At 38.0% G+C, this 72,089-nt stretch overlaps 1 non-coding gene across 1 annotated transcript; it reads left to right on the plus strand.

Moving 5' to 3' along the window:
- The first annotated feature begins 23,772 nt into the window (after positions 1 to 23,772).
- LOC129686601 (U6 spliceosomal RNA) lies at positions 23,773 to 23,879 on the plus strand. The gene has a single exon (XR_008721655.1). It is a non-coding gene; the product is annotated as a U6 spliceosomal RNA (small nuclear RNA).
- The last annotated feature ends 48,210 nt before the right edge of the window (positions 23,880 to 72,089 follow it).

A 72,089-nucleotide genomic window follows, 5' to 3' on the forward strand; every position in this document is an offset into this window, starting at 1 on the left:
CCTCTCACCTCCCACTCTCATTCTCTCCACATCTGATCCCAACCCTTGTTTCCCTCCCCATTCCATCTCCTGCCAGGTTCCCTCTTCATCCACTTCTGCTGTCTATTCTATTTCCCCTGAGTGACATTCCAGCACCCTCCCTTGGGCCCTCCTTGTTATTTAGCTTCTTTGGGTTTGTGGGTTGCAGTGTGTTTATCCTTTACTATAAGTCTATTATCTGCTTATAAGTGAGTACATACGATCTGTGTCTTTCTGGGTCTGGGTTAACCTACTCTGGATGATCTTTTCTACTTCCATGTATTTGCATGAAAATTTCATGATGTCATTGCTTTTAATATCTTAGTGGCATTCCATTGTTTAAATGTACCTCGATTTCTGTATCCATTTTTCTGTTGAGGATCATCTAGGTTTTTTCCAGTTCCTGGCTATTACAAATAAAGCCAATACCAACATAGTTGAACAAATGTCCTTGTTGTATGGTGGAGGATCTTTTGGGTATATGCTCAGGAATGGTATAATTAGATGTTGGTAGAACTTTTCCCAGTTTTCTGAGAAAGTGCCAGATTGGAGCTGTTCCCCTTTGTCTATATCCTTGCCAGCATGCTCTGCCACTTTAGCCTTTTATTGTAGCCATTCTGACTGATATAGGATGAATTCTTAGAGTCATTTTGATTTGCATTTCTCTGATGGCTGAGGACATTGTGCATTTCTTTAAGTGCTTCTCAGCCATTTTGGATTACTCTGTTGTGAATTCTTCTCTATTTAGATCATTACCCCACTTTTAAAAATTATTTTCTCTTCTTTATTAATTAATTTCTTTTTTTGTTTTGAATTGCTTATTTATTCTGTGTGGGTTTTTTTTTCTTTTTCTTTTTTTACTTTTATTAGTTACACTTTATTCACTTTGTATCCCCCCATAAGCCACTCCTGATGAAATTTGACAGACTAAGATCAGAAGGAAGGAAAGGGGGACCTCCCCTATCAGTGGACTGGGGGAAGGGCATGCGTGAAGAAGGGTAGGGAAGGTGGGATTAGGAGAGGAGGAGGGAGTGGCTGCATTGTCATCTTCTGTGGCCTGGCAAGGCTGCTCCCCACTCAGGGAGAGGTGATCAAAGAGCAGGCCGATCAGATTATGTCAGAGACAGTCCCTCTTCCCAATACTATGGAACCCACTTGGACACTAAACTGCCATGGGCTACATCTGTGCAGGGGTTCTAGTTTATCTCCATGCATGGTACTTGGTTGGAGTATGAGTCTCTGGGAAGACCCCTGTGTTCAAATTTTCTGGTTCTGTTGCTCTCCTTGTGGACTTCTTGTCCTTTCCAGATCTTACTGTTTCCCACTTCTTACATAAGATTCCATGCACTCTGCCCAACAGTTAGCCATAAGTCTCAACATCTGCTTTGATAGTCTGCAGGGCAGAGCCTTTCAGAGGCCCTCTGTGGCAGGTTCCTAAGTTGTTTTCTGTTTTCTTCTTCTTCTAATGTCCATTCTTTTTTCTTTTCAGGATGGGGATTGAGCTTTTTAGTTAGGGCCCTCCCTCTTGATTCTTTAGATGTACAGAGTTTAGTAGGTTTATCCTATATTATATTTCTACATGAGTGAGTATATACCGTGTGTGTCTTTCTGCTTCTGGGACAGCTCACTGAAAAGCTTCTGTAAAGCAAAGTACAGTCATCAAAACAAAATGAATGCCTAGAGATTGGGAAAGAATCTTCACTAACCCTTTATCTGACAGAGGGCTAATATCCAGCATATATAGAGAACTAAAGAAGCTGAAAAGCAACAAACCAAGTAATCCAATTAAAAAAACAGAGAATAGAGCTAAACAGAGAACTCTTGATAGAAGAAGGAATATCGAATGGCAGAGGAACACTTAAAGAAATGCTCAACCTCATTAGCCATTAGGGAAATGCAAATCAAAATGACCCTGAGATATCATCTTATACCCATCAGAATGGCCAAGATCAAAACTGAAGAGACAACACATGCTGGAAAGGTTGTGGAGAAAGGGGAACCCTCCTCCCCTGCTGGTGGGAATGTAAACTTGTACAACCACTATGGAAATCAATCTGGCACTTTCTCAGACAACTAAGAATAGCGCTTCCCCAAGATCCAGCCATACCTCTCCTAGGCATATATCCAAAAGAGGCTCATGTACACAATAAGGACATTTGCTCAACCATGTTTGTAGCAGCTTTATTTGTAATAGCCAGAAGCTGGAAACAGCCCAGATGCCCATCAACTGAAGAATGGATGCACAAATTGTGGTATATCTACACAATGGAATATTACTCAGTAATGAAAAAGAAGGAAATCATGAAATTTTCAGGTAAATGGTGGGAACTGGAAAGGATCATCTTGAGTGAGCTGTCCCAGAAGCAGAAAGACACACACGGTATATACTCTTTACCCCATTTTTAATTGGATTATTTGATTTGTTGATGTTTAGTTTCTTAAGTTCTTTGCATGTTTTGGATATTAGCCCTCTATATCATGTAAGGTTGGTGAAGTTATTTTTCCGATCTACAGGCTGCCATTTTGTTCTTTTAATAGTGTCCTTTGACTTACAGAAGCTTCTCAGTTTCATGTGATCCCATTTATTAATTGAGAAACTTAAGTGTTTCTGCTAAAATCAGAGACAAGACAAGGCTTCCGCTCTCATCATATCTCTTCAATATAGTACTTGAAGTTTTAGCCAGAGCAATAAGACAAATAAAGGAGATAAATGGAATGCAAAAGGGAAAGGAAGTCAAAGAATCAGTATTTGCAGATGATACGATAGTATACATAAGTTCCCCCAAGAATCTACTAGAGAACTCCTATGGCTGATAAACACCTTCAGCAAAGTATCTGGATACAAAATTAACTCAAATATGTCAGCAGTCCCCCTTTATACAAGAAACAACAGAGCTGAGAAAGAAATTAGGGAAACAACACCCGTCGCAATAGCCACAAACAATATAAAATATATTGGTGAAATTCTAACCAAGCAAGTGAAAGACCTGTATGACAAGAACTTCAAATACTTGAAGAAAGAAAATGGAGAATACTTTAGAAGATAGAAAGATTTCCCATGCATGTGGATTTGTAGGATTAACATAGTTTAAATGGCTATTGTGCCAAAAGCCATCTACAGATTCTATGCAGTTCCCATCAAAATACCAACACAATTATTTACAGACCATCATTAACTTCATATGGAAAAATAAAAGACACAGAATAGACAAAACAATTATGTACAATAATAGAACTTCTGTTGTTATCAGTACCCCTGATTTCAAGCTATACTGTAGAGCACTAGTAATAAAATCTGCAATGTATTTGCATAGAAATAAACAGGTTGAGCAATAGAACTGAATTGAAGACCCAGAAATAAACCCACACTCCCACGGGCACTTGTTTTTTAGCAAAGAAGCCAAAACCATACAATAGAGAAAAGAAAGCATCTTCAACAAATAGTGCTGATCTAACTTGATATCTGCATGTAGAAAAGTACAAAAAGACCGGTATTTATCACCCTGCATGAAACTCAAGTATAGGTGGATCAAAGACATTGACATAAAACCAGAAACTTTAAATCTATTAGAAGACAAAGTGGGGAAAAGTTTGGAACTCATTGTCATAGGAGACAACTTCCTGAACAGAACACCCACTCTGCCCAAAAGTTTGGCTATGCATCTCAGCATGTTTTGATACCCTGCTGGGTGAAGTCTTTCAGAATCCATCTGTTATTGGTTCCTGTCTGGTTCAGTGTTTTCTCCCTCTTCTGATGCTTGTCTCATTTGCCTTTCTTAATGAAGATTGAGCATCTTAACCAGGATCCTCCTTCTTGCTTAGCTTCCTTAGGTGTACAGATATTAGCATGATTATCCTATATTATATGTCTAATATCAACTTATAAGTGAGCATATACTACGTGTGTCTTTCTGCTTCTGGGATACCTCACTCAGAATGAACTTTTCTGGATCCCACCATTTGCCTGCAAATTTCATGATTTCTTTGTTTTTAATTGCTGAGAAGTATTCCATTGAGTAAATGTACCACAATTTCTGTATCCATTCCTCAACTGAGGAGCATCTGGGTTTCAAATATAACAAGCAACTAAATGAAAGGTTATTACCTGACAACTAGAAGGTTCTAATATATCATAAGAAACTATAAAATTTTTAATAAAGACTAATTATAACTCTTAGATAGTTTGAGAGGCAGAAAAATAAGTTGCCAAACTTAAAAAAACTTAAGAAAAATAGAGAGTCTTTTGTTATTTTGTGGTTAAGAAAACAGGTCAGGAAGTGTCAATATATGTATTGCTGCTTTTTAAATATATAGAATGCCTTAAAATAGTTCTGGATTAACTGGGAGATTTTTCTCAGATGCAAATACTTCCCCTTCCTTCTGCATCTTAAACAAAATTTGGGTCCTCAGCTATCAATTTGATAGCTGCTCATATGGTTACTATCAAAGTTCATGTCTACTAGGCCTGTACAATAGGAGGATACACTGAAGAAAAACCATTTATGAGTCTGGGCAGTACTTATAGAAGACACAACATTCAAGGAAAGGCAAGAAAAGTTCACAGATATTTACTTTATATGACTGGATTCACTGGTGATGATGAAATCGAGCATTTACATTAAAAATAGTGTTGGTGATGATGATCTTAATAAGCGTTAGTGAAAATCACAAAATTTTTTGATGAATTATTTTAAAAGTTGATGAATATATATATGTTTGGCCTCACATTCTTTTACTTATAATTGAATTTTTTCAATAATTCCTTAGCCCAAAATTTTTTAAATGTCTTATTTATCATATTATTATAAAATGCTATAATATTGTAACCATTGTTTGTTGAACACTTGCAAAAATATTCTAGGGCAAGTTTGGATTAGTTTAAGGGAAGAACTTCTCTTTAAATTTTCTAAAACTATTTAAATCAGTAGTTGGCATACTTCTACTTTTATAAATACACTTACAAGTAAAACTGACACTGAAATTGATCCCTTTGATTTCAATTTGTATGAAGATCAAATACAATTCAATAGTACATTTTGTATCAGGTTTAACGAGAATTCACTTAGTGGGAAAAGAATAAATGAAAGATGCGACTCCACTAGCAACTGTTAATTGTACTTTGAGAGTTGGCCAAAACTTTACGGTGTAAATGAAGCAAGCCCAGAGGTATTCCTGTCCGCTGTTTTAATCTTCATGACTTTAAACCAAACACGCTTAGACATAAACCAGCCTCCATATGAATATGCGCAGGCTTCCCTAAATAAAATCCTCATGTATCTTTTGCTTTCAAAGGAAATCACTGGAAATAACTATCCTTCCTGTTGCAAGTGATAAGTTTTTCCCTATGGTTTTATATGCTGCCTGTGCTTAATTTCTTTGTTTTCATGACAATGCAATCTTGCTGCATTAACTAGAGTATAAGCTGGTCCTCCTTAAGATTCATAGTTTATAAAAATAGAACGTGAAAAATAGGTAAATAAATTATATGTTAAGTACCACCTATCTACTGACTTCAAGCCCTGGCACCCACGTGTGATGAGGATGTGAACCGACAAGAAGAGCTGCACTCCTGATGAACCCAGCCTCTATCACTGGAGAGAAGCAGAGGGCCTGCACCTCCCTGTTAGCACAACCCCCCACACAGAGCCTACATCAACCACCTGAACACCAGAGAAACAGCACTCTATCAGCCTCCTAACTAAACATCCAGTTCCAAAGACCTGCTATCCCTGACCTTGGCTTGACCACAGTACAGAACAACTAGACCTGGAGTACCACACCCACACCAGAAGGCGGCAGAGGAGAGAACCGGCAATGAGTGTGCTGACCCTTAAATGCTGTCCTTTCGGGCAGACAATTATGGACTCTCAAAAGTATAGCTCTCTGTACAAATCTCACTGAAGAAAAGAAGTTATCAACCCTCTTATACTATAATCCTTTCCCTAATATTGTACACACCTACCCTGAAAGAGGAAAGGTGATTTGAGCAAAACCAGAAAAGCACATGCCTAACAAACTGCTTCAGAAGAAACAAGAAATAACATGGGAAACTAAGGCAGTATGTACACACCAAGAGGTAATTCCCCAATAACAAACACCAAAAAGATGGACTTGGAGGAATGTAGTCAATGATGCCAAAAAAAAAAAAAAAAAAAAAATGATCATAACTGTAGTCAAACTACTCAAAAAAGACAAAAACAAAGAGCTAAGTGAAACAAGCAAATCAATCAAAAACACAGAAATTAAGTTCAATAAAAGAATTACTAAAGAAAAGCAAGCAGAAAGGATGCTGAAATAAAACAAACAAGATAGTCAATGGAAAGCCTCCGCAACTGATTAGATCATAGGAGAAACAGAGTCACAGCTGGAAGACAAAGTAAAGGAATGAGATCACTCAGGAAGATCACTGAGACTTTTTTTTAAATATGTGATCAGAACATGGCAGAGATTTGATACATCACAAAAAGATCAATTTTCAAATTATAAGGACACAAGAACGCGATGGCAAAGTCATAGAGAATATCTTCAATGAAGCCATAGCGGAAATTTTCTTAAACCTAAGGAAAAGGATGCTCATTCAAGTAAAAGAGGCCTACAGAACTCCAAAAGATCCGGAAAAGAAGCTTGCTCATGACATTACTGCTAAAGCATCAAAAACATAGAATGAAGGAAGGTACTACAAGAGAGAAAAGACAATTACTAATCTAAATAACTTCCTAGTTTTCAAAAAAAATTGTTGAAAAGCATAGAACAAACAGAACTAAGAAACAAGCAATTGTGAGTATCCTAAAATCTAATGAAATAGACTACTAGAGACATAGAAAGGGTCACTTTATATTCATTAAGGAAAAAAAAATTGCCAAAAGGATTATTACATATAAGCAGCAAAGCAGGTATACTCAATTTCATAACAGAAATACTATGTTTAAAATTATTGATTAAACCCTGACAAAACATTGTATAACTCTGAGTATGCTACATTTTTTTTTTTTTTAATTCGGCCTGCCCAATTGAAGGGAACCCATCCCTGACACTCTAAAGGTAGTGAACTATCCTTTGGTCATATACCCCAGAAAAGAATCTGTTTTCATATGTGTGTGTGTGTGTGAAATATGTTATCTTATACCCATAGATAACTGCAGCTCTCACCCATCCATCAAAGACACTTCTTAGTATAGTAGGAAGAGATACTACCAAGGCTCACAAGTGACCACAGTGTAAAGAATGACTATGAGGTACCCAGCCCAAGTCGAAATATCTACAACACAAGCCCTATACTTAAAGCTCAGGAAATATCACAGAAGAGGAACTGGGCACATTCTAAGAGTCAGAGAACTAGAATGCCTGCTGTGACATAAGAACTTCCACGAAATTTCAAGAGTGTGGTTCCTAAACAAGTTTTCTCTAGTGACCATGTTGGTCAACATACCAGGGCAGATGAAGGAAATTTTACTGGCTCTTTATCCCTAGATAAAGTGCTCTAAGAGTTGGCCACTGCTTTGGGAAGGAGAATCAGTTTTCTCCAGTGACAAGTTCCCTGACATATCATTTAACCCAATTCACAATAATAAATTATAGAGAAAAGATTCATGCATTTGAGAGTGGCTGTTTGTGTGTGGGGAGCATGGGAAGAGCTGGAGGGAGGAGAGAATGGAATGGAGACCGTGTAAAGGTAAAACTCATGTACAAAATTCTCAAAAAATAAATGAAGAGAAAATTCGATTTAAAAACCAACAACCGAAAACATTTTAATGGCATTGTACAAACATGCTCAAAATATTAAAACAAAATAGAATGTAAAAGTGTTTTATGTTAAGATATGGTTTCTCATAAAACTCTAATCTTAGACTGCAAAATTCAGAAAAGGAGGATGTGAATACGGCTGTGTAAGTAGGAGTGTTCTGAAATCGGTCACATCTGAAAAATACAAGCTTTGTTTTCTCCCTCTCCCTTTTTTAAATAAATCACTGACACAGCATTTACGCACGTAATCATAGCTTTTAGACAGTAAAAGGGTCATGACAGGCAACATTCCTTTTATTACTGTCTCATCACACACTCTAACCACATCATTTCCTTGACTAGCTGTTCTTTTTGGTGCTAAATCACTAAGCCAAGGGCATCACTGTCTCAGGTGGGCAGATGGAGCTCATTTATCTCCTCTGCTACTGCATTTGAATACATAATAGCGTCTCTTTCTATTCTGTTCTTGTCCCTATTCAAGAAGTACTCCAAAACTCTACAAAGTTTAGGAATAATGGTTCTTTTATTTAATATTCCTGAGATTCTACTGTGGAGACATGCTCAAGGCACATGGGTTGGGATTAAGAAATTAAGATTCAAAATTCAATTTTACTTCTGTTTGGGGCAATAAAATTTCTCTGAAATGATTAAATAAATACAGTATCTTTCAGATGGGGTCGCTATAGCTTCTATGTGAGGCATGAAAGCTATCAGTGTCTAGTGTAAGGATTGACATAATGCATGCTGTCGATCTAATTATCAGAAGCACATATACTAAGAAAAGTGACATGTTATTCTGCCTTTGCCTTCATAGCATCCATTCCTTTCATTGTATAAGAATCCATATTTTAATTATAGTTTACATATTATGACAGAACCTCTCTACTTATCAATTATCAGTTTATGGGCAGCTTTGCTGTTGTGAATAAGACACTGCAAGCACCCCTGGGGTGTTCATTCTAAAACAGACAGCTATTTAATATGAAGAATGTTATGAAGCAGCGTGTTCGTATTACTGTAGGGCAGTCTGTAATCAATTAACTATGATTATTCAGCCCATCTTGCATAGTGCTGAATAACTTCCCTGAGGAAGAAATGAACAGATGTGCGTTCTCCCCAGATAGAATGGCAACAATGTCTAAAGAAATGATTCAACTACTTTAATAAACCACTGAGTTTATTGGATTTACTTAAAGGAAGGTAGATGAGGAGTTATGTACTGGAACATAAGTGGTCTGAAGGCTGCTGCAGCACCCAGAAACCCATCCCCAGCACTGGGAATGAATCCTTTGTGCTCTCTGCACATCTTTTAGGCAACTTGGTTACTTAGACATTCTCCCTAGATTTTTTTTTTTAAACTGGTTTTATAACAGAGGTAAGGACCAACGAATCTTGTAAATTTCAGGAGCTTCCTAAATTTGTAAGTTTCACAAACCTCCTGACCCTTAAAAATATCACCTCTCCCTCTTGCACGGACAATTTCTAGGAAATGGCAACAGTATTAGAGTCTTGCTTTTTTTCAAGGGGGCACATCTAAACCACCACGCAGAAAATAGTATACGAAAAGAAAGGCTGACTTTAAAGCAACTTAATGCCGTTTCTTTGGTTTAATGTCAAATTTCAAGATATAATATATTGTTTTTTATTAAAATAGAAGAGAAGATGAAGCAATCATTCAAATTATGTGGCAGGAACAAGCTATTTAGTGAATCTAGTAGTTGAAGAGAAAATCTGAATATGCTAATTTAAGAACAGATCAGATGAAAAGCACAGGGCTCTGGAATTTACATTTAAATGCCCAAGACTCAGAGGAAGGATCTTCCAACAACCTTTTTTCTATTGGGCTACATTTATGGCAGTTACTGTACCCTGTACGCATTTATGTTTTATAAAAATTGAACTCAAAATCCTCCTGCTCAAGCCTACATATAGCTTACTTAACCTTAATGAGATCTTTAAAGTTACATTATAATTAAATCCTTTCAAATGAACTTGACTTTGGGATCCTTGGATGATAACCACTTTAGGCTTATACAGAGGTCAAGCTGGCAATTACACAACCATAAACATTTCTAATTTTATCTGCTGATCAGAATCATATTTTGGCATTGAGTGATGCCATTGCTGTTGTCATTCACATTAAATGTTGTGTTGAACAAAAACAGCAAGTGATCTCCTCCAATGTCTGACACGTTGCTTGATACAAGACAGTGTATATTTTAGTAGCTGATCCAAAAGATGTATAAAAACTTTTGTTTTGATACAGAGAAAGTAACTCTGTACCACTATAGGAAATATGCAGGTATTCTAAATGCTTATCTTTTAAATTAGTTTTTTTTTAATTATTATATTTATTTATATTTTCAGAAACCAAAGGTCTTGAAGCTTTAACTTCAATGTGATTATTACAGATTGTTTTGCATGAGTTATAACTCTGTTATAAAATGTTTAAAACATTATATAACATATATAAAACATATATAACATGTTTAAAAAATGTGACTAACTCAAATCAAGATCGTATCAGTGACAAGAGATGAATATTTAAAAGTTTGTTATCAAAGCCGTTAGAGTGCTATTAGAGATGACTTAATTAAAGTCTTGGACAACAATGGTCTGAAGTCTAACAGTTACAACACATCTATGCTTGTCAATGCCCAAAAAGAAATTAGCTAAGGATGAATAAAATTAATAAAATTAATGTATGCAACTATATGCTTGAGAAAGGATAAATGGCTATGATATTGAGAAAATCCCACATAATGATAGTAATGTTGATACGAAATGTATAATTTTAATTACAGTTTTATAAACACTGTTAAAATATTCTGTATTTTAGAAAATGACTCTTCTGTCATTGCATTTTTTTATTAAAATTATTTTTACTGAATTATTTTAATTAGGTAGTTTTCTATTTGTATATAATGTATTTTTCTCATATTCCCTCCTCTCACAATTCTCTTTCGTCTCCCTCTTAATCCTCATCCACTCTCTTCCCAGCTACATAATTCTTCTCCTCATTAAACAAAATGAATTCGAGTGAAAATGGGTGGAACTGGAAAATATTATTTTGAATGAAGTAGCCCAGATCCCAAAAGATAAATAATGCGTATTCTCAGTTATATGTGGATTTTAGATGAATAGCTTTAATTTTCTAAGTTTATGTTAGAGTGAGTATCTACATGGGACAATAGTATGAAAGATGTCTGAAGGAAGTGCTGAGAGACCTGAAGGCAAGGGTTAATAAATATATGGAAATTTATGGAAATAGATAAGGAAGAATGCTAGAGGTGAAAGGTGTAAATGGGGATAGAGTAGAACATTCAGGAAAAGTCAGGGTGAAAGCAAGAACAAACAAAACTAAGAACACATGAAAGAACCATAGAGGAACCTATTAGCTTATAGGCAAACTAAAACTTGTTATTTCTTTGTTTCTTTGATTCATTTAAAAAGCGGGTTGTAGTTTGGGTAGGTCACCTAGTCTCTAGTCTCCTTGTAGAGGGAGGGGAATACCAACCCACCCATGAAAACGTCGACCTCAAATTTAGCCCACCTAAAAGATGTGAAGGGCTAAAGATAGAAGAGATAGAGCAGAGATTGAGGCAACACCCAACCAATGCCTGGCCCAACCAAAGGCCAACCCTATTGGAGAGTTGACACTATGAACAATATTTTGCTAAGTTTGTAAACAGGAGCTTGTCAGGTCTGTCTTTGCAGAGGCTCTATCCAGCAGAGCCTCAAAACAGATGCTGAGATTCATAGCCAAACATTAAGTGATGAGTAGGAAGTGTTGTAGAAAAGTGGGCAGAAAGAGAAAAGGACCTGGAGGTGACAGGAACTCCACAAGAAGACCAACAGAGCCAACTAACCAGGGCCCAGAGGGCTTTGCAGAGATGGAAGCATCAACCAAGGATTATTAATGAACAGGACATAGTCTGCCTACAAAGTTGTAGCAAATGGCAACTTAGGCTTCATTTGGGTTCCCTAGTAAGGGAATTGGGAAATAGATTGGAATGGACTCACTTGATAACTTTTTGATCACTTCTCCCTGGATGGACTGCCTTGCCAGGACACAGGAAAAGAGGACATGGCCAGTCCTGATGCAACTTGATGAACAGGGGTGGATGGGAAAGCGAGCTCCCCTTTTCTGAGGAATATTGGGGAGGTGGGGAAGGACAAAGGTTGGGTTGGGAGTTGAGGAGTGTTAGATCTACAATCAGGGTGTTAATTGAATAAAAAAATAAATAAGTTTTTAAAAATAAAAAAAAAATAAGCAGGTTGTACAGGGCTTGCTTGCATGGGTGGATGATGCTGTCCCAAAGAAAGTGCAGGTTATTAAGCAAAATTTTAGTGGCAGATGTAGGACACCTCCCTATGATTTGTTTGCCACTGTATACATAGAAGATTCCAACGTAATATTGGATGTTATGAGTGTTCTGGGCTGCTGCCATGTGGAAGTAGGTAGTTAAGATTATAGTGCTGAAATGAATACATGCTTTAGATACAGACAGAAAGATCTAGCTGGAACTGATGTAGAAACTTCTTCCATTGAGACATTTATAGGCTTGGAAGGTGTTTTGCAAAATGTTGGCAGAGAAAAATCATCAAAAATCTAGCCCAGTTTGTCATCCTCTATATTACAAGACTGACCTGCATAACAAGATATATCCACTGGTGGAATAGTAGTATGCCTCATTCTGACATAACCTGAAGTCCATTACCTAGAAAGGAATACATGTCAGGTACTTAAAGTTTATCAAAAGCCTATGGAGACTGCATTGAGGAAGCTGCTCTTGATGCTTTACTAATGGGCATGAATTTAAACTGCCTTGTAAGTACTTATGTTGACGCCAGAAGACTGCTGATGCTCTCATGCTGAGGCAGAAGAGAAGCCTCTTTTGGCAGGGAAAAAAAAAGTCAAATCAGAGGCCCATAACTCATCCAAGTGCTGAGAATAAGAACTGTTAAGTGTTTGGTCCTGAATATAAAATAAGTTATGGTAGCTAATGGTATTTCCATTTTTTTTCCTGATTCTGGAGTCCACATATATAGGAGATGGATATGGGATTGAACTTCAGTTGAGATCATGTTCCTAGCATGTATGAGGCACTGAGTTCAGTAACATGTACAAAAAGGATACTGTGCAAGACCACTGAAACACAAACTTAAATGGGTAACTTAAGATAAGAATATTATAAATAATAATAACAGTAAAAGATGAGGATATTAATTGTAGTAAATGTTGTTGAAATTTTACCGTGCTTGAAGACTGGGGGCAATATTTATAACCAAGATCTCTTACAGTACTTAGTCATGGATTATCAATTCAGAAAACAAAGTTAGAGCAAATCAGCTAAACGTACAAATGTACAAATGTACAAGTTGTGGAACTCTGGGGAAGGTGCTTCAGGAATCTGAGTCTCCCCGTCCTTATTTACACGATAATGCCGTGCCTCTCTCCTGCAAATTAGCATAGATGATTGAGTTAATAACTCTGAAAGACCCAAAGAAGTACCTCAAATACTTCTTGTGTGTAAAATAAAAGCCTAAAGATTAAAAGATTAGGGAATTAAAAATAAAATGGGGGAGGGTATTTTTGTGAGTTTATAGACTGATAGCACAGACCATAACTGAGAAGAAGACACAGTTATGAAAATTTTCAATTTTAATAGCGAGACAAACTTCCTAATTTCTCCCAGGTAATTAAACCAATGAGAAAACATAAGAAAGAGATGTGTTTGAACACAGCAAAAGATAAAGAATAAATTCTCCAAGAATGATGTTTACAGTTTGGATATCCCAGCAAATTTGGTCCCCTGTAGAGCTGGACATTATGGGGGAGAAAAAAACACCTGCTGTACCAAAGCCAGACTTAGGAAAGATACTAAGACTGGGTGAGGGCCAGAAACTACATTAGAGAGCCATGCTGAATGTCCTAGCCAGGAATGAACTGGTGATACACCTGAGGCTGGAGACTTCAACATCTGTAAAGAATTGTGTTGATAATTTAATGAGAATTGCCTGGAATCTATAGACTGTGTTTGGTAAGACAGCCATTTTTACTCTGTTAATCCTGCTGAGCCAGAAACGTGGGAGATCCTTCCATCTTCTGATATCTTCTATTTCTTTCTTCAGAGATGTGAGATTGTTTTTATTGTTGTTTTGTTTGTTTGTTTTTGTTTTTGTTTCATACAAGTCTTTGGTTGCTTGGTTAGAGATACACCAAGGTACTTTGTGTCCTTTGTGGCTATTGTGAAGGGTGTTGTTTCCCTAATTTCTTTGTCTTTTGTATACAGGAGGGCTACTGGTTTGTTTGGGTTTTTTTTGAGTTAATTTTGTATCTAGCCATTTTGCTGAAGGTGTTTATCAGCTGTAGGAGTTCCCTGGTAGTATGTTTGGTGTCACTCATGTATAGTATCATATCATCTGCAAATAGTGATACTTTGACCTCTTCCTTTTGGATTTGAATCCCCTTGAGTAAAGGCAATATACACCTCAGACAGAACTGTGCGCCCCAGGATAACAGACTGAGTTTCCCTGTTGGGAGAAAACCCCATAGCTAGGGAATCAGCAGTTTCTTCAAGAGGACTGTACATGGAAATTTAGTGAGCAGCAGCACACTAAATTTATAACAAGAAACCCAGCAGTGGGGCAGCTGTCTTGAGAAATTTTATGGGTAAGAGGAGATCCCCCCCTGCCTAACATAGACCACAGCTACTACTCAGGGCTATAAACCTGAGGTGAGCAGTGGCATCTCCGGAGAAACACTGGCCATACAGTGACCATAACCAAAAATCAGAGAAGGACTCCTTCAGGAAAAATCATCTTCCGGCCAAGGGGATACTCCCTACCTCAGGACTCCAGGAAGCACAGAAACTAACAGCCAAAACCTAAATCAGCCCAATGGGTAGAGGTCAGCGTAAAGGCTCAACCAACAAAAGACAGAGCAATATGGCATCTCCAGAACCCAGCCATCCAGGGGCGAACAGCCCTGAACAATGCAGCATAATAGAAAATCAAGAAGAGGACCTCACATCTATGTTGATGAAGAGGATAATAGAGGAGACAAATAAAATACGTAAAGAATTAGAGGAAGATAAAACCAAACAGATCATGGCTATCCGTAAAGAAATGGAGGAAGATAAAGACAAGCAAATTAGGGCCATCCGTGAAGAAATACGGGAAGATGCAGCCAAACAGCTTGTGGCCTTCAGAGAAGAAATAATTAAATCACTGAAAGAAATCAAAGAGACAGAGTTGAAGGAACTAAAAGAAAAAGAGGAAAATACAAGCAGACAGGTGAAGGAAGTAAACAAAACAACTCAAGACCTGAAGATAGAACTAGAAAAATTAAAGAAAACACAAATGGAGGAAATAATGGAGAGGAAGAATTTAGGGAAGAAAACAGGAACTACAGAGGTAAGCATAACCAACAGAATACAAGAAATGGAAGAAAGAATCTCAGGTGTAGAAGATACAATGGAAGAAATCGATGTATCTGTCAAAGAAAATGTGAAATCCAAAAAATTCCTGACACAGACCGTCCAAGAAATCCAAGACAATATGAAAAGACAAAATTTGAGAATAATAGGAATAGAGGAAAAAGAAGACTCCCTTCTCCAAGGCCCAGAAAATATTTTCAACAAAATCATTGAAGAAAATTTCCCCAAGTTAAAGGAGAAGCCAATAAGGATACATGAGGCCTACAGAACACCCAACAAATTTGACCAGAAAAGAAAATCCTCCCGCCACATAATAATCAAAACAGGAAGTATACAGAACAAAGAAAAAATACTAAAAGCTGCAAGGGAAAAAGGCCAAGTAACATATAATGGCAAACCCATTAGAATCACACCTGACTTTTCAACAGAAACTATGAAAGCCAGAAGGGCCTGGACAGATATCATGCAGACCCTAAGAGAACACAGATGTCAGCCCAGGCTAATATACCCTGCAAAACTCTCAGTCCTCATAGATGGAGAAAACAAGATATTCAATGACAAAAACAAATTTCAACAATACCTACACACAAATCCAGCATTACAGAAGACACTGGAAGGGAAAATACAACCCAAGAAAATTAGCATCTGTCAAGAAAACACAGGAAATAATTAACCTTACTACAGCAAAACAAAAAGCAACCAAGCACACAAACTTATGAACACAGCCAACATCAAAATCAAAGGATCTAACAGCCACTGGTCATTAATCTCTCTCAACATCAATGGACTCAACTCTCCAGTAAAAAGACACAGATTAACAGAATGGATACGTAAACAAAACCCAGCAATCTGTTGCATACAAGAAACACACCTAAGACACAAAGATAGACATTACCTGAGGGTAAAAGGTTGGAAGATGACTTTCCAAGCAAATGGACCCAAGAAACAAGCAGGAGTAGCCATTCTAATATCTGATAAAATAGACTTTCAACCAAAAATAATAAAAAGAGATGAGGAAGGACACTTCATACTCATCAAGGGAAAATTCCACCAGGAAGACATCACAATCCTGAACATCTATGCCCCAAATACAAGAGCACCCACATTTGTAAAAGAAACATTGATAAAATTTAAACCACATATAGATCCCCACACATTAATAGTGGGAGACTTCAACACCCCACTCTCGACAAAGGACAGGTCAACAAAACAGAAATTAAACAAAGAAACAATATCTCTGACAGAGGTCATGAATCAAATGGACCTCACAGACATCTACAGAACTTTACACCCAAACACAAAAGAATTTACCTTCTTCTCAGCACCTCATGGAACCTTCTCCAAAATAGACCATATAGTTGGTCACAAAGCAAGCCTCAACAGATACAAGAAGACTGAAATAATCCCTTGTATCCTGTCTGATCACCATGGAATAAAGCTGGACTTCAACAACAACAGAAATAGCAAAAAGCCTACACACACATGGAAACTGAACAACTTGTTACTAAATGACAGCTGGGTCAGGGAAGAAATAAAGAAAGAAATTAAAGCCTTTCTAGAACTCAATGAAAATGAAGACACAACATACCCTAACTTGTGGGACACAATGAAAGCAGTGCTAAGAGGAAAGTTCATAGCACTAAGTGCCTTCAAGAAGAAATTCGAGACAGCTCATTCAAGCAACTTAATGGCCCACTTAAAAACCCTAGAAAAAGAAGAAGCAGACACACCAAAAAGGAGTAGACGGCTGGAAATAATCAAACTCAGGGCTGAAATCAATCAATTAGAAACAAATAAAACAATTCAAAGAATCAATGAAACCAAGAGCTGGTTCTTTGAGAAAATCAACAAGATAGACAAACCCTTAGCCAAGCTAACTAAAAGGCAGAGAGACACCACCCAAATCAACAAAATCAGAAATGAAAAGGGGGACATAACTACAGACACTGAGGAAATCCAAACAATCATTAGGACTTACTTCAAAAGTCTATATGCCACAAAATTTGAAAATCTAAATGAAATGGACAATTTTCTTGATCGATTTGACTCACCAAAGCTGAATCAGGACCAGGTAAATCAACTAAATAGTCCTATATCCCCCAAAGAAATAGAAGCAGTCATCAAAAGTCTCCCATCCAAAAAAAGCCCAGGACCAGATGGCTTCAGTGCAGAATTCTACCAGACCTTCAAAGAAGAGCTAACTCCAATTCTCTTCAAACTATTCCACAAAATAGAAACAGAAGGAACATTACCAAACTCATTCTATGAAGCCACAATCACCTTGGTACCTAAACCTCACAAAGACTCAACAAAGAAAGAGAATTTCAGGCCAATCTCCCTTATGAACATTGATGCAAAAATACTTAACAAAATACTTGCAAACCGGATCCAAGAACACATCAAAGATATTATCCACTATGACCAAGTAGGCTTCATCCCAGGTATGCAGGGGTGGTTCAATATATGGAAATCCATCAATGTGATCCACCATATTAACAAACTGAAAGAAAAAAACCACATGATAATCTCCCTAGATGCTGAAAAAGCATTTGACAAAATCCAACATCCATTCATGTTTAAAGTACTGGAGAGTTCAGGGATACAAGGCACATATCTAAACATAGTAAAGGCGATATACAGCAAGCCTATAGCCAACATCAAACTGAACGGAGAGAAACTTAAAGCAATCCCACTGAAATCAGGGACAAGACAAGGCTGCCCACTGTCTCCATATCTCTTCAACATAGTGCTGGAAGTCCTTGCTAGAGCAATAAGACAGTCGAAGGAGATCAAGGGGATACAGATTGGAAAGGAAGAAGTCAAATTATCACTATTTGCAGATGATATGATAGTATATATGAGTGACCCCAAAAACTCTACCAGGGAACTCCTACAGCTGATAAACACCTTCAGCAAAGTGGCCGGATATAAAATTAACTCAAAAAAATCAGTAGCACTCCTGTATACAAAAGACAAAAGGGCTGAGAAAGAAATTAGAGAAACAACACCATTCACAATAGCCACAAATGACATAAAGTACCTTGGCGTAACCCTAACCAAGGAAGTCAAAGACTTGTATGAAAAAAATTTCAAGTCTCTGAAGAAAGAATTAGAGGAAGATATGAGAAGATGGAAAGATCTCCCATGCTCATGGCTTGGCAGGATTAACATAGTAAAAATGGCCATCTTACCAAAAGCAATCTACAGATTTAATGCAATTCCCATCAAATTGCCAACACAATTCTTTACAGACCTGGAAAGAAAAATTCTCAACTTTGTATGGAATAACAAGAAACCGAGAATTGCTAAAACAATCCTCTACAATAAAAGATCTTCTGGAGGTATCTCCATCCCTGATCTCAAGCTGTACTATAGAGCAACAGTTATAAAAACTGCATGGTACTGGCATAGAAACAGAATGGTGGATCAATGGAATCGAACAGAAGACCCAGAAATAAACCCACACACTTACGGACACCTGATTTTTGACAAAGATGCCAAAACCATACAATGGAAAAATGATAGCATCTTCAACAAATGGTGCTGGTCCAACTGGATGTCTACATGTAGAAAAATGAAAATAGATCCATACTTATCACCCTGCACAAAACTGAAGTCCAAGTGGATCAAAGACCTCAACATAAAACCAGACACATTAAATCGGCTAGAAAAAAAAGTGGGGAATACCCTAGAACTCATTGGTACAGGAGAAAACTTCCTGAACAGAACACCAACAGCACAGGCTCTAAGAGCAACAATCAATAAATGGGACCTCATGAAATTGAAAAGCTTCTGTAAAGCAAAGGACACCGTCATCAAAACAAAGCGACTGCCTACAGATTGGGAAAGAATCATCACCAACCCTCTATCTGACAGAGGACTCATATCCAATATATATAAAGAACTAAACAAGCTGAAAAGCAACAAACCAAGTAATCTACTTAAAAAATGGGGAACAGAGCTAAAGAGAGAATTCTCTGCAGAGGAATATCGAATGGCAGAGAAGCACTTAAAGAAATGCTCAACCTCATTAGCCATTAGGGAAATGCAAATCAAAACAACCCTGAGATTTCACCTTACACCCATCAGAATGGCCAAGATGAAAATCTCAAGGGACAACACATGCTGGAGAGGTTGTGGAGAAAGGGGAACGCTTCTCCACTGCTGGTGGGAATGTAAACTGGTACAACCACTCTGGAAATCAATCTGGCGCTTTCTCAGACAACTAGGAATAGCGCTTCCTCAAGATCCAGCCATACCACTCCTAGGCATATACCCAAAAGAGGCGCAAGTACACAACAAGGACATTTGTTCAACCATGTTTGTAGCAGCTTTATTTGTAATAACCAGAAGCTGGAAACAACCCAGATGCCCCTCAGCTGAAGAATGGATGCAGAAACTGTGGTACATCTATACAATGGAGTATTACTCAGCAATGAAAAATAAGGAAATCATGAAATTTGCAGGTAAATGGTGGGACCTGGAAAGGATCATCCTGAGTGAGTTGACCCAGAAGCAAAAAGACACTCACGGTATATACTCACTCATATAAACGTACAATATAGAATAAACCCACTAAAAGCTGTACATCTAAACAAACTAAGCAAAAGAGAGGACCCTAACTAAAATGTTCAATCCCCAACCTGAAAGGCAAAGAGGATGGACATCAGAAGAAAACGAAAATAGGAAACAACCTCGGAACCCGCTACAGAGGGCCTCTGAAAGCCAGAAGAAAACAGGAAACCACCTTGAAACCTGCCACAGAGGGCCTCTGAAAGCTTCTGCAGTATAGACTGTCAAAGCAGATGCTGAGCCTGATGGCCAACTGATGGGCAGAGTGAATGGAATTTTATGTAAGAAGTGGGAAATAGTAAGAGCTGGAGGGAACGGGAACTCCACAAGCAGAGCAACAGAACAAGATAATTTGAACACTGGGAACTTCCCAGAGACTCCTACTCCAACCAAGGACTATTTGTGGAGATGACCTGGAACCCCTGCACAGGTGTAGCCCATGGCAGTTCAGTGTCCAAGTGGGTTACATAGTAATGAGAAGAGGGACTGCCTCTGACATAATCTGATTGGCCTGCTCTTTGATCACTTCCCCCTGGGGGGGAGCAGCCTTACCAGGCCACAGTAGAGGACAATGCAGCCACTTTTGATGAGAACTGATAGACTAAGATCAGAAAGAAGGAGAGGAGGACCTCCCCTATCAGTGGACTTGGGGAGTGGCATGCATGCAGAAAGGGGAGGGAGGGTGGGATTGGCAGGGGAGGAGGGAGGGGCTTATGGGGGGATACAAAATGAATAAAGTGTAATTAATAAAAAATAAAAAAAAAATTAAAAAAAAAATACATTTAAAAGAAAATGCAATACAACTCTTCATTTATGTTTTTTCTTCATCACCATAGTTAATCATTATTCCATTATCATTACATTAATTGTACATCAATATAATGCTAAACATTATATAAAAGGATTCACCAATTCACAGATTGCATGTAGCTATCAGAATGTATATATATGCATATTTCTCTTTTGAGTGTTTTTATTTTGAAAAGTATTTGCAAGTTTTTGTTTTTTTGTTTTTTTGTAAACCCAACACCTTCATTTAAAATGCTATTTAATGAGGTTGGAGAGAGGTTTGAATGATTAAGGGTACTCGCTTTTCTTGAAGAAGACGGGGTAGAGTTCCCAGCTCCCACAGAGTGTCTCATAACTGTATATAACACCAGTTCTAGAGAACTAATGCCCTTTCTGTACTCTGTGGACACCAAACACCATGTGACACACGTATATTCATGCACATAAAAGACACACACATATAATAGACAAATAAATAAACAAAGGCCAAGCACCAAATAAACAATATGTTATATAAAAATGCAGTGTTTATATTTGCTCAGTGGAATATAGTTCAACTTCAGACAAAATGGGAATCCCATCACTTGTGACAATATGGATACACTATAGTCCATACTGTCAGGTAAAATAGATAAAAAGAAACAATTTCCACTTGATTTCAACATGTGATAAAAAGTGAAAGGAGTAGGAATGAAATGGAGACCGTTGGTTCCTACGAGCTGTGGTTGGGGAAAGGTTAGACTGACATCAACCAAAGTCTGTAAAATTTCCATTAGGAGGACTACTTGATTAATGGTACTACATGGCAACTGATGTTAAAAACAGCATCTCATATGCTTGAAAATGCTCAGAGAACTATTTCTCATCATAAATAGCATGATTACAGAAAGCCATGCTAACATTAGCTTCATTCACAGCACACGCTTCCTTTCAAAGTTTGTGTTGTATCTCATAAAATATGCAACTTTTACTTGTCAGAGATAAATATGAAATGCTACAAAGTACTTTGTTATTGAAACAACACACTTTTTCCCTGTTTTATTGCTTTGCCAAAGAGGTATTTTGGATGTTTATCATGGTTTGTTCTTATCAAGGATGCAGCCTTGTACGTTTCTGTCTCCTTGAGCATCTGGAAATAGGTTATCTAGGGAAATAGCTGGCTGTGGAATCACTGGGCCAAAGGATATTGAATCTTCTGATTAACTAGATTCTGCTAAATGAAGAGGCATTTAGACTTATCCCTGTAACAGAGGGAGACTCTTGAAGGACATTGAAGCAGGGCGCCAGTGTGATCAAATTATGTCTCAGGAATCTCTGGCAGCATATGAAGACTTACTTAGAGTCAGGTGCAAATATGTGAACACCTGAACCAGGCAGTGCTCAAGAGAGATGGGAATGTAAGGAGAGAGAACTGCTAGATATGGGAACAACAGAGATGGTGAATTTGGCCTAAGTGCTCATGGGACAGTTTCCTGCTACTGTCTATGAGCCTCTCACATACTTAGGTAAGTTGATTATCATTTTTCTTTCTTCATATACTAACCAATTACTCAGAAGGCATTTTTTGGACTCAGGTTAGAGTATATTACAGTGTTTAAGAATTCTTGGAGTCAGTGAGCTAAGCTGGAATCTCCTTAGGATGTGTAATTTCTCCTGCTTCTGCTTCTCATTTATGTGATTTAGGGGTAATATTAATACTCACCACAGGTGAGTATTAGGTGAGTATAAAAAGAGCTTATAGAGAAGGAAGAAAGCATATAGATGGCACAGGCAAGTACAAGCTGCTATGATCTTAATATGTAAGTCAACTCAAAAAGTTGGTGATAGGAAATGTCCTGCCCCTTCCAAGAGATAAAGACAATTTAAATAACTGCTCATTACCCTCTAGGAATCAGTAAACTCACTGTTTGAATCTTCTCTTTCCAGTGCCCCATGCTGTCTGCTGGTTTGTCCTTGGCTTTCAGGATACTTCTCTCCTTTCCTTTCAATATGAATGAAGTAGACTCAGTAGAGAGGGGGAATTTCTCCTTAGTGAATGCAATCATACTCCTTTGGTCACATTTTATCTTAAATGAGTCACTTTTTTTTTGGCTCAAAATATACTTTATATATTATTTAAAATTTGAAAAAGGTATTTGCGGTTTTTAGGGTGATTGTAAATTGATGATTATTATTTATTTTTTTTAGAAAAGGCCAGAGTAAATAGGAAATATAAAATGTTGCTCTTTATCTCTAGCCAGAAAAAGGGGCATATTAGTGTCCGTGGGTGAACACGTGCTCAAAGCACCAGAGGTGATAAGCACTGCATGGTCATGGTCATGTAAGTTTACAGTTTATAAAAATCCATTTGAGTGTGGAAATAGAGAACATACTTAAGTAACTCAAGGTATATAAGTAAGATTATCTGTGTTTCAAGTAAGATGAGCAAGGAACCTAAATGTTCCCTGTAATTTAGATGAAGTTTAAAAAACAAAAAACAGATGTGTATAAATGGAAGCATATTTCAGTTATATGGAAGCAAATAATACTTGACTTTTTCTGGTGAATAAAATAAACAACCTAAGAAATATGATTTTATATTCATAATTTGCCCCTGCTAATGCCAACCCTCCTGGACTTATATGATTTTATTTGTGATTGTTCACTTTGAATATTTAATAATTAGTGATTAAACACATATTTATTTCATTGGTGTGGGTATCAAGCAAGAGGCTATTTTAATTTTGATCAGTTTTGATGGAAATACTAGATTGTCCCAATTGCAGCTGAGTCCTGCTGTCATCAATAGAGTAGAGAATAAGCCACTGAGAAGACACAGGACACAGCCAAATGAAAATTTTTATCTTTGCTAAACTATTGATAGCATTGTTATTGAGAAAGTATGCCCTGCTAATCACAACGCTGACCGAAACAATGTTTAGTACAGAACTGTGAAATCATTGGACTTTGGGAGCCAGTGTCATGTAATAAGGAAATCATTAAAGTAGAGGGTAAGAAGTTGTCTAACTTGGTACTGTGCTGACCTTGCGCTCAGGAGGACCTCAGACTAACAATGCCCGCAGGAAGGCTGGGCATGCTATGCCTACCTATAACCCCAGAGCTGCAACAGCAGACACAGGCAGATGCCAGAGTTCACTGTGCAACCAGTCTAGCTGAGACACAGAGCTTCAAGTTTAATGACAGACCACATCTAAAAGAGTAAGGTAGTGTGATTACCGAGGCAGCACATGTACTAAACTTGGAACGATACAGAGAAGATTAGCATGGCCCCTGTGCAAGGATGACATGCAAATTCATGAAGTGTGCCATAATTTTGACGCCTCTGGGACACCTGAGCAGCATTCCACTTGGAGACGTTTCTGCTTGCTCCTCATCTGCCAAGACCAACTGAAACATAGACAGTGAACCAGAGGAAGGACTGCCAAGCCAGCTCAGATAGCCAGAATTCAGCATAAGAACACAAGCAACAAAACTTAAGGCCCAGATTTTTTTTGGTTCTGTTGCTCTTCTTGTGGAGTTCCTGTCCTCTCCAGGTCTTACTATATCCTTCTTCTCCCATAAGATTCCCTGCACTCTCCCCAAAGTTTGGTTATGAGTCTCAGCATCTGCTTTGATACACTGTCCCTCTGTGGACAGGCTCCTTTTCTGTTTCCTGTTTTCTCCTTCTTCCAGTGTCCATCCTATTTGTCTTTCTGAGTGAGGATTGATTATCTTACCCAAGGCCCTCCTTCTTGCTTAGCTTATTTAGGTGTACCTATTTGTGAATATAATAAAGATAACCTAGACCCCCAGATCAGATGTAGTCCATATCAGCTCAGTATCCAAGTGAGTTACCCAATAAGGGGAAGAGGGACTGTCTCTAAAATGCACTCACTGACTGGATATTTGATCACCTCCTTTTGATGTGGGAAAAGACTTACAAGGCCACAGAGGAAGACAAGGCAGCCAGTCCTCATGAGACCTGATAAGCTAGAGTCAGAGGTAAGGGGAGGAGAACCTCCCTTATCATTTCTCTCCCAGAAAGAGGCATGGGAGGAGATGAGAAAGGAAAGTTGGATTTGGGAGGGAATGAAGGAGGGAGCTACAGCTGGGATACAAAATGAATAAACTGTAATTAATAAAAAAAAACCTAAAAATTTGTACTTGAGCCTCTTTTGGATATATGCCTAGGAGTGGTACAGCTGGATCATGAGGAAGTGCTATTGCTAGTTGTCTCAGGAAGCACTAGATTGATTTCGAAAGTGGTTGTACAAGTTTACATCCTCACCAGCAGTGGAGGAGGGTTCCACTTTCTCCACAACCTCTCCAGCATGTGTTGTCACTTGAGTTTTTGATCTTAGTCACTCTTATGGGTGTAAGGTGAAATCTTAGGGTCGTTTTGATCTGCATTTCCCTTATGACTAAGGTCGTTGAACATTTCTTTAAGTGTTTCTCTGCCATTCGATATTCCTCTATTGAGAATTCTCTGTTTAGCTCTGTACTCCATTTTTTAATTGGATTACTTGATTTGTTACTGTTTAACTTTTTCAGTTCTTTATATATACTGGATATAAATCCTCTGTCAAATATAGGGTTGGTGAAGATCTTTTCCCAATCTGTAGACTGTCGTTTTGTTCTATTGACAGTGTCCTTTGCTTTACAGAAGCTTTTCCGTTTCATGAGGTCCCATTTATTGATTGTTGGTCTTAGAGCCTGTGCTGTTGGTGTTCTGTTCAGGAAGTTGTCTCCTGTGCCAATGAGTTCAAGGCTCTTCCCCACTTTTTCTTCTAAGTGGTTTAGATTATCTGGTTTTATGTTGAGGTCTTTGATCCACTTGAACTTTAGTTTTGTGCAGGGTGATAAGTATGGATCTATTTGTATTTTTTTACATGTAGACATCCAGTTAGACCAGCACCATTTGTTGGAGATGCTGTCTTTTTTCCATTAAATGGTTTTGGCATCTTTGTCAAAAATCAGGTGTCCATAAGTGTGTGGATTTATGTCAAGGTTTTCTATTCGATTCCATTGATCCATGAGTCTGCTTCTATGCCAGTACCATGCAGTTTTTAGTATTGTTACTCTATAGTACAGCTTGAGATAAGGAATGGAGATACCTCCTGAAGATCTTTTACTGTAGAGAATTGTTTTAGCAATTCTGGGTTTCTTGTTGTTCCATATGAAGGTGAGAATTTTTCTTTCAACGTCTGTAAAGAATTGTGTTGGTAATTTGATGGGAATTTCATTGAATCTGTAGATTGCTTTTGGTAAGATGGCCATTTTTACTATATTAATCCTGCCAAGCCATGAGCATGGGAGAACTTTCCATCTTCTGATATCTTCTTCTAATTCTTTCTTCAGAGACTGGAAATGCAAATCAAAAAGACCATGAGATTTCACCTTACACCCATCAGAATGGCCAAGATCAAAAGCTCAATTGACAACACATGCTGGAGAGGTTGTGGAGAAAGGGAAACCCTCCTCCACTGCTGGTGGGAATGTAAACTTGTATAACCACTCTGAAAATCAATCTGGTACTTCTTCAGACAACTAGGAATAGCACTTCCTCAAGATCCAGCGATACCTCTCTTAGACATATATCCAAAAGAGGCTCAAGTACACAATAAAGACATTTGCTCAACCATATTTGTAGCAGCCTTATTTGTAATAGCCAGAAGCTGGAAACAGCCCAGATGCCCCTCACTGGAGGAATGGATATAGAAATTGTGGTACATCTACACAATGGAATATTACTCAGCAACAAAAATCAAGGAAATCATGAAATATGCAGGTAAATGGTGGGATCTGGGAAAGATCATCCTGAGTGAGCTATCCCAGAAACAGAAAGACGCACACGGTATATACTTACTCATATAGACATATAATATAGGGTAAATCTACTAAAATCTGTACACCTAAAGAAACTAATGAAGAGGGAGGACTCTTGCTAAAATGCTCAATTCCTATCTAAAAAGGCAAAGAGGATGGACTTCAGAAGAATGAGAAAAGAGGGAACAAGTCAGAAGCCTGACACAGAGGACCTCTGAAAGGCTCTGCCCTGCAGACTATCAATGCAAATGCTGAGACTTATGGGCAACCTTTGGGCAGAGTGCAAGGAATCTTATGAAAGAAGTGGAAAACAGTAAGATCTGGAGAGGACAGCAGCTCCACAAGGAGAGCAACAGAACCAAAAAATCTGAGCAGAGGGGTCTTTCCTGAGACTGATACTCCAACCAAGGACTATGCATGGAGATAAACTAAGAACCATGCACAGATATAGCCCAATGGCAGTTCAGTATCCAAGTGGGTTCCATTGTAATAAGAACAGGGACTGTCTCTGAGATGAACTGATTGGCCTGCTCTTTAATTACTTCCCCCTAAGGGGGAAGCAGCATTACCAGGCCACAGAAGAAGACACTGCAGCGACTCCTGATGAGACCTAATTGACTAGGATCAGAAGGAAGGAAAAGAAGACCTCCCCTCTCTGTGTACTTGGGGAGGGATATGAATGCAGAGGGTTGAGGAAGGGAGGTATTGGGAGGGCAGGAGGGAAGGAACCACAGGGGGGATACAAAGTGAATAAAGTGTAATTAATAAAGAATTTAAAAAAAGAAAAATAAATAAAAATAAAAATCTAATACAAAAAAACTGATGGCCATATAGCACCACCAGAAACATGCGGTTCAACCACAGAAAGCCCTCGAGATACTATCACACTTAAAGTGCAAGAAAAAAGTGTTAATATCCTGAGATTATGAAAATTTTAGAGTGCTTAATAGAGGAAAATAAAGCTCTCAAATTGGCACAGAAAAATACAAACAAACAGGTGAAAGAATTGAATAAATCTCTTAAAGAAATTAAAGAAAAACAGAAAAATACAAAGAAATAGAAGAAGGAAATGAATAAAACTGTTCAAGACCTAAAACTGGAAATAAGCAATAAAGAAAACATGATCTGTGGTAATCCTGGAAATGGAAAACCTAGGAAAGATGACAGGGACTACAGACACAAGGGTCACTAACGAATACAAGTGGTGGAAGAGTCAGTCTCGAGTAGAAGATAGGATTGAAGAAATCGATACATCAATCAAAGAAAGTGTTAAATATAAAAATCTCCTGACATGGAACATCCAAAAAATCTAGGACAGTATGTAAATAGCAAACCTTAGAATAACAGGAATCCCAGCTACAATGCCTAAAAAATATTTTCAACAAAATCATAGAAGAAACTTCTCCAACCTATAGAAAGAGAAGCCTATAAATATACAAGAAGCTTACAGAACACCAAATAGATTGGACCAGAAAAGAAAATTGTCCTGCCATAAAATAATAAAAGCAATAAATGTACAGAACAAAAAGAGAATTTTAAAAGCTGCAAGAGAAAAAGCCCAAAGGGAAACCTATCAGAAATACATGTGTCTTCTCATCAGAAACTCTAAAAACCAGAAAAGCCTGCACGGATATCTTACAGGCCATAAGAGACCACAGATGTCAGCTCCAAGTACTATACCTAGCAAAACTTTTAATTACGATAGAGAAAAAATATATTCCACAACAAAAATGAATTTAAACAATACCTATGCACAAATCTAACCCTACAGAAGATAGTAGAAAGAAAATTCCAACCCATGGAGGCCAACCACACCCAGGATAACAGGTAATAAATATTTCCGTATAAGCAAAACCAAAAGAAGGGAATCTCTCTCTCTCCACATCACCTGAAAGCTCGCTGTAGAGCATGTGTGTGTTAAGCTTTCCTTCTGTAAAAAAAAAAAAAAACAGGGCCCAGGAAAGAACAGCCAATTCTCTGAAACAGCTAGCTTGGTGGCATGGCAAGATACAGAACACTCTTGGAACTATGAAGGATCTCTCTCTCTCTCTCTCTCTCTCCCTCTCTCTCTTTCTCTCTCTCTTTCTCTGTATCTCACACACACACTCTACCACCACCAACATCAAAACAACAGGAAGTAACAATTGGTCATTAATATCTCTCAACATCAATAGAATCAACTTCCCAATAAAAAGACAGAAGGGAAATGAAAACAGGACCCATCTTTCTGCTGCATACAAGAAAGACATCTCAGCAATAAAGATAGACACTACCTCAGAAGAAACGATGGAAAAAGGTTTTCCAAGCAAAAGGACCGAAGAAGCAAACTGGAGTAGCCATTTTTGTATCTAATAAAACAGTCTTTCAACAAAAAATTAATCAAAATTGATGGGAAGGACAATACTTCATACTCATCAAATGAAAAAAAAAAAAAACTATTAAGAGGACATCTCAGTTTTAAACATCTGTGCCCAAAATGCAAGACCTCCTTCATTCATAAAAGAAACATTACTACATTACTAAAATACACATAGGACCCCACACACTAATAGTGGAAGCCTTCAGCACCCCACTTTCTCCAATGAACATATCAAGACAGAAACTAAATGGGTAAATAAAAAACTGAGAGACATCATGAATCAAATGGAACTGACATATCTACAGAACATTTCACCCTAACACAAGGGAATATACCTTCTTAACTCGAAGAACCTTCTCCAAAATTGACCATGTATTAAGCCACAAAGCAAGCCTCAGCAGATATAAAAAGATTAAAATAACCACCTGCATCTTATCAGATCACTGTGGATTAAAGCTGTAATTCGAAAACAACAGAAAGCCTACAAACTCATGGAAACTGAACAACTCACTTCTCAACAAACCCTGGGTCAGGGGAGAAATAGAGAAAAAAAATCAAAGAATTTCTAGTGTTCAATGAAAATGAAGGCACAAAATACCCAAACTACGAGACCCAATGAAAGCTAAGATGAAAGTTCACAGCACTAAGTGCCTTCATAAGAAATTGGAGAGATCCCACACTAGTAACTTAGCAGAAACACATGAAAATTATAGAACAGAAGGTAACAAACACACCCAAGAGGAGTAGACAGCAGGAAATAATCAAACTCAGGGTTGAAATCAATAAACTGGAAACAAATGGAATGTTACAAAGAATCAATGAAACCAAGAGCTGATTCTTTTAGAAAATCAGCAAAATAGACAAACCCTTAGTCAAACAAACCAAATGACAAAGGTAGAGTATCCAAATTAGCAAAATAAGAAACTAAAAGGCGGACATTAACAGCAGATAATGAGGAAATAAATAAATTATTAGGTCTTACTTCAAAAATCTGTATTCCACAAAATTGGAAAATATAATAGAAATGGACAATTATCTTGATAGATTTTACCTACCATAGGTAAATCAAGATCCAAAACCCAGTTTAAACAGTCCTATAACCCCTAAGGAAATAGATGTAGTCATCAAAATTCTCCCAACCAAAAAACGTTCAGGTCCAGATAGTTTTAGCACAGAATTCTATGAGATATTCAAAGATGAGCTAATTCCAATACTCCTCAAACAATTCCACAAAATAGAAACTGAAAGAACATTGCCAAACTCATTTCACTAAGCCACAGTCACCTTGATAACTAATCCACACAAAGACTCAATAAAGAAAGAGATTTTCAGACAAATTTCATTCATGAACATTGATGAAAAAAAAAACACTCAATAAACTACTTTCAAACCAAATCTAGTACATCATCAAATACATCATCCAACAGCATCAAGTAGGGTTCATCCCAGGGATGCAGGGATGGTTCAACATATGAAAATCCATCACTGTAATCACCACATAAATAAACTCAAAAAAAATCACATGATAGTATCATTAGATGCAGAAAAACCCTTTGACAATATCCAACACCCATTCATGGTCAAAGTCTTGGAGAGATCAGGGATACAAGGTGCAAACCTAAACATAATAAAGGCAATATACAGCAAGCCGATTGCCAACATCATAGTAAATGGAGAGAAAGTCAAAGCAATTCTGCTAAAATAAGGAATAAGACAAGGCTGCCCACTCTCTCCATACCTCTTCAATATCTTGAAGATCTTGCTAGATCAATAAGAAAAGTAAATGATATTAAAGGGATACAAATTAGAAAGGAAGAAGTATATTTGCAGATTATATGATAGTGTACATAAGCAACCCCAAAAATTCCACTAGAGAAATCCTACAGTTTTAGCAAAATGGCTCGATACAAGATTAATTTTTAAAAAATAAGTAGCCTTCCTGTACACAAACAACACATGGGCTGAGAAACAAATTAGGGAAACTATGCCCTTCAAAATAGCCACAAATAATATAAAGTAACTTGGTGTAACTCTAACCAAGCGAGCAAAATATCTGTACATCAAGAATTTTAAGTCTCTGAAGAAAGAAAGTAAAGAAGATATCAGAAGATAGAGAGATAAACCATGCTCGTGGATTGATAAGATTAACATAATAATAATGGGCATCTAACCAAAGGCAATCTACAGATGCAATTCCCATCAAAATACCAACAACAGTTCTTTATAGACCTTGAAATAACAAATCTCAACTTCATATGGAAAAACAAAAACCCAGAATAGTTTAACCAATCCTATACAATGAAAGGAATGTCTGGAGGTATCTCCATCCCTAACCACAAGGTACACTACAGCACAATAGTAATAAAAATGGCATGGTACTGACATAGAAATAGACAGATTGATCAATGGAACCAAATTGAAGACCCAGAAAAAAAAAACCCACATACCTACAGTCATTTGATTTTTGACAAGGGAGACAAAACCATACAATGGAAAAAAGACAACATCTTCAACAGATGGTGATGGTCTGACTGGATATTTACATGTAGAAAAATAGAAATAGATCCATATTCATCACCCTTCACAAAACTCAAATCCAAGTGGATCAAAGACCTCAATATAACACCAGATACACTAAATCTATTAAAAGAGAAAGTGGGGAAGAGCTGTGAACTCATTGTCACAGGAGACAACTTCCTGAACAGAACACCAATAGCACAGTCTCTGAGATCAACAATCGATAAATTGGACCCTTTGAAACTGGAAAGCTTCTTTAAGGCAAAGGACACTGTCAATAGAAGAAAATGACAGTCTACAAATTGGGAAAAGATCTTCACCAATCCTACATTTGACAAAGGGCTAATACTCAAAATATATAGTGAACTCAAGAAATCAAATACTAATGAACAAAATAACCCAATTAAAAATGGGGCATGGAACTAGAGAGCTCTCAACAGAGTTATATCAAATGGTTGAGAGCACTTAAAGAAATGCTGAACTTCCTTATTCATTAAGGAAACACAAAGCAAAACAACTCTGAGATTCCATCTCACACCAATCAGAGTGGCCAGGACAGCACATGCTGGCAAGGATGTGGAGAAAGGGAAACACTCCTCCATGGCTGGTGAGAGTGTAAACATGTACAATCACTGGAAATTAATCTGGTGCTTTCTCCAAAAATTGGCAATAGTTCTTCCTCAAGTCCCAGCTATCCCACTTCTGGGCATATACCCAAAAGATGCTACACTATGCCACAAGGACACTTGCTCAGTTATGTCCGTAGCAGCTTTATTCACAATAGTCAGAACCTGGAAACAACCTAGATGTCACTCATTCCAAGAATGGATAAGGAATCTGTGGCACATTTACACAATGGAATACTACTCAGCTATTAAAATCAATCAAACAAACAAACAAAAATCATGAGATTTCCAGGCAAATTGATGGAACTAGAGAAGATCATCCTGTGTGAGGTTAACCCAGACCCTGAATTACACACCTCATATGTGCTCACTTATAAGTAGATTTTAGCCATATGGTATAAGCCATATAGGATGTGCATACTACGAGGCACAGACCCAAAGAAGATAAGTAATAAGGAGGATCCACGTGAGGATGCATAAATCTTACTTGGAAGGGGAGATAGAATAGACAGATGTAAGCAACAAAAGAGAAGGAACAAGGTAGTAGAGGGGGATGCAAAGATTTAAGAGGGTGGAAATCAGACCTGGGGATAGTGAGGCTGAGAAGGCAGAAGGCCTGTAGGGAAAAAGAGAAAATCAGGGTGGAGATGTCTCTGTGATAAGCTAGAGAATTGTCAGGGTAGGCTCCTGGGAGAATATGAGGGGAACTCAAGCAAAGACTCCTAGTAGCAGAAGACAAAGAGACTGAAGAGGACACCCTCTCAGGAGACCAGTCTCCTAGCGAGAGAGGGGAAGACCAACCTACCCATAGTATTTTCTATTGAAATATACCCTGCATACAAGATGTGCAGAAATAAAGGTAGAGCAGATGGAGCAGAGTTGAGGGAATGTGCAACCAATATCTGGTCCAAACAAAGACCCACCCTATGGAATAGTGCCTACCCCTGACACTATGAACAATACTCTGATAAATTTGTATGCAGGAGCCTGACAAAGTTGTCCTCTCAGAGACTCTGTCCAGCAGAGCCTCAAAAGAGATGCCAAGTCTCACAACCAAACATTGGTCGATGCATAGGAAGTCTTGTGGAAAAGTAGGAGGAAAGAGAAAAGGATCTAGAGGTGACAGGAGCTCCATAAGAAGATGAACAGCGCCAACTAACCAGGGCCCAGAGGGGCTTGCCAAGACTGAAGCATCAACCAAGGACCATGCACAAACTGGACCTAGGCCCCCTTCAAAGATGTAGCAGATGGACAGCTTAGGTTTCATGTGAGTCTGAGTCCTCTATTAAGGGAATTGGGGACTTCAATGGACATGGACTCACTTGCCAGCTTTTCAATCACTTCCTCTTGGCAGTACTGCCTTGCCAGACCACAAGGGAAGAGGACATGCTTAGTCCTGATGAAACTTTTAATATGATAGGGTGGATGGAAAAGAGGAGGGAGAGGGGAGGAAAGGAGCATAAAGCTTGGAGGGGAGGAGGGATGGTGCTACAACAAGGATGTAAAGTGAATATAAACAAATAAATAAATAGATATTTTAAAAATAAGTAATGAGATCTATAAAGAAAGATAGAAAAAATGCAATCAAAGTCAGTCTCTGACCTTTCTCTATAGTATGTGCCTATCATACCTCTACATACACCAAAGACACACATACATAAATATACACCTAAAATAATAAAAGAAAAGAAAAATTTTGAGTAATAGATGTTAAAAAATGACAGTGGAGGGTGCTGGTGGATGGATGGCAAAGGCAGGTGGAAGGCACACAGAGGCCCGCCTGCCTGCTCTCCCACCTTCACCTCCAAGCAGCATTGGGGAAAGATACCTAGTGACCTGCGTGCCCCTACGCCACACAAGTGGGTAGTAGACACCCAGAGAACCCCCAGCTTCTTGGCCTGCTCACAGTGGAAGCCACTACAATGTACAAGCATATGGTGAGCAAAGGGAAGAGCAAAAAGAAAGTGAAACAAGCTGAGCATTAGGAAGAGAAATAGAACTGCACACACAACAGTCAAGAAGAGTAGCCTGGTGTGAGTAGCCAGCCTGGCCACCTGAGACCATTGTGAAGTCTGGCCCATGCTACCTCTGTGGGCCATGCAGCCACAGGGTTTGGGGTTAATATCAATGTCTCATACTACCACTAGACACCCTGGGGACATCCCTGATCTGGGCAGCCACCAGGGACCATTTAGATGTCCAAGGGTTCTGCAGAACCTGCCGCAGGCCTCACTGGCTGCGGCACTCTAGAGAGGTGGGTCCATCTCCCACCAGCTGCTACACTTGGGAGAATCTGCCCTGCACCTTTCCTGGGCAGCACGGTGGAGCTAGCGAGTCCTGGTGACAGGAGTGTGAGGGAGCAGGCTGGAAGGCTGCAGGAGAGCCATCCTTTCCACTCATCTGCTTTGGGGTGGCTTGGGCTCCAGAGTGATGCTTTCTAACCCCTTATACCTTGCCTCCTACAAGCAGTCTGGAGAGCTGACCCCAGGGTCATTGGAGGAGGAGAGCTGGCCCTGCCCTCTGCTGGCTCAATGCTTAGGATCTTGCCTTGGTTTCTGATATGTGAGAGCTGGTAGGCTGACCAGCTCAGCTGCCACCCAGGTCTAGATATAGGGTTTGAGTTGGTCCACCCTAAAATCTACCTCCTCAAAGAACTGCTGGGGTAGGTGAAATGACCAGCACTGCTGATCCAAAGCTGCAGACAGTGATTCATTGCAATGGATATTTTCAAATAAAGATGTTTGGACAAAAAGGGACACACTGTGACACACAGCAGCTACCATGATGAGATATTTTCTATGCTTTATTTTATTCTATTTTATTTTTTAGTTTTGTTTATTTTCTTTTAATGGGTGTTTGCAAGGGCAGAGGGTAGATACAAAGGGACAGGGAGATGAGTGGGACCGAGGTGCATAATTTGAAACTCACAAAGAATCATTAAAAAGGTTTTTTTTAATGAAAATAACAGTGGAAATGGAAAAAAAGTTTCAGTTACAATTAGAATATTGATTCATAGCTTGTTGTTCACTAATAACCCTTTACCATTAATGCATGTTATGATAGTCACAGTTAGTTATCCCATCATACTATCCAACTCCTAAAACACAGCTTTCCGTTTCCAACTAGCTCACTCGGTAGAACATAAAACTAAAAACACACTTTTAGAAGCAATTAACCCCAAATTGATTAGGGTTGGGATAAATAAAATGTGAACTGCTTTGTCATAAATGTTTCCCTGTTACCAGCATGGAGCTAACCCCCCATCTAAAAATCTTCGCTCTGTGTCTTTGTTTTTTTCCATTACCTTCTCCAACGATATGAAGAACACTGAGTATCGCCCAGATAATAAGAAAGCTGACTTAATTTTCTGATTCAAATACGTGGGATTGATTTGCTTGTGTGTATAAAATAATGCTTTTATGAGTCTTTTTGGAAAGGTCTAATTCCTTTGTCTATTCTGTGTCTCTACACCATGTGTATTCCTGGACTATGTCCCGTTTATGCCCTGTCTGACTTGTCTCACTGTGTTTTTATGTCAGTCTATTCTTTGCTAAATGTGTTCTACATATTATGAGCCATCACAATGCAGATGCAAAGCTACAGGCACGGCAGTCACATGCTTTAAGTCTTTGAATTTGAGCCCCTTACACTTAACATGTTTCCTGGGGCACTAGTAACAGTTTTGTTTCTGGATATGCCAGGCTGCACTGTATATGCCAGGCTGTTTCTCCTGTTTCTGACTCCCCTTTTGTCTGAGGAATGCTGGGATTGCAGATACACACCACTGCACTGAGACTTTAAGTGGACTCTAGGGATCCGACTTAAGTCAATAGGCCTGCAGTTAATGTCTTTACCCAGTAACCCACATTCCTGACCCTCAATTTTCCTGTTTTATCTTCAACTGGATTACTTCTTTCTCTTCTATATTTTACTAGATAATAAATGTTATTGTGTTTCCTTCTCCACAAAAACTCCTCCTATTTTCAATGATCTTGTCCATGGCTCCCTCTCATAAGTTCATTTTCCAACTTTACCTTCAGTGCTATCTCTGAATTCCTGTTTTCCTTCCACAGTATGGGCATCTTCTGTTTTCCTTTGTCTTGTAAGTCCTTAGTCATTTTGCAACTTACAATTTGTCTTTGTTTCACCAGAGTCTATGTGTCATGCTTTTCTGTATCGTGATGACATTGAATAATTCTACACAGTTTATTCTACTTTTGTCCATTGTTAATTCTCATCAAGGAATCTACCATTTGTGTAAAACTGGATATCTGTCTTTGTGACATTGATGTGATCATCAAGAGGAAGCAAGAAGAGGACAGAAGGATTCTGACAAGGAAACAGATGTACTCTTGCTAGAAAAGTGGATACTACAGGGTGAGGATTGTATTCACTTCAAAAGTCACAGTTTCAGATAAAAAAACAGACCGTACTCATTTTCTTATCCTCTCTCTCTCTCTCTCTCTCTCTCTCTCTTCTATGTGCATGTGCAGCAACACGAAGGTATTCGCATACTTCATTTTAAAAGTCAGTATTTAACTCCAGGGATTACTATAAATTATTTCAAATGGGAGGTAGTTATGATTCTGTAAGTGTTTCAGAAACAGTAAGTGGGTGTTGATAGAAGGATGTACACATTTTAGCCACTTAATATATTTGTAATACCAACTAAGAGCAACACACAATGATATATCTATACTAATAAATCTTTTAGCAACATACATTATGATTGTTAAGTGACTAGCATGAAATACGCATAAAGTCTGGTACTTAGTAGTTTCATACTATCCCATTTCTAGAATCTAGAATCTAATAATATTAAGACGATCTTAGATATACAATAATAGGCTTTATTTATTAAGAAATTCAAAATATGACTACGGAACAGTTAAATTCCTTAATTACAAATGTAGCTTCTACACACCCAATTGTGGATTTGAGAGATTTTTGTTGCTGTTGTTTTTAGGTAGAAGAGGCTGCAGCCAGTATTCTAGCTACTGCCTAGCACACTGAACTTTTTTTTTTTACATCTATCTATCTATCTATCTATCTATCTATCTATCTATCTATCTATCTATCTACTCATTCCTTCATTCACATACGCCATAGTTCACATTTGGTGGTCAGAAGACAAACTGCAGCAGTTATCTTTTTTTTTTTTTTTCCTACCATGTGAGTCCTAGGAGGTGAATTCTGGCTCCAGGATTAGTGATAAGTTATGTGCTTTTACTGGTAAGACATCGTGCAGGCCCTTGGTGAATATTCTTGTGTGAAAAGTCTCATGCAAAACATATGAAGCCTCTTAGGCCCGATTCCCAGAATTGCAATACAAGGAAAAAAATAAATGGAAACTCAGTTTATAACATATATTGTTCCTTGCTTTTGTATTCTCACATTTCTATATGTTTATGTTTAATAAAGCTTCCCTGCTAATATATGCAAATATGGGAATTTTGTGCTCTTGTCACAGAAGGTTCTTAGGATGACAGTTAATCAGTCATAGGTTTAGAGTTCCACTTCCCCCAAATTTAGACAATGAGATCATCCTCAGCAAATTGCAAAACCTCATTTACTCTTGTTCTTCTTAACCAGAAACACAGTGGGTACACAGTGGCAACCACTCCACGGTACTCCTTCATGCCTTCAACAAATTCTGCGTCCATCGTCGCTATGATAGTCAGTGCTCAATGCAAAAAAATCACAATTATTAATATAATTTTTAAAATTTTGACTCTGTGTAATCTAAAACACCATCTTAAGAAAGCAAATATTCTGGTTCACAGCTATAATCCCAGCGTGCAGGGAGGAAAAGGCAGGTGGATCTCTGTAAGTTCGAAGCCAGCCTGCTATACAAATCGAGTCCAATATGCCACGGCGACACAGAAAAGCCCTGTCTTGAAAAACCAAAGACCAAAACCAACCAACCAACCAAACAAAAAGAAACAAAAAAAGAAAAGGAAGGATGAAAGAGAAAAGGGGGAAAAAAGAAAGCAGAATCTTCAGATTGATCACCCTTTTAAGGTTTTTTTATTTTTTCCATGCTTTAATAATGTGGAATTCTTTTGGTAAATCTAGTGTTTTCTATTTATAGTCAAGACAGACTGTTTGGATAAAAAATATAAATTAGCAAGATTCTCTGGTCCTGCAATGTCCAGTAAATCAGTCACCATGTGAAAGTGGTACCTGAGTGTAACTCACACTGCTTTTAAACTAAGATGTTCCAGAAGTACCAAAAATAACCCACTTTTAAGGGATTTGTGTAAAAACTTCAGTTTTACATTGTGTACATGATAAATGATTTTAGATATGTTGAGTAACATAAAATATATCACTGAAATTGCTTTCGACTCCTTCATTTATTATTTTTTTTTCCTACTGTGCTTTCTTAAAAGTGCCAAAGTACATGAATGGATTGTATGGAATTTCTTTGGAGCTGCTCCTGAGAATTCTGATGTACTGATATTCTGTGAAGGGTAGATTGAAAGGTATAATTGCATCATATTTTGGTTGACAGGGACCTAAAAGCTCCAGTAGCTTACTTATTCCCCAGAATTTAATTTCACAAGATAACAGTGTGGAATTGGGTTATGGCAAAAATCTCAAGGAACCCATAATGTAATGTGAGGGATGCTGGGAAAGAGTCCTGAAGAAAACACAGACCAATCCAGTAGGATAATGTTGTTCTGACAGGAGGAGTTGTAGTGAAAGAATCTACTCTGAAAGCTAGTCACCCAAGTATGAGAAATACTGAGGGACAGATGAATCACACAGAAAAGAAAAAAAAATCCAATAGAATGTCCCCAAATGAATAAGAAAGCTATTTTTATTCTAAAAAACTTTTTTTTCACCACATTGGTCGAACACTACATCCTTTTAGCTGCCAGTATGGCCTCATTCTAGAGCACATCTTAAAAATAAGGGTTTGCCACTGTTCATCATTTACTGACAAGTAGAGCATTGGTACGGTTAGTGCTAATAAATATTAATGATAAGATAATAATATTTTAATGTGAGTTAAAGCTAATGTTCAGACAGTTCTTAACTGTGCATCAGGTACTTTTCTTAAGCGCTTCAAATTTACATCAGCATTTACACCCTCTCAACACCTTGCTGATGTAGATATTAGACAGTATTTCACAGAGTTGACCCATCTGAAGCTCTGAGAGGCTAATGAATCATTTAAGAACAGTCAGATAAAAAGAGGTGTTTGGTTGGAGAGAAGGTCCTTAATAGATACTGTGTGACTTTAATTCCATCTCCTTTCAGAGCCCCAGTCCTTTCGTATCCCAAGATAATACAGGGAAGATGAACAAGGAAAAGTAAACTGATATTCAACATGTCTCAGAACGTCTCTCCATTTTTTTCTGTCCTTTTTGATAAAATAATTATGAACTTCAAAGACAGAAATAAATCTGATTATATGGACTGAATGTCTGTCTCCCTCCAAAATAACTGTGCTGAAATACTAAGCTGAACAATGACGGTGTGAAGAGGTGAGGCGTTTTGTAACTCATCAGCCTCTGAAAGCAGAGCCCACATAATAAGTGGGATTCATGTCCTCTAAAAGACACATGAGAGCCTGTTTGCCTCTACACCATGTTAGAACACAGCCAGAGACACCAAGCGTGACCTAGTAAAAGACTCTCACCAGACACAGATTTTGCTAACTCAATGAAATTAAACTTTTCAGTCTCATACACTTTAAGAAAAGACATCTAAAAAAATGAAATGAAACAAAAATTGCACTCTGAGGTTTATAAACTACTCAGTTTAGGACATTTTTACCACAGTGGTCCAAATGGACAAAAACACTCTGAACAACTTTTACCCGACAGCAATCTATTTATTATAACTATCCTGTGACCCCTCCACTCTGTGCTTGCTTGTGTATTTTGTCCATGGACTAATGGATATGGAATGGGCAGTGAGGAACAAAAGACTCTTAGGGAACTGAAATAATTATATGATAAAAAAAAAAAAACACTTTATTTGCCCGAACCTCAAAACTATACAGCAAGAGTGAATCCTAATCTAAATTATAGTCTTTGGGTAGGAATTCTGTGTTAATCTATATATGTTCATCAATAGTGTGAGGTGTTGATAAGCTAGGTGTATGGAGTGGGGATGTATGGGAAATTGATACTCTTGTTCAATTTGCTGTGATTCCAATTGCTCTTTTAAAAATCTAATTATTAAAAATAGAACTTTTGCGTCCTTGGAATTCCAAAGCTGCACAACTTCAAAATTTTAAAACATTAAGGTCCCTGAGTCTTAAGAATCTGTAATTCTGCTGTCTGTTTTGTTATTAAAATCATATCAACTGAAAATCTTAAGACTTACTACAAGATTTAGCAAATATTTTCTTAAAGATGCAAATAGTAAATGATTGATGTTTTTGAACATCTCAACTCCCATGTAGCTACTCAGTGCTATCATTGCAACCCAGTAGCAGCTACAAAAAAAGCAAATGCTCTGTCTGCATTATAACACAGCATTATCCACAGGGTCAGGCGTGCAGTAATGTAATATGCGGATTCCTGCTACAGAAGTTACATTTCTTTCAAAATTCAGTAGTTTCAAAGATATTGTCAACAGAAATCTGCGCTCATGTTCAAACCATTTGGATAATAAGTAAACTAATCCTTTAAAAAGTTGCAATCACAGTCTTGCCCCAAATTGCATAAGGTTTGCTTGTCATTAATATTTAATCTACTTTCTACTCTTCAGAACTCTATCATGTTGAGCTTCTGGCTTTTAAAAATTTCCCCCTTCAGATCAATTACGATCTTTGTTATAACAGCCACAATCATGCATGTTTGTGCAGTGCTTTCTCCTTCTTGCTTTATGTTTGTTTAACCACCACTGTGTGTCACCTTCTCATTCAAATCCTTCTTTGAAGATTCCCACTCTGCATGTAGTTTTCCGCTTTTGAAGTATCATTTGTTAACTGTCAGTATCACTTTTTATTTCCTTTTGTTTTCAATACTATTATTACAAAGTCTTCTGTTGTTGCTCCAATCATGTTAAAGGTGGGTGTTTTGACAAAGTCACTCATTGCCTGATAGTCTGCAGGTAAAATTATATTCATCTCTTTATATAAGGTATCATCATTTCATTTTGATGTTCCCTCATTCCATTTTCTCTGTGTCTGAGGGATTATTTTATAAATACCTATACTGTCACCATGTCCTTTCAGTAGGGATTCCTCTATAGTCTTTGGAGAATTTTATCCTGATAGGAGTCTCTTCTTTAAGTTTGCTAGAACTATTTTCCTTTGAAGCTTTTATTGCAGAGGCTCAGTCTTCATTCTCTACTTCAGGACACTTGGGAGAGTGAGATGACTCTTAATGGAAGACACACCTTTTAAACCTCACCTGAAGGATCTCTGAAGTCCAGGTCAGCCTCTAGAGCAAGTTCCAGGACAGTCAGGACCACACAGAAATGCTATCTTTTTTATTTTTTTTATTTTTTAATCACAGGTCATTCAGTTGTATCCCAGCCAGCCCCCTCCATCTTTCCCTCCTGATCACCTCTCCCTCTCTCATCTCCTCCCTGCCCCCTTCCAAGTCCACTGATAGGGGAGGTCCTCCTCCCCTTCTACTTGACCCTAGCTTATCAGGTATCTTCAGGACTGGCTGCAATGTCCTGATTTGTGGTCTAGTAAGGCTGCTCCTGACTAGGGGGGGGGGGAAGCTCAATGAACCAGTCATTGAGTTCATGTCAGGAATAATTCTTGTCCCCCTTACTAGGAAACCCACTTGGATACTGATCAACCATGGGCTATGTCTGAACAGAAATGCCAGAAATGCACCACCACTACCCCCCCTCCAACAAAGAAAAATAAAACTCACCTGAAAGAATTATTTTATATAGCTAAACTTTCTCTGACTCTGGTCCCTTGAGGGGGACTATATATATATAGTTTAATAGTTATCTATGGCCTCTGTCACAGAAATACTGACATGGAGAAGAGAGGATGTTTTTGTGTTTGTGTGTGTTGTACCTTTATGCAAATATTGAAATCTCTGCTGCTATGGGACATAGGTAGGCTGAGGGTCTGGCTTAGAAATATGTTAATAAAATACACTGGAGAAAGAGTCAGAGAAGAAACACAGAAAATAGATCTTAGATGGTTTCCTGAGAAACAATTAATTTTTTTTGATAGTGAGACAAGAATTAATGTTGTGAAATCATTTGGCAAATGAGTAACAAGGCAGATGTTTTCTTAAATTCCATAGATCTTGATCAGAGTACCAGTTAAACGAGCAAGATGGGTCTTGATCTGAACGCAGTAGAGATTTCTTAATGCTTCAAAGCTTATTCGTGCTTCTAAAATAACATAATAAAAACAGACTTGGGAAACCTGGAAAAGCATGCCTTTATTTTGAGGTTCAGCTCATTTGATTTTTTTTTTTTTTTTTTTTTTTTTGGTTTGTGAGTTTGTTTCCTACATTCTCTTCTTTTATTATTAATTATACTTTATTCACTTTGTATACCCCCATAAGCCCCTCCCTCATCCCCTCCCTATTCCACCCTCCCACCTCCTTTTTCACGAATGCCCCTCCCCACGTCCGCTGATAGGGGAGGTCCTTCTCTCCTTCCTTCTGATCTTATTCTATCAGATCCCATGAGGAATGGCTGCATTGTCATCTTCTGTGGCCTGGTAAGACTGCTCCTTGCTCAGGGGGAGGTGATCAGAGAGCATGCCGATCAGTTTATGTCAGAGGCAGTCCCTCTTCCCATCACTATGGAACCCACTTGGACACTGAACTGCCATGGACTACATCTGTGCAGGGGTTTTAGGTTATCTCCATGCATTGTACTTGGTTGGAGTATGAGTCTCTGGGAAGACCCCTATGTTCAAATTTTCTGGTTCTGTTGCTCTCCTTGTGGAGTTCCTGTCCTCTCCAGATCTAACTATTTCCCACTTCTTACATAAGATTCCATGCACACTGCTCAACAGTTGGCCATAAGTCTCAGCATCTGCTTTGATAGTCTTAAAGGCAGAGCCTTTCAGAGGCCCTCTGTGGCAGGTTTCTAGCTTGTTTCCTGTTTTCTTCTTCTTCTGATGTCCATCCTCTTTGCTTTTTGGGATGGGGATTGAACATTTTAGTCTGGGTCCTCTCTCTTGATTAGTTTCTTTAGATGTACAGATTTTAGTAGAATGGCCAAGATGTAAAACTTGAGTGACAACACATGCTGGAGAGGTTGTGGAGAAAGGGGAACCCTCCTTCATTGCTGGTGGGAATGTAAACTTGTACAACCACTCTGGAAATCAATCTGGCGCTTTCTCAGACAACTAGGAATAGAGCTTCCTCAAGATCTAGCCATACCGCTCCTAGGCATATATCCAAAAGAGGCTCAAGTACACAACAAGGACATTTGCTCAACCATGTTTGTAGCAGCTTTATTTGTAATAGCCAGAAGCTGGAAACAGCCCAGATGCCCCTCAACTGAAGAATGGATGCAGAAATTGTGGTACATCTACACAATGGAATATTACTCAGCAATGAAAATTAAAGAAATCATGAAATATGCAGGTAAATGGTGGGACCTGGAAAGGATCATCCTGAGTGAGCTGTTCCAGAAGCAGAAAGACACTCACGCTATATACTCACTCATATAGACATGTAATATAGGGTGATCTTACATTCTCTTAATGTGAAGCCCAGAGGTCAAGAGTGAAATTCTCCTGCATCAACCACTTGAGTACTGGAATTATAAATGTACACCAGACTTTTATGATATTTAATTAAGTGTACCAAAGAAATAGTTAGAAAAACAAGAGTATCATAATAAATGGTTAAAAATTTAAAAATCATTCATCAAAACATAACAATATTAAAAAGGTATATTAGATGCTTCCCATAAGATTAACAGAATGCTAAGCCTGTGATTTAGGTAATTTCTGTGGCTGCTAAAAAAAAATCTATGAACCCTAAGGATCTGAACTCTACATTGCCCTGAGCTCATCGGTTCTTTTTATTACCCATGCTGTCTGGATCCCTCTACCCTAAAGCAGTCTTTACTTAGCTGGGTTGCAATACAAATCAACGGAACAAAAATTCACCCTTAAAAATATTTTGGGGCCTGCAGAGACCGATACTCCGATCAAGGAGAATGCATGGAGAGGACATACACACCCTGCTCAGATGTAGCCCATGGGCAGCTCAGTCTCCATGTGGGTTCCCCAGTAAGGGGAGCAGGGACTGACTCTGACAGGGACTCAGTGGCCATCTCTTTGATCACATCCCCTTGGTGGCCTGGCAATCTTTCCAGGCCACAGAGAAAGAGGATGCAGCCAGTCCCGATGATACCTGAAAGGCTAGAATCAGATAGTAGGGGAGGTTGACCTCCTTATCAGTGTAGTAGGGGAGGGCCATAGGGGAAGAAGAGGGAGGGAGGGTGAGGCATGTAGGAGATGACAGAGCAGGATATAGCTATATAGCTAGGATACAAAGTAAATAAATTGTAATAAGAAATAAAAATAACAAATTAAAAATTAAAATGAATTTAAAAATTAAAGGTATTTCATGGATTTTAAGAAAAGTCAGATTGATTGACATTGATTGACCAGATCTTCTAGAAACAAAATCTCAGCTGCATCTTCAATTACTTGCCATGGCTTCTGACATTGTCATCATAATGTGCTCACTTTGACTAAGGTTATATTTAAGAAAACTCATTCTAATGATAGGTTTCCTGAGGTAAAACCCAGTCCTCAATTCTGAGGGTATCTTTTAAGCTTTGGCATAGATATTCCTGGGATAAATCCCCCAAGCCTAGAAAGAGCACATAGGAACTCCAGATAAAACCTGACTTTGGTTTTAGGTTATTTAAATTCGACTAAGCTGGACTTTTCTAAGAAAGCTCAAAGAAATGAGGTAGCTGAATGAATATACCTGGACCTTAAGGGGATAAAAGTGTCCAGCAGAATCCCATCTTCTTTTAAAACTACTGTCTCAGAAAGACTTGTGGATCTTAGAGTCCAGATAATGAATAGTTTGAAGGAAATGTCAAGATACTATAATAGCCTCTGTTTTTCCTATTCCTTAGGCTTATTATCCATCTGGTTCTAAAAAATAATAATAATTCAGTGTGAGTTAACTAACCACTGTAAGTAAAAAGTGCTAAGAAACTGAAGAAATAAGCAATTTCAAGACCATATAGACTGATTATTATTGGGAGTTTACTGTCAGCATAGTTACAGGCATCGGCAAAATGGTGGATTCTACAAGTTGAGGCAGAGGGGTAACACTGAACATTGAGGAGGACCAAGATGGCTTTTGGATAAGCTGGAATGTGCCTGGTTTACAGCATTCATACCAGGACATATCACACATTTCAGTGGTCATGAATAAAGACAGTTTCTAGTTGTAAATATTCATGTATAGGCCAATCGTTTTGGCTTCTGTACAATGTTCTGAGAAACTATGAATGAGAAAATAATCAGGCTTTCCTGGGACAATTACCCTTCCCCGTCTAATGATACATAATGATGCAGTCAAATCAAGCTAGATTTCTTCTACCACCTTCTGTCCTTTTCCCGTATGTGTGCACTTTTGAGATTGTTTTTCAGAAACAGGAAACAAAGCAGGAGCCAGGAGATATCAGTTCTCACCTCAGAACAAGTTTTTGAGGAAATAGAATCACCAGATCCATGGAAGGTAAATGATTAGAGTCCTTAATGCCTGAATCAAGAATAAAACAGACCTGATAGGCCTAAGTAATCATTGGAGAGCTGAGCTGTGATTCCCACAGGCATACAATCAGGCTCTACGAACATTGTAAAATCTTGTTTTTAAAGAGCCTGTATGAAAGCCTCAAAATACATTGTGTTCCACTGTTCCATGCCATTTGGAATGAGTAAGCTGTTAGTAAGGCATCATGCTGGGGAGGAGAAAGCAGCTAAAATTGGCTACTCTTCTGATCAGTTGCAGAGGAGATAAATGGAAGAGGTTGGGGTCACGTTCTGATGAGTTTTATCTCTCACAATCTGGATTAATTACAGATTCCTTGGAAGGTTTTAAGATTCAGTTCACTTGAATTCTGATAAATTACATATAATTCATCAAATTTTACAAACTTTTTAAACTTAAAGATTTAAAAATGTAAAAATGATTGTTGGCGAAATGCATTTCACAGATTGATAGAGGTGTTTGCATTGGAAATATGGAAGAACTCCAATATTTTTCTGTATTTTCTTGAAGATGCAGAAATTACGTGAATTTCTGTATTAATCTCTGCACAGAAAGCCCTACAGAAATATTTTCCTAAGACAGGAGGAAAAAGAAAATAATTTTAAATCTTTCTCAATGCTTATAAAGAAAGCAGAGCCAGAATTGCTATTTAAAAAATATTTTTAGGGATTTACTTGTTTTCAACTCAGTAACTTCATTTTTTTTTATGAAATGTATAAATACTGGCAGTCCTGGTCACTACATCATTCGCTAAGCATCCTTTGAAATGTTGATAAAATTTTTCAATCTTAGCACGTTCAACTTTATAAAAACAAAAATTCATAATCCCTGTCTTACTGTCAGTGTACTGTACAATTTTACTCTAAAGTAACAACTTGTCTAATCTGAGATGACTGAAAACTGAAATATTCAAAAAACATTAATTTGTGGTTGTTACTCATCACTTCAGTTGATTTTGTTGTTGTTATTTGTTTGTTTTGTTTTGTCCTTGTGCCTTTTCCCTTTAGGTGATTGGGTATAGAACTAAGTGAATGAGTTTCATGTGGCGAATTTTAAGACGTTTTCAGCTAAGAGTAGGTGTGCTGTAGGGACACTAATAAGAGGGCAAACAGATCCTAAGAATTGGGCATCACGTGAGAATCAGGAATTTCTATGCTGTCAGTACAAGATCACCTATATGAGTCTATGGGTTGTTACATTCATTGTAGGCATCAAAAATGAAGGAGCAATAGTAGTTGCCATAATTCCTGTGCTACTATGAATAAAGCAACCAGATTATAGAACTGTGTTCCCAACAGACCCTATACTATCTATTTCATATATTGAGACTTTCATTTGTGTCAAACAAAAGTTCTGCTTGAACTGGCTTAAACATAAAGAATATATTGAATCTCCACTAGTAAAGAGGATTAAGTCTTGAAAGAAACAGAGATAAAAATTTTGGCAGATTTTCTCCATTGCTTAAGGCTGCTGTTTTGCTTACTTTCTTACTTTCCTGTGATTGGAGACATTTAGTTCCAGGAGTGCATGTATATGAAAGCTAAGTTCTTAAATTTTATACAGCCTTCAGCTTTAAAAACACCAGCAAAAGGATTTTTCTAACACTATAGAAGGAGTAAACCATGACCCTAAAGGAAGGACCCTGTAGCCTTAATATTAAACCAACACTTGCTAGTCTAGAAAAGATTGAGTACATTTAGGACAAATGCAATAATCAAAGAAAGAGCCAAGTTTGTAGCAATATCTAGCAATATCCAGTACACACATACAAATACAGTCACTCACAGACTCATATACACATATATTAAAGGTTGATTTGGCATGAATAACTATTAAAATTACTTTGCTCTAATATCTGGAGATAAAATCACCTTTTTACTTAGGTTCCGATATCACTTATAATCCTTGTACATTTCTTTTGTAAGTATTATAGTTTTATTTTTGTGTTGGCAAGATTTACCTGCATGTATGACTGAGCATGGTGTGCATGCAGTGCCCATGAAGGTCAAAAAAAAGACATCAGATTTCATGAAAATAAAGTTACATGAGTGCTAAGAACAAATCATGAGTTCTCCCTAAGAGCAACAAGTATTCTTTTTTTTATCTTTTTTTAATTTTTTATTAATTACAGTTCATTCACTTTGTATCCTCCCATAAGCCTCTCCCTCCTCCCCTCCCAGCCCCACCCTCCCCTCTCCTTCTTCTCGCTTGCCTCTCCCAAGTCCACTGATAGGGGAGGTCCTCTTCTCCTTCCTTCTGATCTTAGTCTATTAGATCCCATCAGGAATGGCTGCATTGTCATCTTTTGTGGTCTGGTAGGGCTGCTCTCCCCTCAGGGGGAGGTGATCAAAGAACAGGCCTACCAGCTTATGTCAGAGGCAGTCCCTCTTACTATGGAACCCACTTGGATACTACGCTGTCATAGACTACATCTTTGCAGGGGTTCTAGGTTATCTCCATGCATGTTCCTTGGTTGGAATATGAGTCCCTGGGGAGACCCTTGCGTTCAAATTTTCTGGTTCTGTTGCTCTCCTTGTGGGGTTCCTGTCCTCTCCAAATCTTACTATTTCCCACTTCTTACTTAAGATTCCATGCACTTTGCCCATCAGTTGGCCTTAAGTCTCAGTGTCTGCTTTGATAGTCTGTAGGGCAGAGCCTTTCAGAGGCCCTCTGTGGCAGATTCCTAGGTTGTTTCTTGTTTTCTTCTTCTTCTAATGTCTATCCTCTTTGTCTTTTGGGATGGAGATTGAGCGTTTTAGCCTGATTAAAACACAACAAGTATTCTTAGCCACTGAGCCACCTCTCCAGCTCCTCATTTATAATCCTTGCAAGCACCTTTGCAGCCATGAAAAGAATTTTATTTTATAGAAAAGGGACATTCTCTTATTCACATTGCTCATGAATTTTGGATGGAAGATTTGTCTGTTCTTGTGAACACTTCTACCTTAAATGAAGGCACAGGCCCAGGTTTCAATAGAGCATAATATATGATTTTGTACTGATACTATAGAATCCAGCATTCACAGTGACTTCCTAAAGGATATTTAAGTCTCTCTTCAGGGACTGGAATTTTTGCAAGGCTAGCATCATCTTAAAGGTATAGATAAATCTGTTAATAGTTCTCTTGCTCTTCTAGCCTCAGTATTCTCTCCTAATCTAGTCTATAGTCACTGGACACTATGAGAACTAATGTCTGGCATCTCCTGTCTTCCTGAATGTCTGCTGCGCTTTCAACAACATACAGCTTAATTCCAGTCTCTCTGCAGGCTCCATACTATTGCTCTGTTGTATTATTCTTATGTGTATTATTTTGTATCTGTGGCTAATTGCCTAAGAAAAAGCAAGTTAAAGGGAAAAAAAAGCTTTTTTTTTTTTTTCTTAATTTTGAGGGTGATATAGTCCATATTGGAAGAAAAGGCCTGGCAACAAAAACAAGAAGCCATTGGTCACATTGTGTCCAGTCAGAAACCTCAAGGTCCACACTCATTACCTCACTTCCTCCAGTCAGACTCTTCCTTCAAGGTCACAAATTTCCAAAAATAAACAACCACTTGTAATGCAAGAGTTCAACCACATGACTTTATGGGAGGATATATTACATTAAACCACAACAGTGGGGATATGGACCCATTTCTACTGAATGATTTCTAGAATCTTGCTCTGCAATGCCATCTCTTGATATTCTCTCCTGATTCATGTCAATAGTTCAATGTAGTGATAATATGCTCACTGGAGACATTTTTTCCTCTTCTGTGTAAACGTATGTGCATGTGTTCATGTGTGTTTTGTGTACATATGTGTTTGTTTGCTAAGTGTGTGCACAGTGAGTGTGAATGTGCCTTCATTGTGTGTGTGTGTGTATGGTGGGGGTAGGTCATATGTTTTTCTCTTAATATCTTCCATAATTTTGAGGCATGGTCTCTCATTGGGTGGCAAGGTAGGCTTGCTGGTGGATGAGATCCAGAAATCTTCCCTTCCTATGTGGGCTGTTCTCTATGAATTTTTTTTTACCTGAATTAAATTGTTAAATTGAATTGTTTGAAGTGGGAATTCCCTGTTTTAAAATATACCTTTTGAGGTGGGAAGATACACCTTTAATCTCGCCTGCACCTTCTGCTGGCGGCCTATGTAAAGTTGATGGAAGAAGGAAGTGTGCTCTCTGTGCTTCCTTTCCCTTGCTCTTCTTCTTGCTCTCACTGACAAGTCCATTCCTTCCCTAGCATTAGAGCCTACTTCCTTGGTATTGTGCCATATACTGAAGACAAACTGAGACATGTAGCCTTCCTGACTGATCAATTACCAGATTCTTGGATCTCCCATTAGTAGACAACCATTGTTGGACTAGATGGATCATAGCATGTAAGCCATTCTAATAAATTAAATACACATATATTGAATGTGAATATATATTTGTATATTCATTTGATAAGTTCTGTTCTACATTCCTCTAGAGAACCCTGATTAATACACTTCTCGGTAGGAGGATGGTCTTGTGTACTATGCTTTCAGATGCTGTTTTTAGTGCCCTGAGATCTGGTTACTGCCCCTGTCATAGGCATTGTTATGAATATTGAACCATCTCCTGTACCCATCAGTTGTAAACAACGTTCCCCAATTAGCTCTGATTGGCTAAAAAAGATGCTGAAGCCTGTGACTCAGCAGAAGAGAGGTAGGTACAGTCGAAGTTCCTGGGCTTGGGGTCTGGAGACCTCAAGTTAGAAGGAGAGTAGCAGAGAATATAGTAGGAGGATGTAGAGCAGAAGACGGAGAAGAGGACATGACCTGATGGGGAAGATCCAACCCAGAAAATACCACTTATTGACAAGTAATTTGGGTTGGGTAGCTAAAATATAAGCAAATACCTTAGAGGGTTGATGTCTGTCCAGCTGCAGTGTTTTAAACTTATAACATAAATCATAATCTCTCTGTGTCAATTATTTTGAAAGCTAGTGGGGTTAAACCCTTGCTTTATTACTTAGTGTCTTACACTTCCCCACCTCTACCGCCATCTAAATTACTTTGCTGTTGTGATAAACATTATGACCAAAAGCAGCTTTTGGTTGCAAAAAGAAAGTCCATAAAGGTGGAGAAGTTGTGGCATGGATTGCCAGCAGGAACAGGAAGTTGGCTGATTATATTTTATCTATAGAGTAGAAAGTGAGCAGAAGGTGAAATGAGGCTATAAAATTTCAAAGCCCATCCCTAGTGATATACTTCCTCCAGCAAGGCTCCATCTCCTAAATGTTTTAAAATATGTGCAAACAGCACAACCGACTGAGAACCAAGTACTCAAACACAGAAACCTTAGGGGATGTTTCCATTCAAATTTCCACATTAAGGTCCTTAACTCCCATAAGCTTATGGCCATATTATAGTGTAAAAGACATCTAGTTCAACTTCAAAAGTTCTCATTGTCTTTAATAGCTTCAACATTGTTGAGAAGTCCAAAGTCTCTTCTGCGACTCAAGACAATAACTAAAATTTGAGTCCCTGTAAATAAATAAATAAATAAATAAATAAATAAATAAATAAATAAATAAATATACTAATAATATTGAAAGCAAACAAACAGCAACCAAAACAAGTGAGCTGAAGAAATGGATCAGCAGTTAAGAGCACATGTGCCCCTGGTGAAAGTTTACTTTCTCTGCTTCATGCTTATAGTTGAGGATGCCTATAATCAGTCAGGTTCCTGTTCTAGTTGCCATGCTTGCTCCTTGTTGCCATGTCTCCACCATTATGGAGTCTTATCTCTTTGTAACTGTAAGGCAAAGTAAACGCCTTCTTCCTTAAATTGCCGTTGATGATGGTGTTTGTATCACAGCAACAGAAAAATAATGGGCTAATATATATGTTATGAATTACATAATAATTTAGACCCCTAGGTACACGGGGCTGCAGTGTATTGGCACCCGCAATTTTATAGACACTTAAAGTTTTTCATAGTGAAAAATTTAACCACATATAAAGCAGTCTCATTTTAAGCATGCTCATAGTTAATTAGAATCTGTCTCCTAATGCTGACGTATCTTGGAGTGAAAGATTTTTGTTTTTGTCTTTTTGTCACCCCAACCCCCAAGGAGATTTCTTGCAAAGGGATCCTTTGTGACTATATGCTTTTATATTCACAAAAGCATTGGAAACTGAGATCAGAATTGTTACAAACATCATTCAAATTAATTTTACACAAAGACTTTTTACCACTTTGTGGTAGTACTAGGAAACACATTTTGTTTAATGAATTCAGAGAATAGTCTAGTCTTAGAACCAAGGAAGAGCTGGGTGTTCGGGTGCGTACATATAATTCCAGCTCAGACTCAGAAAGATCAAGAGCTTTAGATCAGTCTGGGCTACCTAGTGAATTTTATGCCAGTGTGGATTACATACAAAGCTCCTATCTCAAAAAAAATAAAAAAAAAATAAAAAATAAACTATATGTACAAACAAAGAAATAACCTGGCATGTAGAATTGCATCAGCAGTTAACAGCACTTGTTGCTCTTGCAGAGTACCTGAGTTCAATTTGCAGCATCCACATAGCAGGTCAAAACAATCCATAATTTCTTTTCCAAAGAATCCAATACCATCTTCCAAAATCTCTGGGTAACAGGTATATACATGGTGTACAAACATATACATAGGCAAAATACTCTTATACATAAAACAATAAATCAATCATTTTTAACAGTAATCAGTATGTGGGGGAAATTATTTAAAAGGAGAGTGGAAACATACCTATATTATGGGGAAAAAACCCAACAATAGCAAGAAAAATTTACCCAGTCATTTATGGGTCTTTTATTTGTGCAGAAAGCTCTTTGTAGCCGATTCTTTAGTATAAAACTTTGAGTTTCAAACCAGAGCTATATGAATCTGCACCACATAAAACAAACCCTAATTGGTTGTCTGGGAAACTCACTTCTCAAACACATCTTTTCTTAGAGGAATTAATGACTGGAGAGTGTGGTATTATTAGTCAAATAATTGATTCTTTCCTGTAGATCAAAAAACAAACAAAAATTGTTGGTCTGATATGTTGATTTCTGAGCTATAGGCGCGTTTTCCTCTAAATGAAACGTTTAAACACATAACATGTCACATTTAAAGAGACAGGTCTCCATGAAACTGAAGCAAATCAGCAAGCTTGTATGGCTACAGATGGATGTTACAGAAAGACAATAGTCATAAGTGATCAAGTTGAGAGGCAAAAGTATTTCAGCTTGGTTTTGTAACAGAAACAGAAAGTCTAACTTCAAATACCCCAGGACATGTTAAGAGGTGCTGGTTACTGGGAGTCCACAGAGATGACATCTCAGATACAGTTTACAGAAAACTGAAAGTCTTCATTTCAGTCAGCTGGGACAACACTGAGGAATTCAGGACCCAAATGTAGCATTGACAGTTTAGAGCAAGGAACTTTTTAAGGCAAAAATCACATCCTGGTATCTTATTCAGTAACTGCAGGGGAGGTTTTGTGCAAGCAAACAGTTTAACAGAAGCAAAGATAAGTTAGCTGGGGCATCTTGACTTCAGGGTCCTAGAATACAATTGGATAATTGTTCATGGGGCTTTCCATCAAGAAGATTAAATTTAAATCAAAGGTTAAACGGCTTCAACAAGAACACAAGACTGAGGAAACTCTGCACTATTACCCTGTCACATTTGGCAATGCCAATTTATAGTCAACATATTTTAATTTTTGACATTTTTATATTTATTATGTACAATATTTTGGAATGTTTATTTATTTTAAGTTTCTACAATTTGTTGTTCCAGTCTTTAGAAATTTGTTCATTGTGGCAGTTCAAACGAGCCCATAATATAACTGTCTCTAGGTCACATTTTGTCAGCACAAAGAATGGCATGGTCATGCCTGCTAACATCTCCATTCTGTTCTTGAGTTCTTTCATTGTTTTCTAGAGTGGTTTTGGTTTTGTTGTTTTGATTTGTTTTGTTTTGGTTTTTCTTCTGTTTGCCTCATGAAGGCCATATCTTGCATTTCTCTGGGTTCTTTTTTTCTTTGTATAAACTCAGGAATCATAAATCATGCTGAAGCCAGGTGTTTTGCCACCACCAAAATAGGTTCAGAGTCCGAATATAATATGAAATTTAAAGAGGTTTTGTACATTTGGGTAGCTTTTCTCAATTTCTATCTTTGGTGCTGTAGCCTTCCCAGAGTGATGGTATTCACTGACCACTTCTTTCTGATTAAGTAGGTGGTTAATCACGCACTTCCTGGTCTAGATCATCACTGCTTCATTCACTGTGGCAGTAACCCTTCAGCAGTGGTGAAGGAGTCAGGGCTATTTTAAATTGGCACTCTGTGAACTTATGTTGACATATTTAAAGATACAAAACAAAAATACTGCAAACTAGTGAACATGGAACATCTTTATCATCAAATTATCAAAAGGCATTGATTAATCACAGCCCCAATATCTTCCTAATCAGGCATTCTCATATGAATAGAACATAAGACGTTCTTTTTCATATCAATTAGGTGTTTGCCATATGCCAAACTGTGCTGAGAAAGTGTCGAATGTTCTCTTATAGCAACACCTACAAGCAGGTAGGTTGCATTACCGTTGTCAGTTCTGCTTGATGTTCCAGTAGAGTAAGAAAGAAAAACATGCCATTCAAGGTAACTTATTCACAGCTCTTCTCAGGCAGGAGAAGAAGAAAAAGGTTTAAATTGAAGATCACTTAGTCACTCATCTGAACTCCAGGTTCTAGGAGGCTTCCAGGGGTGCTGAAATTCTTAACCTGCTTATGTACAGGAACCAACTACAAGCTATAAAAATCCATCTGATCCTCTCACCTATTCTGTTGACTGTGACCTCACTACTCTGAAACAGAACAAATGCTAACAATTTTAAAGTATATATAATTTGATATATAATTTGTTATGAGTAAATTGAGTATTGACTATGGTGACATGAAGGAGATGACAGCATACCACTTTATACTAAACATAAAGAGCTTAGGCAATACCTTCAGCCTGCATAGCTTTGATTAACAATTACACAGGGGGAGGGGGCTTTTTTTCTTGTCTGTTTGTAAAATGGGATAGGGACTATACTTACATCTGAGGCACAGTGTAGTTGACCAGATGGATGGAGAATATTTGTATAACGTGTAGAGTATTATCTGAAAATAAAACCTGCTGTGGTAATTAAAGAGAAGCTATGGAAACAGAATAACCTGGTTCAGACAGATAAAACTATAGTTATTATTTGCTGACACTGAGAAATATATTTCTCTGTGTGTTTAGTGTCTCACTTTACAAAGTGAAAAGAAAAACTGAATGTCTTTATACTTTACTTTTTGTGTTCTGTTTTATTTGTTTATTTTCATATGACTTGATCTATGTCCACCCTTAGACTAAAAACAACATAACTCATGCACACCTGAGTTTATTTTTGCGATGTTTTGAGAAATTTCAGTAGTGACCATTTGAATTTTTACAATGTTCATAAAATCTTTAATATTCAGAATCATTCCTACAGGACTAACACCATTCTCACTCTTCAAAGGACAGAACTGAGAGTCAAAGTAAATATTATTTTGTGTACTTTAGTTAACACTGAAATTGCTAGCTGAACACAGGGGAGCAGAGTGGGAAAAATGTAGAACTTCACAACCTTTGAGTTTTATTCAACTCATTTAGAAAAAAATAACACACTAACAGTTTGCCACTGAAATACAATAATCCAGTTCTTAAGGGAAGGTATTGAACTATCCAGTGCCTCTTTTTTTTTTCCCTTATGAGGAAAGATGTATGTGCTAATATTATTCAGAACTGGGCAACTTCCCAGTGAAATTTGCTGAGGCAGAAAGATATGTGATAACTTTATTTTGTAGAGGTGGGGCAATTTCCATTCTGAAATATTGTGGAAAGGGAAAATTATTAGGATATCCAGTTTGGAAGCCAGAAACCTCTGAGTTCATTTTCTGTGTTTTTCCTAGGTAGTGTATTTAGGTGGGTATAATACAGATTAAAAAAAAAAAAAAGTAAGCCTTTTGTTTTTCTGCCTTTGCTTCAGGTATTATTTTGATAAGCTTTGGGTGTACTGTTGTTTGTTATGGTTGAGATTTCTATGTTGTATTATATTGTTTTAAAAATATTTATTTTAATTGTGTTTTCCCACAGTCAGGGTCACAGCCTCCCTGAGGTTTATGTCCATGTCGTCCTCAAATACAAACAAATGGCTATCTGAGTTGCTGTTGTATGTGATGAGGCTGTAGATAGTTTTTGTCATTTTCTTCATAAAGATAAATTATTGATAGGCAAAGCATGAAGGTTGCTGAGATAGTGGATAGATGTCATGAGGGAATTAAAGGAAAGAAGGCTATAAGCTCGTCTATACCAGCAAGTCTATGGCTTTTGTAACAGAGATTCATATACAAGTGAAGGTAAACAGGGCTCCTGAGATTAGTAATACCACGTGTGTTGGAAAAGTTGGAGTCAGCAGACGAGAGTTTGAGAAGTGTATGACTGAGAAGTACAACCCTCAACTTCTACAACATTACAAATGTCTGGGGGAAATGACTATAAGAGTGAATACAGAGAAATATATTAAAGAACGTTCTGTAGCGGCCAGGTTTAACTGAGTTTAACCCTAACGTTTTTATTATATTTTGCTCCTTTAGAGACTATGGCGACAAGACAACCTTTTCCACTAAAATCAGTGCAAAGAAGGACAGGATCAAGTTTAGCCACATGTTACGGGTGGCTCTTCTGTATTGATGATGTGAGAAGCGAAGGACTAAGACAGAAAATGCTTTTGTGCACAGGTTTTAATGATGACAGCTACCCTTGGCCCCAGAGGCAGTAAGGACAGACAACCTTCAATTTTAGAGTGACCATAAAACACAGCAACAAAAGAAGAGGGGTTTTGAAGCTAGTATGATGGCTACTTTTTTTTTAATTTAATTTAATTTTTTTATTATTAGTTATATTTTATTAACTCTGTATCCCAGCTATATCCCGCTTCCTTATTCCCTCCCAATCCCACCCTTCCTCCCTCATCTCCTCCCTGCCCCTTTCCAAGTCCACTGATTGAGGAGGACCTCCTCCCCTTTCATCTGACCCTGTTTTATCAGGTATCTTCAGGACTGGTTGCAAAGTCCTCCTCTGTGGCCAAGCAGGACTGCTCTTCCCTTGGGGGAGCAGGAAGGTCAAAGAGCCAGTCATTGATTTCCTGTCAGAAATAGTCCCTGTTCCCCTTACTGTGGAAAACCAATTGGTTACTGAGCTACCACGGGCTACATCCGAACAAAGGTTCTAGGTTATATCCATACATGGTCCTTGGTGGAGTGTCAGTCTCAGAAAAGACCCCTGGGCCCAGATATATTTGGTCCTTGTGGAGCTCCTATCCTCTCCAAGTCATACTAACTCCCCCTTCTTTCATATGATTCCCTGCACTCTGCCAAAGGTTTGGTTATGAGTCTTAGTATCTACTTTGAAACATTGCTAGGTAGAATCTTTCAGATGCCTTCTGTGGCAGACTCCTGTCATATGTCCAATGCACATCTCATTTGTCTTTCTAAATGAGGATTGATCTTCTTACCCCGTGTCCGCTTTCTTGTTTATCTTCTTTAGGTGTATAGATTTCATTATGTTTATCATATCTTATAGGTCTATATAAGAGAGTATATACCATGTTTGCCTTTCTCCTTCTGGGATACTTCACTCAGAATGACCTTTTCTAGATCCCACCATTTGCCTGCACATTTCATGATTTCCTCGTTTTCGATTGTTAAGTAGTATTCCATTGTGTAAAAATACCACAATTTCTGTATCCATTCCTCCGTTGATGGACATCTGGGTTGTTTCCAGGTTCTGGCTATTACAAATAAAGCTGCTACAAACATGGTTGAACAAATGTCCTTGTTGTGTACTTGAGCAAATTTTGGGTATATACCTAGCAGTGGTATAGCTGGGTCTTGAGGAAGTACTATTCCTAATTGTCTGAGAAAGCACCAGATTGACTTCCAAGGTGGTTGTACCAGTTTACATTCCCACCAGCAATGGAGGAGGGTTCCCCTTTCTCCACAACCTCTCCAGCATGTGTTGCCACTTGAGTTTTTTATCTTGGCCATTCTGATGGGTGTAAGGTGCAACTTGACTCAAGCATATACTCAGTTGAGGGAACCTCAACTGAGAAAATGCCATCTGGGCAAGCCTATGGGGCATTTTCTTTATAGATGACTAATGAGTGGGCAGGCCCAACTCAATGCTACCTCTGGTCTTGTAGTTCTGACTAAGAGCAGACTAAGAAGAGCAGGAGCCCTTCCCCATGACATCTGCATTAGTCGTTCAGATTCCTGTCTTGAGTTCCTGCCCTGTCTTTCCTGGATAATACACTATAAGCTGTAAGATATAATAAACCCTTTCCTCCCCAAGTTGTTTGGGTCATGTTGCCTTTGTTATAATAACACATACCTTCACTAGAATAGATGACTTAGTTACTAAAGTGCTTCCATGAAAGCATGAGGACCCAAGTTCAGATCCTGTGTATGAGTCAAGGGCAGTGTCATGTGTCTAATAGTCGTGCCAGGGAACTGGGGGAAGAGGAGGCACAGAAGAATTATGTAGCTCAGTGAACTGGTCTAGCCACTCAGTTAACTCTAGGTTCAATAAGACCCTCGTTCTAAAATAAATAAGAGAAGGCATAAAACAATTGAGGAAGACACCGTACATGGACGTCTGGTCTCTACACAGGTATGCATACATGTGCGTCTATGATCACATATGCATATGCACACAAAAGACATGTACACACATGTGCATATATGCAAAATAATATTAATAATTATAAAAAAAGAGAATTGTGGATTGTATTTTCAAGGGATTGGTACTTTGAGCAAGAAGAATTCTTCCGCCAAACTTTATAAGACATGTGAATGAAGACAGTTCTCTTTGTTGTCACTTTATCAGAGTACCTTAATGTCCCTGGAAATAGCAGGTTTCTTGTGTGGGTAGATACAATGTCAGCACCAATTAGTTCTATAGAAAGCCTTCCATAATATGCAAATTGATTTTATGGTAGCAAGAAGTTCATCTGAGTTCCAGGTTCTCAGGCAAAGAGAAAGGATCACAAGAAATAGATTCACAATATGGGTTGTCTTCATGCTCACAACTCTAACAATGCAGTAGAAACTGGATGTTTTATACAGAAAGTCCTTGGTAATAACCCTATTTACTGTAAATACTTATAGGGTGCACTTAGCTCCTACGTGACTCGTTAGCAATGTAAGACCTTCGTCCTGGCCTAGCCAGTTCTTTCTTCCTAATTCAGTTCCACTTTTCCTGCTAGCCCGATGCTCAGAATTGATTATCTTAGATGTTTTTATCTTTCCAAAAAGCCACACATATATAAATTCATTTAAATTCTTTCTATAACCCGTTACTTTAATTTTTACTATTATGAGATGCCCTTATCAAATTTATATATATATATATATATATATATATATATTCCCCAAACCAGGAAATTAGATTTAAATATCATTTTTAAATAAATCATTGCATCCGTTCATTGCATTTTGTGAATCCTGCTGTAGATCTGCAAGAGAAAACGAGCATTATTTTCTTGAGCACTACTTTTTTAAAAGTAATTTTAAGTTTCCAGCAAAATTGTAAAAAGTATGAAAAGATACCTCATCTGCCTCTACCCCACACATGTGTGACATTCATATTTTCAGATCTCTCTTAGGTGATTCATTTGTTACAACAGATAAGCCTATATTAACACATCATTATAATTATGCAAAGGCCAGGGCGTCCATTTGAATTTATTCTTTCCATTGTGTGTTCTACAGCTTTGAAAATCTACAGTGGCATGGATCTACCACTGTGGTGTCATGGGAAATAGTTTTAAGCTCCCTGTCCATCCTGAAGCATACTAGCTTTTATTTCATTCATAATGTTTTTGTTTGTTTAGTAACATTATCATACTATGATATCATATGAAATGTATATGTGTTTGTTCTCAAACTTCTTGCTTGAAATAATTTCATTAATTTTATATACCGTGTGTGTCTTTTTGCTTCTGGGACAACTCACTCAGGATGATCCTTTCCAGGTCCCACCATTTACCTGCAAATTTCATGATTTCCTTGTTTTTCATTGCTGAGTAATACTGATTCATTTGTCACAGTGACAAATCTCCAGTAAATTTTCAGTAAGTATTGACTAAATAAATCCATATTATTTGGAGTTTGTCGATTCCATTTCAATCAGAAGTAGAGTTTTCTTTCAGATATGAGCATGAGATGATGATTGCTCTGTAAACAGTGTTAACAGGCCAGAGGAGACAACTGATACTGCTGAAGACTTGAAAACAAAATCTGCTCATCCCATCAAAATCCTCCAAACACACATTAATAAGATAACCTTGCTTACATTAGATCTCACTCTCAAGGTTTTAGGGAATCATAAACTTATACGATCATATGGCTGAATAAACTGAAACCACAATATTGCTCCCGAGTCTTAGAAGGGGCCCATGTTGCTCAGTGATAATCATTTTAACCATTACTTAATACATGACACGTCCACTCCCTGTGGCATTCCTGTCATTACCTTTGTAGAATAAGAGTGAAATGTATTTCCCCAAATTTTAGACCTTCAATAGATGACATAGTCATGGTGAAAAATAACGGGCATTTTTTTGAGTGAAATGAATGAAACTATGTGAGGATGATCCATCACTACTATTCAACATGTCTTCCATGAAGGTCTACAATTTCTTTAACCTTCAGAGCCCAGAACAAAATATAGGCTGTTTATAATTTATGAACTTATCTGCCTTCGGCTAATACATAATGATACTTTTATAACGCATTAAGTTTCTTCCTTTCTTTAGAAGATAAGAAACTGAAGCATAAGTGACAGACAAATTCAGTTTCTTTAATTCCATTCAGATTTATATTTTCCAAATTGTCATTTCCCTTTTCTCTGTTTAAACTAGTCGGGTTTTCACCCTCTTTCCTCGAGCTTTTAGTCTCACTGTATCTATGTGAAATACCTCATATCACCTAGAATAAATAATCAAATAAAGTTTGAATTATTCATTCAGGAAGCTGGCAGCTAAAACATAGAAGAAAACATGGAGCTGGTAAAATGAGAATATTTAGAGACAGTAAACAGTGGCATAGATTTTGAACTTACACACCCCCTTTCCAGTCTCTACTCACTCAACAAAGATAAAGAGTATCTGTTTTTTTTTTCTCTCTTACAGTGGGGAGACCCATGGTCAGAGTGAGAGGCAGTGGGTGAGGTTAGTGCGCTTTCTGTGAGTTTTGCAAGACTGAGGGTAGCAGCAAAATGTGAACTAACTGAACTTGTATAAAAGCCATAACGAGGTCACAGAAAGCTGAGTGGTGTGGGCTTTACTGATACAGAACTCGGTAACAGATACCTGAATGTAAAAAAAAAAAAAAAAAAAAAAAAAAAAAATTCAGAAATGAAAAAGAAGACCCTTCTTTTTCCAAGGGTGATCCATACGTCCTCTTTAGAGTCCTCCTTCTTACTTAGCCTTTCTGAGTCTGTGGACCGTAGCATGATTATCATTGACTTGACAGCTAAGATGCACTTCTTAGTGAGTACATACCATGTTGTCTTTCTGGGTCTGGGTTAACTTACTCATGATGATTTTTTTTTAATTCTAACAATTTGCCTGCCTGCAAATTTTAAGATGTCTTTATTTTTATTTTTATTTTTTTAACAGTGGGGTGATAATACTCCAATGAGAAAACGTACCACATTTTCTTTTTGCATTCTTCAGTTGTGGGACATCTAGGTTGTTTTTATTTCTGGTTATTCAGAGGCTACAAAGCCCAGAAACCTGTGATAGAAAAAAAATCAATAAAATGATTCCTAAGGTATCTTTATATATATCCTTATATATCAGCAACTAGCCAAATTTTCATCAAGTGGCTACCATAGGCAGCTGATGGGAGTAGATGCAGGGACCTACGGCCAAACATCACCACAGAAAGAGCCCAAATTAGAGATTCCCTCTATCAGATCCCCTCTCCTTGGAGTGCACAGAACCTCATGGAAAAGAGAAAGTGTGTCAATTCTCAGAAGACATACATTGGTAAGGTTCAGATCAATGAGTGACACTCAACTTTCCATCTATTCTGTCACGCCTTGACAACATCATTGTATTTTAAAGGAATAGTGTAGGGCAGACACAGGCTATAAAATCCCCAGTGTTTTCAGAGTCCCTGGTGCCATCATCCCTAAGATAAATCAATCGAAACATTTGCACAAACTTGGAAAACCCTTCAGGATCAGTTACATTTTATTGACTCAGTCTTCATGAGGCGACTTCTCTGATAAATCTAATTTAGCTTTCAGTACTCTATCAAATTTACCTGGGCTTCTTGTACATTGTTGGTAAAGTTGTATTTCAATCACTGAACGTCTAAATTCCTGCCAGGATTATTTAGCAAATAACCTGATCACAGAGGCTTTGCCTGATCATTAGTATAGTCTTTAAATATTAAGTAAAATGTTCTATGAGCACAGAATTCCATTTACTTTATCTTATGCAAGGTTTTAGGAAACTATGTTGGCATCTATTCTCATTCGCCGCATGCCAGAGTTCTGATCTAGAGTGATTACACTAGCATTCAGAACCCCATATCCACACATTGACCACATGACTCATGTATATTCATACAGCCATAAATACATCTTGAAAGCACCGTATTTTTTTTTTATTTTATTTTAAGTTGAAGGCCCATTGCATTCTGACACAAGAATTTCAGGGAAGTTCTTTGGATTGAGATGTCATAAGGTTTCTACCTTCAGTACCATGAGCATGTAATACTCTAAAATCCAGCACTGCTTCCCAATCTATTCAGCTTCTTGGTCAAAATTAAGTGAGGCATTTCTTTGTGCAAGGTAGGGTGCTAACTGCTGAAAACTGGAATTATCTGGTTGTCAGATCACATGTTTAAGGTAGAGCAATATCTTACTACCTTCACAATCATGGCAGTGCCGGCTTCGAAACTCCAACCCTGAAATGCAAGGCTATATCTAAAAGAAAAGCACAGAGGGATGCTCAGCTTTGATGGTCCCGTGTTGACCCAGCATAAAGTGAACAATTATTGACTGTACTTGGCCAGGTGTGGAATAACCCTGATGCCAGCAACAAGAAAGAGAACTGTCTAAGAAACCATGCATCTCCCAGCATTCTTATGACTACTCCCAAGCCTTGGAGTTCCACCTAGTCCTGAAGCTACTACTGCAGGCTGGGTTTTGCAACATTTGCTTTTAGTGAGGCTTTCAGTAACACATGGACTCTACACAGAGACAAAAGCTTGGTGGTGTAGAACCAAATGCTAGGTAGGCTTGGTATATCTGAAGTTAGGAAACATACTGGTCAGGCAACAATGAAGAGGATGGACAAATTTGTCCTTTCTTAGACCTCAAGTTTCAGGTTCAAAGAATGCGTACTATGAAATACAGTAGACTAGGGTCATTTTCCAGAAATATCACTGCTCAGTGGGAAAGATTTCTGAACTCCATGTTCATCCATATACATATTTTGGAAAAAAGAAATAGATATAACTCACCTTCAAATTTATGTTATGCTAAAGTTTATATTCATAAGAATATACATGATAAATAGATGAGAAAAAGGAAATTATTGATGAGTGTGTATAACAATATTCCCCTTCTATGTTTTAAAATTGAGAGTGGATGGGAACAGGAGGAGACAGAGATAGAGATTAATACGCTGTGTTTTATCTATACAAGAAAAATACCAACACTGTAAACCATATTGGGAATGGAATCAGATTAAAGGGACCTCAGGCTGGGATTTTTAATTATATTTTACTGTGTGTTTTATGTTTATTTGTTTTTTGTGTGTTTGTTTTGTTTTGATTTGTTTCCTTTTAATGCTAAGGGCTGAATCCAGAACCTACATATCCTAAGCAAGCTGATGACTTACCTCAAAGCCCAGCTCTGCACATATTTTAAATGACACTGAATAATGAATAAAACTCAATTCCCCCTGCATTTCACTTAAAGATAAGAAACCCATACTATGAATATAGCATGAAAGGGATCAGGTCATACTATAAGACCTCTATGTATCATGCTTTCTTTGATTTAAGGTTATTAAAAATGTTAGGAATTCCCAGATAATGGTGTCTTCTAATATAGATGCCAGGGAACTATTGACAAGCTTGGGAATTGGCAGGCAAGAAGTATGGACCTCAAAGAAGCAGAAGCCCCTTCTGCCATGAGGTTATAATGACTGGTTGAGATGATCCTTGGTTTGGCCCACTGCTTTCTTGACTATAAATTTCTGCCAGGAAATTTAGAGAAAATAGTGTTACATCAAAGTGGCTGCTTTCTAGATTTGGATCTACAATAACAGAATTTATAAGACCCATGTGTGCCTATATACTGACTTAAACAGTTGTTTTCCTCTTCTTGCTAAATAATAGTGTGTGTGTGTGCGCGCATGCACGCACATACTTATAAAACACAACGTGGTCATATATGTCTTTGAGAATGCATTTACCTATTCATATTTTTACTTATAATTTAATGTGATTTCTTGACCTATTATGGAATGCCTAGGCAACAGAGCTGAAACCATTGGGTGAACAAGACACACTATAATACAAATCCTCAACCAGGAAGGAACAAGCTCAAGAAAAGTACTGGTGAGCAGTGCAAGAGTTCTTGAAAATCCTAAAAAACAAACAAACAACAACAACAAAAGAAAAAAACAACAAGAAATTGTGTCTACATTTCAGTGTGACATAATAAGACATATTAATAACTGTTCCAAATAAATTATCTTTCATTTAAAAAGCTTTGAAATACAGCACGCTGAGAGTCACAGGCTGCTGGGAGCTACCCTCACCCTGTACACTGTGAGCATTTACAGTACCGTATATGCTTGCTAACTTAACTGCCCCTGTGTCTCCCTCAAAGACAAGTTTGCCTGTGAATGCCAAACCATTATGTTTTGTATTCCGCTAAAATGAAGGATACTTTATTTCTTTTTTCTCTTAAGCACTTTTCACAGAGAAGCTCTCACTCTCACTCTGTCTCCAGGAACACACTTCTAGATCCTCTTCTGCTTTATGCCTCTGTCTGAAATGTTCTTGTTACTTAAGGCATGGTCCTCAGTCACTATCTGGTGATGGATGTGAGTAGATTAAAAAAAAAATTACACAATCATTTGTAACATCTGTAAGACCAACATACTCTAGCCGGACCAGTTCCAAATAATAATGTGCTGATTGCTTCACTGCCAGAGTTTTGCTACCAATTAGGATAGTTTGTGTCTGTGTGTGCATGTGTGTGTGTGTTGCCAATTATACCAAGTGCAAGAGCCAGTTTCACCCTTTCTTAACATTAGGAAAAAAATCTAAGACCCAACAAGTGACTACAGGCTCCACGGTTTGAAGTCTCTTTGCCGTGCTCTTGATTAGATTCACGCACTGCCGACTGTTCAGGAATAGCTCTCATTTCGGACATCAGTGTCTGAAAGGCAGCATCATACAGCACAGCATCTTCAGAGCCTCTCAAGGCAGAGTCTGTTAATCCCTCAACAAATCTCTAAGAGTAAACTCTGGGCTGCCCATACCAAAAGCTACAGGCCTGCTGGCTCCAAATGCCTGGGTACATTTTAGCATTCCCCTTTATTCTAACAACTTTTCATTTAGGGCAAAGTTCTGTACAGCGCTATTAATCTCTGCCAAAATGAGGCCTTTCTCACAACCCGTGACTGGTAACCCTCTTCTGTGGCTGGAAGTTTTAATGAACAGTGTTTTCCTCTTTAAGTCTGTGAGGCATATGTCTCAAAACCAATGCTAAATTTAACAATAGGCAACTAAACTGACCTTGCATGGCTCTCCAGTTGCTTTGTTCTTCACACTCTTTCCTTTGAGCAGATATTAAAATACAGTCTTTTAAAAATTTGAACGTGAACTTTGGAGTAGATTTGGGAAACCCGGCTTTATTTAGTGACTATCACTACTCATTTTAGTCCACTGCTTGATGACAAAATAGTCAGCATACACATTTTACTTTAGGACCCTTAACACTTATGATGAACACTATTTCATTAATTCTTTCTTATTTAAGCTTTGGGCTATGTGTGGGGTGAAGGCAGAGGAGGTCACCCTCGCAGTACTCTTGTAAATTCTCTTTCTTATTTATTTTTGATCTTTACAACTGACATCACCCCCTGCATAATTTGTCCAGCTCTTGTTTCTAGAGGGTTTTATTTATTTCTCCTCTCCTCTCCTCTCCTTCACTCATTCCTCGCCAACCTGTGCCACTTCTTGAACATAGGCAGAAGGTAGATGCTTCCCCTTTTCTCATCACTTACACATCTCACAAAAATGCTACACACGTCCTTGCAGTGTCTTCCTGCTAGTCTCTCATCTCCCTGCTGTTTGTCTTCCATTAATTCAGGAATCACCCAGAAGTTTATTCTAAACCCTGATTTGGGCTCAGCAGCAACAGCATCCATGAAGCTTGTTTGAAACCCAGAACCCAAGATCTACTCTTGTCCTACTGAATCAAATAACATCTTTAATAAATTTCAGGACTGTCTGGTCACGATAGTTGAGGGGGAACCCATAAGTAACACAAATCATTTCTTCTGCTCTTTGGATAGGATGACTTCAATGACCTCTAACTTTGCGTGGAATACAACCGTGAAGCTGATATTCTTTCCTATGGTTCAGGAAATTTCATGTATCTGATATTGTCACATTTTGTTCTCCTTTTGTTCTGTCACTCTAACATAGAGACTTCAGCAACAGGAATGATCTTCCCGTTCTACCACCTCCTTTTGCAGTGTTGCTGTGTTCATATGTATAGATAGTAGTTATGTATTTGGGTGTGCATGCATGTGTGAAGGTTAGAGATAAATCTCAGGCAACTTTCTCAGTTACTCTCCACTTTTGTTGTTTTCTTTCTTTCTTTTTTTATTAAATTTTTATTTTTATTTTTTTTTACCTGATAAATATAAAAGTTCTATTTATTAATACCAATAATACTAATTTTACACTGTGGGCATATGACTACATCTTTCTTTTTTTAATTTTTTATTAATTACATTTTATTCATTTTGTATCCCCCTATAAGGCCCTCCCTCCTCCCCTCCCAATCCCACCCTCCCTCCCCTTTCTACATGCATGCCACTCCCCAAGTCCACTGATAGGAGAGGTTCTCCTCTCCTTTCTGATCTTAGTCTATCAGTTCTCATCAAAATTGGCTGCATTGTCCTCTACTGTGGCCTGGTAAGGCTGCTCTCCCCTCAGGGGGAGGTGATCAAAGAGCAGGCCAATCAGTTTATGTCAGAGACAGTCCCTCTTCCCATTACTATGTAACCCACTTGGACACTGAACTGCCATGGGCTACATCTGTGCAGGGGTTCTAGGTTATCTCCATGAATAGTCCTTGGTTGGAGTATGAGTCTCTGGGAAGTTCCCTGTGTTCAAATTTGGTATATACTCACTCATATAGACATACAACATAGGACAAACCCACTAAAATCTGTGCATCTAAAGAAACTAAGCAATAGAGAGGACCCTAACTAAAACGGTCAATCCCCATCCTGAAAGACAAAGAGGATGGACATCAGAAGAAGAAGAAAACAGGAAACAACCTAGGAACCTTCTACAGAGGGCTTCTGAAAGCCAGAAGAAGAAAACAGGAAACAAACTAGAAACCTACCACAGAGGGCCTCTGAAAGCCTCTGCCCTGCAGATTATCAGAGCAGACGCTGAGACTGATGGCCAACTGTTGGGCAGAGTGAATGGAATTTTATGTAAGAAGTGGGAAATGGTAAGAGCTGGAGAGGACAGGGTCTCCACAAGGAGAGCAACAGAACAAGAAAATTTTTATTTTTTTAACTTAATTACATTTTATTAGCTTTGCATCCCAGCTGTAGCACTCTCCCTCATTCCCTCCAATCCTACCCTCCCCCCCTCATCTCTTCCCATGCCCTTCTCTAAGTCCACTGTTAGGGGAGGTCCTCCTCCCCTTCCATCTGACCCTAGCTAATCGGGTCTCATCAGGACTGACTACGACATACTTCCCTGTGGCCTGGCAAGGCTGCTTCTCCCTCAGGGGGGGAGGCCAAAGAGTCAGCCACTGAGTTCATGTCAGAGACAGTCCCCGTTCCCCTTGCTAGGGAACCCACTTTGATACTGAGCTGCCATGGGCTACATCTGCGCAGGGGTTCTAGGTTATATCCATGCACGGTCCTTGGTTGGAGAATCAGTCTCAGAAAAGACCTCTGTGCCCAGATGTATTTGGTCCTTGTGGGGCTCCTATCCTCTCCAGGTCTTACTACTTCCCCCTTCTTTCATAGGATTCCCTGCACTCTGCCCAAAGTTTGGTTCTGAGTCTCAGCATCTGCTTTGATACACTGCTAGGTAGAATCTTTCAGAGGTCCTCTGTGGTAGGCTCCTGTCCTGTTTCTTGTTTTCTCCTTCCAATGTCCATCCCATTTGTCCTTCTAAGTGAGGATTGGTAATCTTACTCCCGGTCCTCTTTCTTGTTTAGCTTCTTTAGGTGTACAGATTTTAGTATGTTTATCTATCTTATAAGTCTAGTATCCACTTATGACTGAGTATATACCGTGTGTGTCTTTCTGCTTCTGAGATACATCACTCAGGATAATCTTTTCTAGATCCCCCCATTTGCTTGCAAATTTCATGATTTCCTTGTTTTTAATTGCTGAGTAGTATTCCATTGTGTACATGTACCACAATTTCTGTATCCATTCCTCAGCTGAGGGACATCTGGGTTGTTTCCAGGTTCTGGATATTATGGATAAAGCTATGAACATGGTTGAACAAGTACACTTTGGGAATCAATCTGGAGCTTTCTCAGACAATTAGGAAAAGCATTTCCTAGAGATCCAGTTATACCACTCCTAGGCATATATCCAAAATATGCTCAAGTACAACAAAGACATATGTTCAAATTTGTTTCTTTCTTTGTCTTTTTTTTTTTAATAGAGTCTCTCACTGATGCCTAGAGATTACGAATTTACCTAAGCTGTCTGACTCCACTTTCCCATGGCTGGATTTCAAGCACGCACCACCAAAACATGACACTGTATTTAGGTACTGAGGATTAAACTCAGTTTTTGGGCTTATGTACCAGACACCTTACTGACTGAGCTATCCCTCCAGGCTTTCCAATAATTTTCAGCTTAGCTAATGTATCATTTGATGAGAGACAGTTCTGCTAAGTCACTGATAAGAGAGTAGTCACAAGATTCTCAACCTCTGTTTTAGTTGTTGATCATTAATTCTCTGCTTGACAGTTTATTGTCGTTTGAAATTTTGCCTGTTTGTTGGTGTACTTTTCCTGAATTCTACAAGCTCCTTTTCAGTCTTGATTTTTTGGGATTTTCAGTCTTGTTGTTTGGATTTTTTTGTTTTGTTGTTGTGGTTTGGTTATTTGTATTTTGATGCTCTTGTTTTGGGTTTTTTTGTTTGTTGGTTGCTTTGTTTTTATCACCAGAACTTAAAAAAGGGATCTTTTTTTACAAGTAGTAGGTATCCAAACAATGGATAGTGAACAAAAATTATAAAAGAAGAAACAAACAAGAAATTGGGTATACTGAAAATATTTGAGGAGGGATCCAAAAATATGATCCTGAAGAATTCTGAGATAGGCGGAAGCTGAGATGACCAGCCAGTGTGAGTCCAGAGTTAGAGAGCATGTAACGGCTTCATTGTTTTGAGAATAGATTTTTAAGTAGTGTCCACCTGGTAGGTTTTAGACAATTTCTTCCATGCTGATTCCAACCGTAGAAACTCTGATGATTTTATTTTCTTTTAAGAAAAAAAAAGTCATTTTATAATTTAACAGAATTTAATGTGACCTTTATTAGAGTGAGTTTTTTGATATAGTGTTTGTGCAGTACAAAGTCAACTGTAGCTCATAGCCCTTGATATGCCCTCACTTGTGTAAACTGATCCAGAAGAACTCTGCTTTTTACTGAACTTTCTGCAAAGCTGATTAATTCAAACTACAATGTTTGTGGAAAGTTTAGTATACTATAAGTCCAGAGCCTAGTTATATTGACCCTATATTTAGATACACCCCCCCAAAGTTAGAGTACCTACAAAGAAGAACATATCTTATAGCCAATTGAAAGTCATTACAGACTACATTCAGGTACTTAGGACCCAAGTGTAGCACCAGGCATTTAGTGTAAGGGGTTTTTAAAGCAAAAATCACATCCTGGTAATTCACTGGGAAACTACAGAGGAGGCTTTGTGAAAGCAAGAAGCTTAAAAGAAGCTAAGATAAGCAGTTAGCTAGAGGAAAGGTTCTGCATAAACAGCCAGTATAATGAAAGCTTAGGCATCTTGACCTCAGTTTCCTAGAATATACCTGGATATTTTTCCTTGATCAAGGAGATCAAATTCTAGTTAAACCTAAAAAAGACTAAACAGCAACATAAAATGAAGGAACCTCTGCACTGTCTTTTCCTGTTACACAATTGACCATTTATTACCCTCCTCTGTATGTGGTCTAACATCTTTGTAAGTATTAGGAAAATCCTTTGGATGTACAAACAGATCACCAGCTAACACCACTAAAGAGGCTAAATATCTGGTCAGTTATCTATAACTGACCTATAGATTTGTAACTGACCTGAGATCTATAACAGAGACTTTCATGCATTGCTATAACACACTTATTTGATGTTTCTAACTATGTATTTAAGATGTGACTTGATCTGTGATTTTCTTTGTTCCATAGCTCTAAAAACTTCATAAAAATGTTACCATACTAAAATCTAAAATTTGGAATAACCAGTATCTGTATTCCTGGACCATAATCATTCATATTTGGGTCTAGCATGAACATTTTTTTGGGGGAAGGGATAAGATGGGATGGGGGTGGAGAGTTATGTTTTTGCATCTACAGTTGCTTTTCACCTGTAACTGTTCACATGGTATCAACTGAAATATCTGTAAGGGTCAGAAAGAAGGCATAAATGTTAACACAAGTAGCTGTAGCAGACACCAAAGGGACAGTAGAGGCTTTAGCCCTGTCACTAATTACTCCCTCTTCTCATTCCCCGGTATTGACCCTAAACTGGGATAATGATATGCATTTCCATGCCCTTTGCTCTGTTTTTCCCAGATAGCATGCCACTTTCACCTCCTTGAGGACATAGCCTTTACTTGATTCTCTCATCTGACTTGTAGAATGAAAACTGACCACAAAGCAATATGAGCAAATAAGCATTGCATGAGTGACTTAAAGGGAAGAATGCTTAATGAAAAATGATGTTAATAAATGTTTTAAAGGGACTGGAAGAACCAGAAACAAAAGTTGCAGAGAAGGTCTGGCTGTCTGACTCACTTAAATCAGAGAAAATTGACATGACAAAGAAGCTATTCCTAGGATGCCACATTATGGAGATCTATTCTTGTATTTTACCAGACAAAGAAATCTTAGGGACCCTGTTCAAACTTCATTTTAATGTGAACTATTTGGCTTCAGCATATGTATATTGTGTGACTTCTGATTTCTGCTCCACCCTGCTTCTTAGAATCAACTGAGAAGCATATGAAAGAATAGAGGTGGGCCTCCTGTTGACTGCAGGCGAGCCTTTATATAAATTGTGAGATTAGAGGAACAAAGAAAGCCAGCTGACTAAATGGAAAAATAGAAATCAATGTTTTATATAAGGAAGAAATGTACAAATGGTTCAGAGCCTATGCCTGGTGAGCAGATACTGTGGTAACTCTCTGGAAGTCTCCTTAGATAGTGGCATCACACCACTTGAGATCTTATCAGCATCCTCTCCCAGAAACAAGTGAATGATCATTTAAATAGACCCTTAATTTGGGGATGTGCAGTATGGTCAAAGGGGAGAGATTAGACCATTCACTAACAATTAGTTTTCTGAAAAAGTACTAGGGGATTCTTGGAATCTCGTCACAGAACAGAAAGTTGAGCATCTGCATACCCATTGTAATGTTGATTACAAGCACAAAAGATGATTCTCTCTTCTTGGCAGCTTTCTGCCAAACCCAGTATGAAGGTAATAGAGTTTGAAACAGGCCAAGTGAAAATAACAGAAGAAAACAGAGGCATATGCATCTAATAACTAGCTCTGAGGTATTTACCTCTTTGTGTATATGTATAGTCCCTTTATCCAACCTATTGGCAGTGTTGCTATACAGAATCTTAATACACTGCATTTATTTTATTTCTTTCCTAGGGTACAAAGATTATTTAACTTAGACTTATGATAACCTTCTATATAAGTTACTTTTCGGTTACTATAATAAAACACCATGATCAAATGTGTAGGGAAAAAATTATTTGGCTTATTGTTGCACCACAATGGGGAGGGAGATATGGTGGTGAGAGACTGGGAATCAAACAGATTCTTTGGTAGGTAGACAGATAGATAAGGAGAGTGGCCAAACCTAGGTAATAATGGGAGTGGGTAAAATTGCCAAATTAGGCTTCTTATCTT

This window comes from Psammomys obesus, unplaced genomic scaffold (assembly GCF_907164565.1).
Source record: "Psammomys obesus unplaced genomic scaffold, mPsaObe1.curated_primary_1811, whole genome shotgun sequence".
NCBI classification, from domain to species: domain Eukaryota; kingdom Metazoa; phylum Chordata; class Mammalia; order Rodentia; family Muridae; genus Psammomys; species Psammomys obesus.